The sequence below is a fragment of the Chenopodium album genome, chromosome 10, assembly GCF_948465745.1.
Source record: "Chenopodium album chromosome 10, dcCheAlbu1.1, whole genome shotgun sequence".
NCBI lineage: Eukaryota > Viridiplantae > Streptophyta > Magnoliopsida > Caryophyllales > Amaranthaceae > Chenopodium > Chenopodium album.
Window position 1 is genome coordinate 10,396,749 of NC_137843.1, and position 72,089 is coordinate 10,468,837.

At 33.2% G+C, this 72,089-nt stretch overlaps 5 protein-coding genes and 3 pseudogenes across 6 annotated transcripts; 3 read left to right on the forward strand and 5 right to left on the reverse strand.

The window, feature by feature from the left end:
* The first annotated feature begins 16,474 nt into the window (after window positions 1-16,474).
* On the forward strand, window positions 16,475-18,333 carry LOC145563506 (putative xyloglucan endotransglucosylase/hydrolase protein 6). Its single transcript, XM_081623953.1, has 4 exons — window positions 16,475-16,801; window positions 16,975-17,075; window positions 17,348-17,544; window positions 17,713-18,333. The coding sequence occupies exons 1-4, from the start codon at window positions 16,621-16,623 to the stop codon at window positions 18,104-18,106; spliced, it is 873 nt and encodes a 290-aa protein (XP_081480079.1). The 5' UTR covers window positions 16,475-16,620; the 3' UTR covers window positions 18,107-18,333.
* Window positions 18,334-28,024: 9,691 nt separating this feature from the next.
* Window positions 28,025-32,049, reverse strand: LOC145563507 (uncharacterized). Its single transcript, XM_081623954.1, has 2 exons — window positions 31,883-32,049; window positions 28,025-31,470 (listed from the first exon to the last, which is right to left on the reverse strand). The coding sequence occupies exon 2, from the start codon at window positions 31,383-31,385 to the stop codon at window positions 30,282-30,284; it is 1,104 nt and encodes a 367-aa protein (XP_081480080.1). The 5' UTR covers window positions 31,386-31,470; window positions 31,883-32,049; the 3' UTR covers window positions 28,025-30,281.
* A 679-nt stretch (window positions 32,050-32,728) lies between these two features.
* LOC145563508 (putative xyloglucan endotransglucosylase/hydrolase protein 6) lies at window positions 32,729-34,701 on the reverse strand. Its single transcript, XM_081623955.1, has 4 exons — window positions 34,456-34,701; window positions 33,856-33,956; window positions 33,520-33,716; window positions 32,729-33,413 (listed from the first exon to the last, which is right to left on the reverse strand). Exons 1-4 carry the CDS (start codon window positions 34,634-34,636, stop codon window positions 33,029-33,031), a joined length of 864 nt encoding a protein of 287 aa, XP_081480081.1. The 5' UTR covers window positions 34,637-34,701; the 3' UTR covers window positions 32,729-33,028.
* A 5,953-nt stretch (window positions 34,702-40,654) lies between these two features.
* On the forward strand, window positions 40,655-42,274 carry LOC145564779 (berberine bridge enzyme-like 7 pseudogene; annotated as a pseudogene).
* Window positions 42,275-43,230: 956 nt separating this feature from the next.
* Window positions 43,231-45,579, reverse strand: LOC145563509 (ubiquitin-conjugating enzyme E2 2-like). Its single transcript, XM_081623956.1, has 6 exons — window positions 45,169-45,579; window positions 44,989-45,073; window positions 44,750-44,842; window positions 43,904-43,992; window positions 43,674-43,759; window positions 43,231-43,559 (listed from the first exon to the last, which is right to left on the reverse strand). Exons 1-6 carry the CDS (start codon window positions 45,241-45,243, stop codon window positions 43,517-43,519), a joined length of 471 nt encoding a protein of 156 aa, XP_081480082.1. The 5' UTR covers window positions 45,244-45,579; the 3' UTR covers window positions 43,231-43,516.
* Window positions 45,580-49,913: 4,334 nt separating this feature from the next.
* On the forward strand, window positions 49,914-50,727 carry LOC145563511 (EPIDERMAL PATTERNING FACTOR-like protein 2). The gene is made up of 3 exons (XM_081623957.1): window positions 49,914-50,166; window positions 50,251-50,306; window positions 50,492-50,727. The coding sequence occupies exons 1-3, from the start codon at window positions 50,085-50,087 to the stop codon at window positions 50,693-50,695; spliced, it is 342 nt and encodes a 113-aa protein (XP_081480083.1). The 5' UTR covers window positions 49,914-50,084; the 3' UTR covers window positions 50,696-50,727.
* A 9,719-nt stretch (window positions 50,728-60,446) lies between these two features.
* Window positions 60,447-62,522, reverse strand: LOC145562218 (cysteine desulfurase, mitochondrial pseudogene; annotated as a pseudogene). Its single transcript, XR_014094297.1, has 2 exons — window positions 62,235-62,522; window positions 60,447-62,121 (listed from the first exon to the last, which is right to left on the reverse strand). The product of XR_014094297.1 is annotated as a cysteine desulfurase, mitochondrial pseudogene (transcript).
* A 4,356-nt stretch (window positions 62,523-66,878) lies between these two features.
* Window positions 66,879-71,001, reverse strand: LOC145564780 (disease resistance protein RGA2-like; annotated as a pseudogene).
* Between the last annotated feature and the right edge of the window lie 1,088 nt (window positions 71,002-72,089).

Sequence of the window (72,089 nt, forward strand, 5' to 3'; positions counted from 1 at the left end):
GGCCTATTTCTGTTTAGCTTATTTTCAGTTAGTTCAGTTCAGTTCTAATTAATTCAGGCTAGTTTTTAATTTCCTTATCTCATAAACAATTCAGTTCAGTTCAGCCCCAATCAGTTCACTTCCAATCAATTCAGTCTAGTTCCTAATTTCCTTCTCTCATAAACAATTCAGTTCAGTTAAGCCCCAATCAATTCAGTTGAGTTCAGTTGTTTTCAGTAAATTGGAACAGGCCCATAGTACCACAACAAACATGCTCCCTCCGTTTCAGTCTTTCACAATGATCTTTCCATTTGACTATATACGTGCTACGGTGCTAATGAATGTAAAAATTTTAATTTCATGTTAATAAAAAACAATTAATAATTATTATTAATAAACTACTCATTGAGATTCTTAAAAAAAAAAAATTACTCATTGAGATGAATCAAATAAAATCCATGTTTTTTTGTAAGGAAAAGGGCCTATCGAGCCAGAACATCTCACAAGTCTTCCCGGCTCGAGTTAGCAGACTAGGCACTTTGGGAGTTGGGAGGGGGGGGGGGAATGATAAGGGAATCCCACCCCAAATTGCCTCTGATAGGGTTTGATCCTATACTACAACCTGAAGGTTGGAAAGATGCAAACCTTACCATTAGACTAAGCTTTGCTTAATAAATAAAATCCAATATGACTTTGTTATGTTTTATATATTGAGAATAATATTTTTCCATCTTATGAATAGTATTAAAATTCCAAACAGAATGGTTATTATGAAACAAAGGAAGTACAACTAAATATTATTCAATAGTATTATTTGACCATCCAATGATACGTACTATTCTAAATTCATAATATAATTTTTTTATGCATATGAAAAGTTACTTATATACCCCTCGTTACATTTAAAAACATACATAATGGTTATCCGTTTGAAATGCATGATATATTTTTCTATTAGGAATATTATTGTGCTATATAAGGGTGTAATCTATTCACCATATTTTCACTATATCTGAACTTAATTATTTGAACTTATTAGGCATTATTAAAACTTATTTTAATTTATACTTTGATAATAAATAATTTCGCTTTTTTTTTTTAATGAAAATCACATATCAATAATTTACACATTATTATGAATTTAAAAATAGTTTTCAGGGCTAATTATGTCCAATTATGTGTAGTTATAAGATGAAAATCAAAACTAATTGACTATATCAAGTTATAAGTTAAAGCACAGATAACACACCCTAAAGTCTTTTTCCATCTAATTTTAGATTTTTGTTCAATGGACACTTAATCATTTTTGGTGCCTTTTATGGTCTCTACCAAAAAAAGTTTGACTATATATCTTTAAAATACTTAATTATAAGTATGTGGTTGAAAAGATGTATTAAGGCACTGTTCTTTTGAGTTTTTAGGCAGAGCAGAGCAGATTAAAGCAGAGCAGAGCAGATTTCATTATTATTATTATTATTATTATTATTATTATTATTATTATTATGGAAAATTTGTCAGAAAAAACCTTTTAAATGCCTCATTTTACAAGAAAAAATCTTTTAAACGATTCTTTGTTTTAAAAAAACCACCACAATCACTTTTTTTGTTTAATGAAACCTCACCCCTATTTTCTGGCATTGACTCTAAATTTCAGGCGTTGACTTCAGATTTTCCCTACTTACACCCAATTGTATTTATATTTGCACTCCCTCTTTGTTTTCCCTCTAAAGTCTTTCCCCTGGGCTGTATTCTCTTTCTCCTTTCTTCCATGAATGCTTTGCAACACCATCACATCAAATTGGGTTTCTCTCTCTTTCCTCTCTACTGCGCCATTAATACTTCAACCACAACCTGAGGTAAGTGTAAATTCATCAATTCTTGACTCGAAATCATAAAAAAAAAAAAATAGGGCTTTTTTTAGACAATTGAAAAGCTCACGTTCTTGCTATTGTCAATGGCTAAAGGAGGAAGGAAGGGGATTGTTGCTGTTTGTTTGGTGATTTTGAACTGTGGTGCTTAAATATACTCCCTCCTTGTTTTAATAAGTGTTACACTTACCACATTCAGCCGTGTTTTAATAAGTGTTATACTTCCTTTTTTGGCAAAAAGCTAAATTAAAATATTATATCTCTCTCCTCTCATGGTCCCCACCAAACCCACAACTACTTTTTTTATTATATCTTTCCTCTCACATTTATTACTATTCAATAAACTATTAACCCCACTATCTATCTTTTACAATTTTTTTATACTCCAACTACCCCACTTACCTCTTATTTTATTTAAGTCAATTAAATTGCCTAAAACTATGTGTCGGTCAAACTGTAACACTTAAAAAAACACGGAGGGAGTAGCACAAAAACTTGCTTGGATTGTTGAATTTCTTCACTAGAATTGTTCAATTGTTTCCTTAATTTGTTGAATTTCTGCAATTTTGTTTGTGTTAAGAGTGTTTGTCAGGTTTAATGGTAGAGTGAATTAGAGAAGACAAAGGAGAACTAGAGTGAGTGCTACAATGGTGAATTAAGCTGTACAATTGTTGAAGAACCCTAATTTACCTATCAATTGATATGATTTGGGGGAGATTTGCACTAATTTTTCGTTGGAATGATTTGCACTAATTTTTCGTTGGAATGATTTGCCCTAATTTTTCGTTGGATCGATTTGGGGATATTGTAGAGGGAAAATTAGGGAGCAAAAACAAAAGAGGGAAAAACGCTTAACAGTGGTTGCAAGTAAGGAAATCTTAAGTCAATGCCTGAAAGTTGGAGTCAATGCCGGAAAAGAGGGGTGATGTTTCATTAGACAAAAAAAGTGATTGTGGTAGTTTTTTTTAGCAAAGAATCGTTTAAAAGGTTTTTTTTTCGCAAAATGAGGCATTTAAAAGGTTTTTTCTGACAAATTTTCCTATTATTACTACTACTACTACTACTACTGCTATTATTATTATTATTATTATTACTATTATTATCATTAATTATTAAATATTATTATTATTATTATTATTATTAAATATTATTTATTTATTTATTATTATTATTCAAAATTAATAATTATTATTATCTTTAAATATTATTTTTTATAATAAAAAAATCAATTATTATTATTACTATTATTATCATTATTATTATTACTATTATTATTATTAAATATTAATTATTATTATTATTATTAATAAATATTAACTATTTCTTATTATTATTAAATATTAATTATCATTATAATAATTCAATATTAATTATTAAATACTAATTATTTATTATTATAGTTAAATATTAATTATTATTATAATAATTCAATACTAAGTATTATTTTTAAGCAGAATAGAGCAGATTTCAGAATAGAATAGCATAGCATAGTAGAGTAGGACAGGGCCTAAGTAGTGTTTAAACATTATCCTCTATGTATTTCGAAAATTATGTTAATGTTCGTATTTCATTATTCAAAATTCGTTAACTTTGTTCGTATTTTCTTACAATAATACAGAGTAATTATTATGCTCTGTATAACAAAATATCTTAAGTACTACGTATTAAAATTGGAACAAACATGTACTAAATAATTTTTTAAAAAAAAATAAAAAAATTTGGTGGATTATAAAAATTGAAGAATGGAAAAAATACTATTGGTGGTAGGAACTAGGAAGTAGGAAGAACCAATAGAGAAACCACCCAAAAAAAAGAGGGCGATGCTATCCGTAGAAAGTAGGAGGAAGGTGCGAACATACTACGAGTAATTATTTTTATTTTATTTTATTTATAAAAAAGAGTTGAGAGTTGAGTTTGGTCAAGGACTCAATGGAGAGATAATGAATAACGATGAATGAGTTGGAGGCTGGTTATGATTACGGCAGAAAGAGGTTAGGTCACGTGTATTTGTCTCCGTTTTCCAGAGTGATTAGAGGCGTGTTCTCTAAGAAAGGAACCACTTCACTTCCCTTCTTTCTCCTTTCTCCTTTATTATTACGTCCACTCCCACTCACCACTCACTCTCTTCCCCTACCCCCCACGTGAGATGCGTCCCTTCACCCTTCACTCTCTGCTCCTTTGCCGTCACTTCCCACGTGACCTTCGGCCCCACCTTTTCTTTTTCCATGGCCCCACTTTTGAACTTTTATTTATATTTTAACCATTTTTTTAGAAGAAAATTAATACTGAGTATAAATTACGTTTTTTATGCAACTGGTCAAATTGTATGTTCTCCTTGTAAAAAACAGAATAACCTCTTAATCTTTTATTAACAGAGTAAAACTTCTATAATAATAACAGTGCAACCCTTATAACTGCAATAGAGTGCGTAACGTATATAACTCACATCAAATCAGATCAAATAAGCAAAATTAAGGTGAACCAAACAAGCTCTTAAAATGTTGTTCGGCAGGTAATAGGTACACCACCTATGGAGTATATGTTATTTAATTAACTATAAAGATGAATTAGCTTAATTTAACTGATTTAGTCATTATTTCAAATCTCACTATTATTGTGATACCAAATTAAATGGAAAAAAATTATTATTGGAGAGGGTTGGTGACAATCAATATTTTTTTTTTTTTTAAAAAAATAAGTAAGATGAAGGCATATGTTTTTGTTTAAAAAGGAGAGAATAAGAAAAAAAACTTCATAAAAGTCATGATATTTGGTAAGGACAATAAAAATGACTTGAGTTATCCATTAAAATTTAAAATTTTTATAATATAATAAGACAATTATGTGATTTGAGATATACGTTAATTAGTTGATTAAAATTTTATGATTGTGTGATTTGAGATGTAAGTTGATTAAATTTTTCATAACAACCATGCATCACTAATATATACGGAGTACAATAATACAAGTACACTACTATTATGAAATAAGACATGGTAGGTTTTAAATATTTAAAACGAACACGTCGGTAATGATTTAGAAAAGGCTATCATATCGATAGTATAAGGTTTCTTTCTAATCATCTAATGTCTTTTTCTCTTTAAATATACAACTTGTGATTGTGAATCTATATTACTATGGCCTTTACGATAATAGGAACATATCTAATCCAACGGTTCTAAACACGAGATTGTGACTAATTAACGGCTAAGATCGTTAAGGTTATGATGAGCAATCGACATACGTTATTGACACGATACCTTTTACTGGTTTTATTGGGCCCGCAAATTGATGAGAAATGATAGAAGATCTATGGTGGTCCAAATATCATATTATATACATACAAACTATGTATTTTCTCCTGTGTTTGCTCTAATTTTCTTTTTACGAGTTAACAGTAAGTATAATAATTATTTATATGTGATATAATTGGAATAGAAAGGAATTGCGGCATGGATTATGTTAATGAAATAAAATGTGAAACAATGTTTTAGAGACGAAGAGAGTAAAATTGTATTCGAAGTAGAGAGTGCTTAAAAATTAATTGATGAAAAAGGGAACCTTCGGGGAAGTTTACCTAGCAAATAACTTATAATGGTCCAGCACTCCTTTTTATCGTTGTCAATTTGTCATCACTTTCGTCATATCCAATCTTTATTCTTTTATGTTTTGGAAAAATTGCATTTGCTTTTCCATTCAAAGAAAATGGAAAGTGATTTGTATTACATGGAGTATATCACAGCACCACAACATAACAGTGCTGATGATAGCGTCCTCTAACTTCCTTTTAATTTTATTTTCACACTTTACTGAAAAAGTTAATAGATAAAAATACAAAAGGAAAAGAAAACTAAAGAAAGATGTTTTTATACCTTGTGAAATTATGCTCTTGTACAATGGAATTTCTAGGTAGTACTAATCAACCTTTTAGCATTTCCCATGTCATAAAAATATAATTATCGCATTTTGTCGCCTTAAAATAATTCCTTTGGCCTCTGCTACTTTACTTTGTTACACTTTGTTTACACGGTCTCTAATAATGCACACTTTTAACCATTATACTATATCATATGTATGGATTGAAAAAAAAAATCTAATGTTTCAAATTAAATGTACATAAAGAATTTCGACTACTATAATAATGAGAATTTATACATGATAAAAGAATTTTAAATAATTGCCACCAATGTAAGTATTACTACTAGTTTAAAGAAATAGAGATCCTATGTATATGTATTTTTCCCTCCCATTTTAAGATTTTATCTCAATAATAAAGTTAAAGAGCTAAATATTGGTACCACTCAAATATGCATTTTTGTTTTTTCCCTTTGATCTGGACCACCTAAAAGAATATTTTAATAAGAAAGATGTTATATAAGATATACCCAATAGAATATATGCTTTTGTACTTGGAATTTATAGTAGTAATAATCAACGACCTATTAGATATTCCCACGTCATAAAAAGAAAGAAATTTATAATATGCACTTAATATGAATTTTTGATTTTTATTATTCCAATATTTTTAAGATAACTATCTCAGATTCTCATTAAAGTCAACGTGCTAACATTAATATCTTTTCATGCATCCATGCATTTTGGTTTTCCCTCCTAGATCTGGACTGTTTTAGATCACTTGATTGGCAAGTGGATTAATGGAGAAACAAGAAAAGTAAAGTGAAGAAAGTTGCATGTTTGTATACATACCTTGTGAAGTTTATGCTCTTGTATATGACTTTTAGACAAAATTACGGAGTACTAATCAACCTTTTATATATACTTTGTGATTTAAAAGTCTAGTACACATATACATAGAATTTCGTGGTAATAATAATAAAGGTCAACTTTTTAAGATTAGTGCGTCATAAATAACTGATGTATATGCTGCACGTAGTGAAATAGGAGGCATAATTAATTCATTTTAAAGATTTTAATCTCAAAATATATTGTTAAACTGCTAGCGTTGATATTATATACGAATGATGATACTCATGCATGTATGTGTTTTAACTATTTCTCTCTAACTAGTTGATCGATGCCATTTTTTTTTTTTTTTTTTGGAAAGGTAGAGCAAAATTAACTATTAATTACGAATAACCAAAATGACTGAAGTATACACATATTACCACCTAAATAATCGTTAATTATGATAGACCTCACTTGAGCTCAAGTATGATCAGTGTTACATGCTTTATTTCATGGATACCCAATGTCATCTAAGTCAAAATACCAATAATTATTGAAGATTCATTCATTCCAATAATGTATTGTAAGCAATAATTAGTTTGAATAGTATGAAGAATATAAATATGATGTATACATCGATAAAATAAGATTTCAAATGAAATAATCCCTTTTACATTATTATAAGGAAATAAACAAACTATCCTAATACAATCAAAGTGGAAAAATTAATCAACGAACTAAATTAGTCAAGTTCTCAATTATTAACTTTTACCGACAAATAAGGAGCATTATTCACAGTTATAGAAATGTCAACCGTAGTATTGCCAGGTTACTTTCGATGGGAATTTGGTGCTCCTCACGAAATAAAAACTTTATAATATACACTAATTGAAGTATGAGGCAATAATAAAAAGAGGAAGCAAATAAAAACAAGGCACTTTTATTCTAGTTGCATGGTGCCAAAGACGTTGCTTTACAATTTACAAAGCTTATGCTATAAGAGGGGAATAATTATAAACATATAAGAAATTGGTTTCATATTATTGACGTTAACATTTACGTAATACGGAGTAGAATTTTGACATTATTTACAAATATCATGTTAACCATTTTTTATAGAGTAACTTATACTCGTATATTTTAAAAAATTTAATTATATCGAGTACAGAATTTATTAGATTCGTCTCAATATATTTTTACTAACTACAAATAATGTGAAACCGTAAACAGTACTCTGTATAATTATAGGAGTTTATTAATAGGAGTAAACGACTATAGGAGTAATATTTTAGGTTTCTATTTTTGAATTGAAAGACAAAAGAATTAATGAGTGTAAAATTAGCATAAGATTCCATGCCTTATTCAGTGCATGAAACAATGCACACGCGTACGTAATAACCACTTCTAAAACCAAACAAGACACTTGTCCTACGGTGGAAAGTTTGTCGGCTTGTCTAGTTCACAAGTTGGATAAAATGTTCTTATTCTAAATCATTGATTTGCTCGATCTTTGCTTAACAATTTTTTTAAATATTTGGTTTGATCAATGCTTTCTTTTTCGCAATTATATAATGCTATGGTCGTTATCTCATCGATGAATCGAGATTAACGGCAATTGTTAGGGACCACGATATATTAACTAATTGTTCCCCATGCATGGATTACATTTAAATATATTCCGATTCGACCGTCTTGTTTTACTTGTCAATGTTATGTTTTATCGTTTTTTGTGTGAATTTTAATTTTGTTTCAAACAGATAAATAATTAAGACAGATAGAGTAATGTTTGAACCAATATACGGAATAAACTCAAATTTTGAATCAATTATCATCCATAAGGCCATAGCTCACGATCAACTCTAATTTGATCTGACTAAACTAATTAAAATCTGTTTAAAAAATAATTAGCAGTATTGATTCTGGCTATACTTGAATATTTGAACATCTTTAACGAGATCTCATGGAAAGAAATCATGTCGAATTATAAAAGGCAAGACCCTCGTGACCTCTTGTGATCCACAAAATCCATGCACAATCTCGATCTCCACTTTTCTAAACATTAAAACACATTTAAAATAAAGGCTATCAAATTCGCCAACTAATATTTAGCAAAATTGCAAAATATTATTCTAACCTCAAAAAATTATAATAATCTAAGCCGATTAAAAATGTTTTGCAGGAGGTGTCTCACACTCCGCAACAATAGTCTATTAATAATTCAATACCAATAACGACATATTATGCTACAAAATTTAGGTGCGATTGTGCAAATGTTGAAATCTACTTTATCCTAATTGTCCAAGTAATCTTACGAGCTTTTTATATGTGCAAGTTAAATGAGAGTTTGCAAGTAATCAAGATATGGAGTAGCTCTAATATTCTAAAAATCTCAATCTATAAAAATTCTCATTTCTTTGATAAACTTAAGACTTTAAGGATTTTAGATTCAAATTCTCAATACTACCTTCAAATTAAACTCCCACGAAACATGTACCCCCGACTTTGTAGCTAGAAAAACTATAGGCATGCTACTAAGATTTAGTTCATGAATGTGAAAGATTTTATGTAAGTTTAACTTCATACCAAATAAATAAAAAAAAAGATTTTATGTAAGTTTAATTTCATAGGAAAAAAAAAAAAGTACTAACGTATGTAGTCTTAGGATTGAATAAAAATTAAACAGTTTAGACATTTTAAAATTGTTACTTTGGGCCAGTTCACTTCAGCTTAATTTTAGTTCAGTTCACTTCAGCTCCAATCAATTCAGTTCAGTTCAGTTCAGCTCCTAATTTCCCTGTCTCAAAAAATATTCATTTATGCTCATTTCAGTTCAGTTCAGTTCAGTTCAGCTCCAATCAGTTCAGTTCAGCTCAATTCAGTAAATGTGGACAGACCCTTAGTATTAATTTGACTATTTGAGAATGCATGACAAAAGTAAGCATATGTTGAATGGTACGGTGTAAAGTCTAGTTATTAATGTTTTGATTGACTTAATATATTTATATTTAGCTTCTTATAGATGCACACCAATTCGTATACATTATTTTTTTCGAGAATTATTATTGGATAGAGCAATTATATATTCTATAGAACATAAAATTGTCATCTAGATTTAAAGTTTGAAAGGTTTCTCTTTGTTCAAAAACACAAAACGATAAGTTGGTTATTAGAACTAGTTTTTGAGTCCAAACAATGTCCCTATATATTTAACATGAATAATAATAATACTTTGAAAGGGGGTGGATGAGATTCGAGCTCATGACCTTTTGTGTCACGCTGGCTCTGATACCATGTTAGTGGACCATCTCAATCAAAAAGTTAAGCTGATGGTTGATGTTCAGAAATATTTTTTATATTCTATCAGTTTATTTCAAACCGTATTTATAAACTTTAAAATATAAGTAGAAGATATGAAATGAGAATGAGCGTAACATGACATATACATTGCAATTTGCAATATTGCGTCTTTATTAACAAACTTGCAAAGCCTTGTTTACTCTTTACAAGTTCGAAGAAACTGCTTATAGTTTAGCAGCCCAACTATGAAACATGACTACTTGTAATTTCATTTTTGTTGCTTTAATTTGCTAGTTGTGACTTCATTTAAGATTGATAGTTTCCTAACTATAATTTGACAATAATCTTTACTCTTTAGAAAACCTAACATGATTTTATAGGTAGTATCCGATTATATTTTGATAGAATTTTCCAGCCTTGCAATAACCCTTGTTTGTCATTATTTAAATTTGAAAAAGAAGTGTGAACTCAAAGTTTGGGAAATTTTCTTTCAAGTCCCTTGCCTGATTCATCATGGAAATTTAAGATTGATAGTTCACTACAAAAACAAGAACATATTTGTTAAATATTTTACCTTGATTAGGCTTCATATGATTTTTGAGTGATCTAGTGTGAACTTGCAGTACACATTATATAGCGTAAAAATTTGATGATAATCATCTTTAAAATGACAATTATTATCTTAATTATTTATTAGCTGATTTTTTAATTATTTATTTTTATATCAATATTAATTTCAAATATTTTTTATTTTTAAAATTTATTTTAAAAGATTTCAACAGAACATATTTTTCACTCAGCAGAGCATTATAGCTCTAAAGAATAGGGCCATTCTCTACCAACTCTATATTCGCTGTCACCCTAGCTAGCTAGCCTATTAAATGAGACCGGTTTTCCTCTTGACTAGTAAACACTTCTCCTCTACATGGTGCACAAAACCAATGCATTATAGATGAAATATGTTAAATTGTAAATCTATATGTTTTGACGTGTTGTTGTATGTTAATTTCATTTACTCTTTCTTGTATCCCTTATACTACTTTAGATTGATTTCATTCCCATGGTAATTGATTTGTGAAATCCTACTTTAGATTGTAGAGACTTGAGAGTATTGTTTGGACACACGTCGAGAACGAATATAGAAAATTTGGTCTTTAGCTCTCGAGCCTACTCAAATGTTACGCCAAAGGCCCATAATTAATTGCTTGGACCCATAATAATACTGAATATGATATTGATAATTCATACGAAATACTCCGTAGTAAAGACCATATTATTATTATTATTATTATTATTATTTGATCACCATTCTTTTTATTACGCAAATTATTTGATCATCATATGGTTGAAGGTGACACGTTTACTAAGTTAGAGGGAGCCAGACAACCAGCATTTCATTGGTGGAGATGCTAGTAAATGGACTATAGTACTACTACTAAATTAGTAATATTCTTCCATCAATCATCAAAGATTGATAGCAACATGCATATATGTATAAAGCAAACTCAAGAATAATTTATATCACACTTTATTTTAAAATAAAAAGAAATATTATCCTATATTTGTTTCTGAAAATTGTTACACACTTTGACTTTTCACACAACTTATCGATTTTATTTTTATCGTCATTTTATGTTATATTTAAATATTCTCATAGAATATTTTTTATTTCGTCTTATTACATATATTCGGAAATCGGAATATCAGTATAAAATGATAAAGTCTTATTGTAAGAACTTTTAAAAACGGATTTAATGAGGACATATGTTTTTGGTGTTATTATGAGGAAATGCTACATGTAAAGCAAACCATGGGACCATTTTGAGAGCTGGTAAGTGGTTAATTTGTTAATAACATATGGCATTCTAATTATGATTTATCATTATCATTATTCATTAATTGACCCAAGAGCGTCTACAATCTTTTTCTGTTTTGGACGTTATTGGTAGTTAAGTAAAAGCTATAAAGAAGAGCCATATAACAAATTCAAATGGCTGCTAATTCAAAAGGGTAAGTTAAGCTATCATTATGAGCTCTTATCTTTGGAATACAATATGATTATGGTGTGACATTTCCACTTAAATCTTTATCAATCACGTCCTAAAACAATGACCGATTTCGTGTACGTGGTTAATGTGTTTGTATATTTCTGTAAGAAGATAATTTTATTATATTGATTGTATTATATCCTTCGTAATTTATTGATACAATTTTTTAGATACTGTCAATGCACTTGTTAATTACTTCGTTTTAAAATACTTGTAACACTTTTTAAACATAAAAAAGTCACAATACTTACAACACACTATAATTAGAAAGTTATGTGTAGAAAAATTTGTACTTTTTTCCTTATTAAACTTAATTATACTCTTAACAACTTCTCACCCCATTTTAAAGTGTACTTATTCATATAAATCCCACTTCTCTTAAATACCGTGAAAAAGTGTGTGTTGCAAGTATTAAAAAAACTGAGGAAATATGATCTTTAAGTATGTAAAAGTGTAAATCATAAAACTAGATGTTATCAATCAATCAATCAAAGCGTTAATCTAATAAGTAGGGTTGGCTACGTGAACCAAAAATGATTATTCCATATAGCCATCCACAAAATTTTTTCCTCCTCCACTCCTTACGATCAAATACCTCATTTTCATGCAAATCCAAAACCTAATGTTATGAAGTTATTAATCGAGACAAATCTATTCACATTGTACAGAAGTACAATTTTCCATACATATATAAATCACAATAGCTATCAAATAAAAGAATCTATATGAATAATGACAAAGTCAAAACGTGTCAACTAATAAAGAACGACGGAATACGAATATTTTTTTACAGTAGTACATGTCTACGTTACGGACTACACCGTAGTGTACTCAAGTATAGGTAGACAAAGTAGTTAAGGACAATGTAGTTGAGTGTGAAAAAAGCAGACCTAATTATCTGGGCCTCTAAAATCTGTTGCCTCGGTACTATCGCGGGCTCATGATACACCCTAAACAGCAGGCCTAATTATCTGGGCCTTTAAATTTTTCACCATTGTAAACAAGCAAAGTTCATGTCATTTCCAAACTGGACCATTCAGCATCATCTTGACACAGGCCATAAGCGCAGATTGTTCGGTTCATCACATATTCACATGGACCGCAAAGGCCTTATTAATTGATACTTTATAGTTTATTTATTTATTTATTTATTATTTTATTTTTTATAATCTTTAGATAAGACACAAATGAATAAAGTATCAATTATTTATTTATTTATTTATTTTTTAAATAATGGAAGGAGTATCATTATTCAAGTAAACCGATATTTGTCATCCTAGCTTTTGAGAGAACGACCCTAATAGTTTGGTGCCATTTAGTTCATTTTAAATTTGATTGTTTCAGTATGATCGATATGAATTAGTTGGTGTAAATTTATTTGTTTCTGATACATTATATGAATATTAATCTCGTGGTATATGAAAATAATGTCCAATCAAATTTCTTCATGCATTTTAAAATAAGTAAATAAATAATATTACAATTGAAAGAGAAATTTGATTTCCACATGAAAAAGTAAAATATTATGATTGCTATAAGCAATAAATATTTAATGAGAACGTCAAGTTGAATTAAACTCAATTACTCAAGTATTGAAAAATTAAAGCATAGTACATTTACTAATAAAAAAGCACCTACCTCACATCCACTAAATATGTTATTGAAAAAATAGAAAAAGTTCATATTCATTTTTGTTAAATGTCGAGGACAAAACCGGACAATTATGATTTTTAAACGTCAACAAATCATCAATCAATACTTTAAAAATCAAATAAACTTCATCTCAAGGACTTGTTCTTATCTTGTGAATAAGATAGATAAACCGCTACTTTTTGGGTGAAATTACCAATTTAACACAAACACGTGGCAGACACATAGCATTAAACACGTGGTAATGGGCCAACAAACATAATTTGACACATGGCATGTATTTATTGGATAAAAGGCCCAAAGCCCGACCCATAATTAAAGAAGTAGTAATGCAGGAATGTTATGTATTTACAAATACATAACAATGAATAAAATATTTTAAAAACACAAGGTATAGAGATAGGAAGAGAGAGTTCTGTAGGTGAAACCCACCTTTTTTTTTTGGTTAGATTGTCTCACGTGATGGGAGACCACATGCTGATCTAAAAGCTTATATAATACCATTGAATTTTCAATGATACTGTTCATGCATAAATTTAGTACAATTAAATACATATATAATACCATTATATACATATATAGTATGACTGTATGTTCAGTGATATTATTTTATCATCCAATAATACCGGAATATAATCCAATGATACAATAATATGCATTCATTTGTACGTATAATTAATTACATAAGTACCTTTTATTATACATTTTTACGTGAATAACATACTTCCCTTTAAAATCCCTCGACCCTCGCCTATAGTTTGCATTTGGCTTCTATCATTCTGACAGTGATATTCCTATTTACTGCAGCACTGGGCCAGGATAGTGGGCCTATTGGGCTGGCCGACAGTCCATAATTCCAACTTCATATAGAACAAATGGATTGAGCCAAATTGGTCATAAAAACGTTGTTTGATTGGTCCAAAACTTGCCACGAGTCCGTCCAAAAGCTCCAATTTGACTCTTTACTGTTCTACCAATTCTTATAGATTCCCTCTTTTTTTTTGATGTGATTCTAATAATTTCATCATTTCCATAATCTAAAAATTTGTGATCCCTATTTTTCTACTCTATGATTGTACAAAAGAATATGTGAAAACTATACTATATGTGATAAATACAATTTTTTTTAATAAAATAACATTACACTCTATAATGCTATATACAATTTTTTAATAAGATAACATTACACTCTATTATGCTATATACAATTTTTAAATAAGATAACATTAAACTCTATTATGCTATATTGCTATCATATACAATGACATCGTATATTATTTTTTGACAGAATTTTGTGAATTTTTTAATTTAAGTGTAACCGAAAAAATCAAGCTATTTAATGTGTAAGATATATGAAGAAAGAGAGTAAATTTAAATTTTAAATTGTATTTGAAGCTAAATGCTTGTGAAAAACATTCAAATGAAGTTTTGTTTTAAATTCTTTTTAAAAGGGAACATCAAAGAGTCCTTATCTTCATCATCCTTTCATAATTCATTTCTTTTTTTAGATTATGAAAAAGAAATATAAAATGATGTTTGTGTGACTTGTCCTATTAAAATTTGCAAGAAGGAAATATGAGACAAACTCACAAAACAACAAGAAGGAAATAGAACGTTTTGCGTGAAATCGGATATATGACATTAATAATTTAATGTTTGACATTAATAATCAAATATCTAACTTGAGAACTCTAATATCTGACATTAATAATCTAACATATGACATTAATAATCTAATAATCCAATTAAATTATTAATATCAGATATATTGAATTTACCGTGAGTCCGACTCACCCAATTTTTTTTGAAAAGGAAAATTAGAAGTAGTGAAAATAAAAGAATCTAAAAGTCGCCCTATTGGTTCAACCGTTCAAGGCTCTATAAATGATCATTTCAATTCTTCTGATTATGAATGTAGAGTCTTAGATTCCTCAAAAAAAAAAAAAAAAAAAAAAAAAAAAAAAAAAAAACCGTAGAGTCTTAGAGTTATGGATAACTGAACTCTAAACCCACTACTTCAAAGAATCAAAGTTCAAAGTTAATAAGAGTTTTAAGAATTGTATTTTACTCCAAGCCTATGATTTATGCCTTAAAAGAGAATAATAAACTGGAAAAAAAAGTCTAAAATAAGAAGATCTTAGTTTATTTAGACTTTACTCCAAGCCTATGACTTATTCAGTTATTCTCCTTATGTTTTTTTTTGGTACAAAACCACGTTCGGTATTTATCGAGTAACGCCCTAAATAACTCTTCAATCTTTTCTCTCTCACTTTTACTTTTACTTTTCTCTCTCTTCACCCTAAAAATTTCATCCACAAACACTACCACAATTCCGTCACCACCAAGCAAAGCCACCACAATTCCGTCGCCACCAAGGGTTGCGACCAACTACAAGCGACGATATCATGAAATCGGAATGGTAAGGGGGTTGGCGTCAGGTATTTGTTTTACTTATTTTTATTTCAGTCGTTCCAGATGAACGCCTGAAATTTTAGAATGTTCCATGGAAGGCAAGTGATGAAAATCAATCCCAATATCTCTCAAAATCGGGAGGGAAACTTTAACCACCTGAGCTATTTCTCCCTCACATATAACAATATATACTAGTATAAGAAAACAAAATTGAAATAATGAAATGAATAATGGTAGGAGATAAAGATAAAATAAGAGGTGAATATGAAAAGTAACATACTAATTTCATGACTATTATTAGAAAATAATAATTACAAAAAATAGGAAAATATCAATCAAGTAGATAGCTAACACTACTCAATACATACTACGAGTAGCTAGAGGAAACATACGGGTCCTCATAATGGGTTGCAATTAGCTGGATGGAAAATGAAGGCCTTTTAATTAAATCGGGCCGGTCGGTCAAATCATTATAATTCAAGTATTTTTTAACCTGTAATACAAATGTACATGTATATATAAAGGCCTAAAATTCCCCTTTTTCTTAATCATCCAACACTCTATTTCTCCCCTTTCTTACACAACATAAGATTATACTACGTATGCTTGTTATGTCATAGTGAAAACTATATATTATACGAAGTACGGAGTATTATTTTTATTGTACAACGACGACTACCATGAACTTTCTAAGAAATATGCTTGTTTTTGTTTACGTTTATGTACTTTTGTTATTATCTCTTTCGGTCTCGGCTAAACCAGCAACATTTCAGCAAGATTTTAAGGTCACTTGGGCTGATACTCATATTAGGCCTATTGAAAGAGGAAGAGCAATTCAACTTAAGCTTGACCAATCTTCAGGTATGTAATAATTAATACAATTAATACACATTTTAATTCTAAATTTCTTATTAATTTATTCATGTATGTAATTTTATTGTAACTAAAACTTTGATACACCATACTACATCTTCTCGTTTTGTTTGAAAACATACATGTTAATGTTAATTTTCATTAATTTGAGCATGATGTAGGATGCGGATTTGCCTCGAAGTATAAGTATCTATATGGACGTGTGAGCATGAAAATCAAGCTTGTTCCAGGAGATTCAGCTGGAACTGTTACTGCATTTTATGTGAGTTTATAATCAGAGATAAGTTTAATGAAGAAAGAAAGAAATTAATAAATGTATTTTGGTTCATAATTAATAGGCTTTTTTTTTAATTAATTTATTCCTTAAAGAGTTTTTCATTATTAGGATGTGATGTGTGTAAGTGACATATATAGAATAATATAGCTATGTACAAGTATATACTTGTACTGTTGTACAACTCATGTTGAGACAAAAAAAAAAAAACCTTATTAAATTGCTAATTAAGGAAATAAAATGGTGATTATTTCATGCAGATGAACTCAGACACAGACACTATACGTGATGAATTGGATTTCGAGTTCTTGGGAAACAGGACGGGCCAACCTTATACGGTCCAAACAAATGTTTTTGCTCATGGAAAGGGAGACAGGGAGCAAAGAGTTAACCTTTGGTTCGATCCTTCCGCGGCTTATCACACGTATACCATTCTTTGGAACCACAAACACACCGTGTAAGTCATTCAAATGCGCCATTTATCCACTCTTAATAATGTGTTTGACATTCTTGGTTCATGCAGCTGACCCCAGTCTTCTGAAAAATTTGCTTGTTTTCGTAGTTATATTCATTTATAATGTGGTGTATCATTGTTTTAATAATTTGTACATTGTTGAATGTGAAGATTCTACGTGGATGAAGTTCCAATAAGAGTGTACAAGAATAATGAAGCAAAGGGAATCCCATATCCTAAGTCACAACCAATGGGAGTGTTTTCCACTCTATGGGAAGCCGATGATTGGGCGACACGAGGTGGATTGGAAAAAATTGATTGGAGCAAAGCCCCATTCTATGCTTACTATAGGGACTTTGAAATTGATGGTTGTCCTATGCCAGGACCAATGACTTGTGCCTCAAATCTTCGTAACTGGTGGGAAGGTGCAGCTTATCAAGAGCTAAGCCCTATGCAAGCACGATTGTATCGTTGGGTTCGCCAAAACCACATGGTTTACGACTATTGCCATGATAAATCGCGTTTCCCTGTTCCTCCCCCTGAGTGTTCGGCTGGGATTTATTAATTAATCAGAATGCATATGTAAATCGCAAAAATATTATATTGATTTTCACGTTCTCAAAGTTTGATGGATACTCTCCTATAAGAGAGATGTTTAGGTACCGCATATTATTATTATTCCAGTTATGTTCGTGCTATGTATCAAATGTAGTACGTGGAAATATATGTGATGTCTCTATGTTTATCGATTGTATACTTATTTATGTGAAAGGACATATAATGTAACTTCAAGTATCATTGTCTATTGAATTACATTACAAGCGAGCTAAGGTCTACATGCAACGAATTTAGCCCATGCAATTTGTCAAGAGTAGTACTTGAATATCAAATTCAAAACATTTTTTGAGGGGTCAATATTAGCATATAATTGGGTACCACACTACCACTTAAATAGTTAATGTATGTTCATCCTTTACCCCCACCAAACTGACCAAAGCTTGCTGTATAATTTTTTACCAAAGAATTATTTAGAGGATGAAAACAAGACAACATTACTACTGATACTTGAACACACGTGAATGCATGGAAATTTTAAATTACTCGTACCAATCAAACTAGGATGTTGTACGTTGAAATGCTAAATTTATTAAGTTCTCCACTTTTCATGTTGATTGCAAAGTCTTTTTGCGGCTCCTTTGTAAAATAATAAATGGTAATAATGATAATAAATTTATATGAATAATTGAAAGAATAGTTTAATGTAGTCTAATGTTGGGCCAATTACATGTTCATATTGTTCGTGTGTACCTTCACATAGCTCATCTACTGCATATGTTCTCTTTACTATCTATTGACATTTGACACAGTAAGTTACTAATATTTGTATTTCTTTACCATAATAATTACACGGTTATGTGTCGCTTAGACTTTTCTTACGAGTTACAAAAAATACTTGTTATTTCTTTATTCGAAAGATATTTTAAATCTTTTTTAAGAAGGTAAGGTAAATAGAAATTAGCTAGAGCAATCTAGCTTCTCTCAAAATTGTAAATAATATGCCCCATAATATGGCATGGCATGACCAATAATCCCTTGCATTGTTATCCAGCGGAGACAGATGACCGATAGATTGATGGTAGCTCATTTTACTCAAAAATAACCATCATGCGCAGTATTCCAACTATGAAGTTCGCTTTGCCATTGAGAATTTGTGATTGCATGCACTTGATTCTCTTACAAACTTACAATTATCACCAATATAATACAATTTCAATAGGTTGTAAATTTTGTAAAGCTTGCAATTGATTCTCTTACAAAACTACAGTAGGCTGTAAATCTTGTAAATTAGTGCATGACAAACTTAGAATTGAATACAATCGATCCCAACCTTTCCATATCATGAACTTACAAAAGAAGAAAGTGAGGTTTGTATTAGTATAAGAGTATGTATAAAAAATCTGGGTAGTGAAATTTGATTGATTAAACATATTTGAATTAAAAATACTCAATATATATATAATGGACAGATGGAGTTATATATATATATATATATTGAGTAAATGTAGTCCCGTTTACTGCACCTTATTTTTGCTGAAGTGAATTATTTTTGCTGAACTAAAATTATTTTTATTGAACTTAAATTATTTTTATTAAATTGAAATTAATTTTACTGAACTAAAATTAATTTTACTTAATATTATTTTTTTAAGGTGAAGTGAAATAATGATAAAAAAAAGATAGTGGGAAAACAAGATTTTAATTTTGGGAAATTAATTAATTTGAATTAGAGGTTTCTATATATGTATATGTGAAAGTCCATATACGCAAGATTTGTTTTGAATTTTTATAGTTGGAGTCATATAATTATTGTAACTTAGCTTCAAGTTTTGTGTGGAAGTAACAAAGTTCTAATAAAATAACTACTATAAATGCAAATTATTCTTCCTTTTTTTACAAAACTTCGACATTATTGTACGTATATCTATACTAAAATTGTAAACGATGACGACAAAAAAAAAATAAAAAAACTCCGTACTCCGTAGACCGTAATAGTGAACCACTATCTCTGACTCTCTGTGCATGCTTTTGGATGTAAGTGTTATGAGCCAAGTCGAGTAACTCTAAATTTAAACTTTACTAGACTCGTATCAGATCAGTCTATCACTAGGATATTGCTACATTTACTATTCTATTTGAGGAATTAATTCAAGCATGAATTCACAAATCACAAACAGGGAATTTTCTTACTGAATTAGGGATGCTAGATAGTTGATGGCATATATTTGTATATTTTTTCTTCAAAGAAATAGGGGTAATTAATAACATGGTAGTTGTTGGTATAATCAGATCGATAACTAATGGATGCAATATTTTTATTATTATTTTTTTTCCTTTTGGTTGGTAAGGAGAAAGGTCCTGGTAGGCCGGAACCTCTTACAGGTCCTCCCCGTAGGGTTAGCTAACTAGACACTTTGTAAGGAGGAGGGAAATAAGGAAATTCCCACACCAAAGTGCTTATAATGGGGTTTGATCACAATACCTCATGATTGTGAGATGCAAACCTTACAACTAAACCAAGCTATACTTGGTGGATGTGATAGGTTAGGATCTTAGGATAGTCCCTCTCTCATACTCATAGCCAATTGAAGTACTTATACCCACCACCTAAACACCACTCATGACAGCAATGTATTCAAATTACAGATATATTTTAATCTATACTAGTTTTGTGCCCGTGTGATGCCCGGATTGTTTATTGAAATTTAAGATTAATTTTTAATCTATATGTCAAATTTTAAAATATATCATTGATACAAAATTAGTTAGGAATTAATGTGTTTTTGTGACGATTTAAACTATGTAGTAGGCATGTAATGACTAATAATAATAATAATATTGGTGAAAATGTTCGATTAAATATATTAAAAAAAATAGCAAAATAAGCATGAAATATAAGAAAATTCTATAAATTAGCAAAAATAAATTAAATAAAAAAAGTAATCTAAGCCAAATGGGTTGACCCGAACCCAAAACCTTGGGCTAAGGTTGAACATTTCTTGACCCGTAACCTGAAATAATGACCCTGTCCGAAATGACTCGTGACCCAACTCGATTGACAGGTTTACACAATAATAAATTATAGTTATTTTGACTTTTACCACCTGCAAAAAACGAAAAAAATTTATTTTTACCACCTCTATATATATAAAAAAAATTTATTTTACCACCACATAAAAAAAAATGAAAGTTGGCTTTTACCACCAATCACAGCCAACTAACGGATTTCGTCCATAAATCCGTTAGTGGGGCCTACTATGTCCACGTGTCACCATATTTTTTATATGGTAATTTATAAGAGTCATAATCTAATTATGATAATTTATGAGAGTTATAATCTAATTATTTTTTGAATAAAATTATAATTCAATCTGTACATATGAAATATTGGTACTTTATCGTAAATAAAACTCTAAATTAACAATTTTATCCTAAAATACTATCCAAATTTGATTGAGAATAAAATTCTAAACGAACTTTTTTATCCTACAAATTGAATTATATATAACTTTATCTTACGTGGCGCGACACTTAGCGAAAAGTTAGAACGCCAAGTGTCGTTGTCTCGTTGCCTGGCTAAAAGTTTAGCTTTATATATTAGTTATAGGAAAATTTGACATTTGCTACCAGCGAAAACACCTTGCTTCACATTTACTACCGCTTTAACTTTTTATTTTATTTTACTACCACCCAAATCCCAAAATTATAGATATTACTACCTTTAGCCTTGTGTAGTTACCATTTCCGTTAGTGGGGCCCAACCACCGTCCAGCCACCTTCCAGCCACCGCTCTATCTTCAACCACCCTCATTGCCTCCGTCCAACCTCCATTTCCTCATCAATGCCGGTGCGTAAACGATCCTCTGGCGCCGGCGACCTCACCCATCCATTTACCCCATCAACGCTACCCCAAAACCACCATGACCAACCTGTCCAACCCACACCACTACAACAACGACGACAGACACAAACGCCGGCTGTGCATGGAATTCCCCCTCAACGCCTCCGTCGCGATCCCTCATCCTGACCCGAACTCTCGGCGTCTCCCCGACCAGCCACAACACCCAAAAATCCGTTTCCCTTTCCCCCAAATCGACCCCTTTCCCCCAACCGGAAACGGCCGATTTCCCCTTTCCCCAACCTGAATCGACCCCCCCTTCTCCCACCCAAAAACCAACACCAATACCTTAAACCCATTCCCCAAAACCACCCTAAATGGGTTTTAGGGTTTCGAATTCACACGTTTAGGGTGGTTTCGGGGAGCGTAGACTTTGGGAAATGGTGGTGGTGGAGTTCGCCGACGTCGGGGGACCATTTGGGCGTTGGCACGAACGACGAAAGCCGGCACATGGAGGGGGGATGGTGGCTGACGGGGAGGGGGAGGTGGCTGGGAATTTTTTTCAAAAAGGTTTTTTTTTTTTAATAAATTAAATTATTATTTAATGTAATAATGGGTCCCATTTAACGGAATCTTAACGGATTCCGTTAAGTGGTAGTGATATCTATAACTTTGGGATTTGGGTGGTAGTAAAATAAAATAAAAAATTAAAGCGGTAGTAAATGTGAAGCAAGGTGCTTTTGCTGGTAGCAAATGTCAAATTTTCCTTAGTTATATGATATGATGTATCCCATGCACCTATACAGCTGTACTCGCTTAAACTTTAAGTATTAATTAAAGGAAGAATTGTCAAAAATAATCCCAACTTTGCTCCGTCCGCCCAAATAATCCCAACTTTCGATTATTTTTTAATAATCCCAATTTTATACTTCATCCGCCCAAAACAGTCCCAAGTGACCGGTGACCCGTTAAACAGGTAATTTTTTATTTTTATTTATTTTTTTTATAAAAAATTGAATTAATATTAATATTATTATTTATTATTAACATTTAATTAAAAATAAAAAAAAAACCCACCACATCCACGCAACACTGCTCCAGGCTCCGGCCGGCGCCACCCCCTCCTCTCCCCTTGCCGGCGCCGGACCCCCCTACATCCTCATGTCAACCATTAATCTTCTGTTGCTTAAACTTGATACTACATTGGAAATTGGAAACCAATTGTCTCCATTTCTACCTCCTTTGTGCTTAACATCATCAGCGGATTCAACCAACAATCAACGCCCTGACCTTAAAACCTTAACCAATTCACCGTCTTCCGCCTTCGTAACAAACACGAGTGAGTGAATATGGGGCATGTATGATTTTAAACCAACTACTTATATCTAGTAACCACTATCCAATCAATATGACCGGTGTGTCTTTTAATGTCACATATATTTTTTGGATAATGCTTACTTGTTTATAATTCTTTAAATTTATATATACTCAATTATGTTAGATATCTTAATGAGGAAATGTGACATTAACGTATCAACTAATTAAAACAATTCGGGAGAGTACATGAATTAGTGAGAATTAAATTCCTAAGAAATCAAATAAAGTACAATTAATGGCCGCCATTAAGCAAGTTAGAACAATATCTTTTTCAACTGTAATGCTGTATAACTTTTAACATATAAGCAGGAAGTGAACTGAATTAACATTTAAAAGGAGTTGTGGCTCACAAAAGGATTGTACAGATTAGACTAGACAACAATAGGTACTAATTAATGACTATAACATATTCAATAATTCTTATTAAATGGAAGTTATTAGTCATTTTAGCCAGCCTTTCATTGATTAAGCTATGTATAGCAACTTTATCTGATAGTAACATTTATAATTAACCACTTTTGGCCTTATCTACTACTATTGAACTAACTGAAGTGATTGTATACTGTTTAAGTGACAATATTTGTTCTTGTAGTTATATAAACTTATATTTACACTAATGAAGTATCAAGTATTTCTATTGTAAGCTACTAAGCTATAATAATCAATATATCCAGCTCAATATGAGCTTATGAGCATAATTGAAGATCAAAGGATAAAACAGCTAGCTCTGTGCCTTTCAGATGTATGAATAAGGGTCAAATTTCATTTAGTTCAATGGCGCGTTCTATTCATTTATTTTTCACGAAGTTGAGCTTTTCTAAACTAACTTATCTAAACGTATTTGAACTTATTAGACTTTATTATTAGAACTAATTTTAGTTATATATTGAACTTGGTTTTTAATCCCTTATTTGCACATTAATTAAGTTGTATTTGAACTTATATTTAAAAACCTAACGGAATTTTTTAAATTCTTCGATTTTCGTGTCAAACACATGGTATTTAAGGGTCTTGGGGGGCATTTTGGTTCTATGGGACCAATTTGAGGTCAGAATTGACAAAAAATGATTGGAAATGCCTCATTTTTCATGTTTAAAAAACCTCGATTTGCGTAAAATACGTAAAACGAGGCATTTTCGATCAATTTTTGACAATTCTGACCTCAAATTGACCCCATAGGCCTAAAATGCCCCCCTAAATCTATGAAGAATATGTTTTGCGCACAAAATTCGAAGAAATTTTTTTAAAACCGATCATTTCTTGACGTTAGGTGGTAAAAAATAATTTTTAGAATTTTTTTTGGTGGTTAAATAAAAGTTTTAGAAGTTTTGATGGTAAAAAAACAAATTTTTTGATTTTTTTTGGTTGTAAAAGTCAAAATTTCCTTTAAGAAAATTGTTTTCTACAATACCATTTACAAAGCAAACAATTGAAAAATGGAAAAATCAATTTCCTAGAAAATGTAATCCATTAAAATAAATGGAGCCTTGAATTTTGAAATCTCATGTGAATTCCAAATAAACATGGTCATTATAATGAAAACGCTATGCAAATTTAATGTCATACTTTGATCATTGAGTATACTTCTGAGATCGAACGACAAAGTTTCAAGTTTCAACCACCTTAGCATGAACATTTCTAGAAGCTAAAAATGATCATTCATCATAATGGGAGACGATGATTGGTGTAATAATGACATTTATAGTTGCTATCTTGTTAATAAATGAGGAATTTAAAGAAATATTTGGCAATTTACAATTTTGCACCAACAAAGGGTCCAATAGTTCAATACACATGCACATTTGCCGCAAATGTAGCAATTCAGGCAATTTTATGGGGAGATGAATGTAAAAGTAGAAAACACTACACAAGGGACACAAAAATATACCACTACTATTGAAATGTTGAGTCAATAATGTTGTATCCTTGTTCATATAGACAGTAGTTAATGGTCCATTTCATAAGACGTCCCCGTTTCTTTATTTATTTATTTATTTTTAATTTTTTTTATCTTTCTAAAAATATAATCTATATTGCACAATTTTGTCTATAGTAATAGAGTATATAAACCAATTCTTTAATATATAATTTTTGTGAAATGGTATATGTCAAATTAATAAGATCTCTGCTTTTTTTTTTTTTTTTTTTTATTTTTTTTTTTTTATTTTTTTTTTTTAATAAGATCTCACTTGAACATGTTTTCTCTTTTATGACGAAAAAAAATGAATTTTTAAGGAAGGAGTTAGCCAACTAAACGAGTGTATATGTATGATAAACTTGACCAATTTATATAAATTGACAAAGAAAATACAGAGTATATTGATTTCGAACGTACTAAAAGATGGTCATTTTAGTGTTTAACTTAAATCATATTGCAAAAAAATATTAAGAACATTCACTTGGAAACTGAGAGTGAGGGATAACCCAAGCGGTTAGAGCTCCCCTCCTAATTTCAAGAGATATTGGGATCGATTCTCATCACCTACCCTTATAACTCTCTAAACACCAAAAACTTGAAAACTCGATACATGTAAGTGTGGGATTTGTAATAGTATGGAGTACAAATTATTGTGAGTACATTATTGTATTCGTATTTAAAAAAGTAGGCACAAGATATTTTCTGAAAGAAAACCACACGAACACAAGTTAAAATTTGTCCCTACGTAGAAATTACTGTATGAGTGGGCATATGTTACATTATTACCTGCTCATAAAGTAACACATTTGTCAATCCTGTAAATGGGTTGTTAAGTAGCTCTCACTTCTTAACAAAATGTCTGATATGTTTTAACCATCAATTCATCTGTGGACATAATTAACCTATATTTTTTTTGTTTGGTACAGATCTGAAGGCAGTGGCAGTACAAGTAATTTTCGAAAGCATTTTTAAGGAACGAGTTTATCTTTATTTTTATTTTATCAAAAATTAAACTTCCATTCGAAGATTTCAAACTTAGCAATGATAGTTTGCAATGGGGTATTTTAAATATTTAAGTGCTATAGTGTGCTCATGTAAAAAAAATCTAATGTAGAAACCTCGTCTAATGTAGAAACCTCGTCTTTTGTAACAAGTTTTAGGTTTACGCGAAATTTTATTTTTTTGATAGAACATGTACTGCAAAGACCTAAAAAAATAAATATTAAACTGATAGTTTAACCTAAAACTCTTCATTGTCTATTCTATCAATCGTATCCAAAGTTACAGACTTATCCCGTTATACCCAAGGGGGAGAAAGGAGGGAAATTAAGAATTTAAGACATCTGTTATATGGGTAAATTAGTGAAATCATGGTAAAATATTTATTATGAAGGGTTGCGACAAAATGACTTACAATGGATGGTGATAACTCTCAAAAGTAAAAACGCATATGCTCATTATTTATTGATTATGCAGCTTCCGTATCAAGTGAATCCTCACTCCACCAGTCTACCTACTAAGATATTAGCAAATTCTTTCACTACAGTCGAAGAGAGCAAATCATCAAAAACTCTGATCAAATATAAGAAGCTTAGCAACATATTATTGACAAAAATAGTGAAAGCAAGGATAAAATTGATCATAGATGTTGTTCCTAGTACATATAGTTATCTTCCTATGTGTTGCCCAGTGAAAGCAGCAATTACAGGAATATATAGTACGCAATCGATAGCTCAGCCTACAGCAAAAACATATTTCAAGAACTCATTAATTTAAACCTTGATTAACAACCTCCCAAAGAAGTAACTGTAATTGTTAAGACTTTTACATGTATGCTGTCAAGTGTCAACTGCTGTGCGTACCGTATGGGGCTGGAAACTGCTTTAGAATGTAATGCAGTACAGCAGAAATAGATGATTGAGAAAGCTGAAGTTGCTCTACCCATCTGTAGCGTATACTGAATATACGCGATTCTAAAGGGTAATAATCTGAAGCACAAGCTAATCAAATATTCAACTGTCTTTAGATGCTTCTTTATAAAATTAATGATACTACGACATAGTGTGCAGCTGTAATGTGGAAAATGGAAAAATAAGTCAATACTTCCTCCGTCACTAAAATACAAGCCATGTTTTATTTATAGGTTGTTTCAAAATAACAGGTCATTCTATGAATTTAGAAAGATTTACCTAGAAAATAATCCCCATTTAATCTATCTAAAGATAGTTTCTGTATTTAACACAGTTCTTTAATAATGACCCCCAATCAAATGTGTCCTGTTAAGAAATATAATGACATGAATAACCTGAGGTGGAGCTCCTAGTTCAAGAAATATGGGTGTTAAAAATGGTTCCATCGTCGCCTATACTAAGCATGTCTCCAGTAGCACTCGCAAGTATCCCAGGGAAGAAGTTCAGAAGTAATTTAGATAGAGTCCAGTCTGCGATCTCTTACTAGCAGAATGGTATCGCTGGCATCCCTTAGTACAAGCACATAGCTTTATTGCTAGATTTGTTATTGATGAACCGATTATCACCTAGACCCAAAAAGAATACTACTATAAACAGGTTAGTAAGAAGAGAGTTTAGAAGTTAAAATTTCCAAGGATCTCCGAGACGATACCATAGCTGCATAAAGGTGCCTAATACCAGGCAAAATCAAAGGGGAATGCATCTAGTTTCTGTCTATATATACATGCACGCACTATCAAAAAGCACCATACCATACATAAAATACTAAATTCAGCAGAAAATTATCGTCAAAAGTTTTAATTTTCCAATACAATTCAGAAGCTTCCCCTGCTTTATACAACAAATAGTTTTTGTCCCTAAAAACCAGATGAGGTTCACATTTTTTTTTGAAAAAAGGTAAATTTTTTTATTAATCATCAAAACAGCAAGTCATACACCATAGGGCGGGAGAGCCCTAAGAGACCAATAACAATATCAAAACAGAAAGAAAAAAAAAAAAAAAAATCCCATAGGGCGGGAGAGCCCTAAGAGACCAATAACAATTCATAGGGCGGGAGAGCCCTAAAAAAAAAAAAAAAAATTCCCTAAGAGACCAATAACAATATCAAAACAGCAAGTCATACACCATAGGGCTGGAGAGCCCTAAGAGACCAATAACAAACAGAAAAAAAAAAAAAAAAAAAAAAAAAAAAAAAAACAGTACAAAACTATGTACAACAGAAAGCTATCAGCTACTAAACAGGTCCTTGAACCACTTCTGCTTCCTTCTGCTGGTCTTGACTGGCATAGCATAAGAGATTCTGTGAAAAAGCTCAGACCAAAGTTCCTGGATCACCTTCTCTGGTTTCATAAGACACTTATCCCAGATTACTTTATTCCTCTGTCTCCAGATGACATATAATAACCCAGCGTAGCAATTGTAAATAACCTGCTTCTGAAATCTTCCTATGATGGTTCTCATCTTGTTGTTGCAGTCTTCAATATTCTGAGGCTCCATTTTAATTCTCAGTTTCCCTTATAAGATACTAGAGCATTTCCCGCTATAATCACATACAAAGAATAAGTGATCTATAGTCTCTTCACCATTCTCACAGGGAGGACAAAAGGAGTCAGTGAGCACCCCAATCTTGAAAAGGTGAGATCTAACTTGAATCCTTCTCCACATAATCATCCAGCACACAAATTTGTGCTTAGGGATGTTCAGCTTATTCCAGACCCAATCCCCCCACTCAACCTTTTCATGCTGAATATTCAGCCAATTATACCCACTTGCTATTGTGTAGATGAGGTTCACATTAAGGGGGCATTTGGTATAAATTCCGTAAACGGAATGGAAAGGATTTATATAAGAAAGGGAAAGGGTAATGATACACGTTACTTATGATATATGTTTGGTATCATTATGGAATGGAAACAAATTGAGGAGTTTATGATTGAGGAGGGAAACACATTTTGTTTCCACTAGTTGGACAAGGGTAACAATTTGGGGGATTTGATACCCTTTGAAAACGGTATTTGTTACTTGTAGTTCATACCAAACTAATAAAAATGGAAACACTTATTTATTTATGTTTCCTACATTACAAATTTTCATACCAAACACCCCCTAACATTTAAAATAAGCTACTCTTTTTAGACTCTAACATCATTGTTCAAAAAATGCAGCAACAATTTACCAAACCATAGGAAGTAGATGTCAATTAAATCAAATAATTTACTCAGGAAGGGGAAGACAGAGAAAGATTTTACCTCAAGATGGGTAAATATATATTCAGTGCTGACTTTTTGTCACTTAGTTTCAATTAGAATTCTTCCAGTCTCTAACCTCAAACCAATCCCATATCCAGCTTTCTTACATGACCTCTTATTGTTCTTCCATTTATGTTCCCTATTTCTTCAGGAAGGCAGCTCTGAGTTTACAACTTGGGAAGCTGATAACATTATCATTAATGTTTATCAGAGAAAGATAAAGCTGCTGAAATGCAGATGCAAAGTGGCAAGTTTGCAGGAAAATTTTGGGCTTGCAAGATACTTGCTAGTGGCAAGAGAAAAGTCAATTGGTGTCCCACTGTTGACTGTTAATAGCTAGCAAAAATGCAGCTCTTATTGATCAGGAAGATTCACTTTTGCATACACTTAGTTTTCTTTGCTTGTATATATTGCAAAACAACACCACCAAATTCAGTTGCAGCATAAAATTACAGATAGTACACCACCACCCTCAAAAGCAGTACAAAATATTGGATGGTACACCACCACAATTTTGAATGGTACACCGCCACACTCATTATCTTCTACTTGATAGTTGTAGATAGTTCATCACAGCGCCACACTCAGTACCTGTGGACTGTGGTATTCTGGCATACTGCCTAATGCTTTACTTAATTCTAGAACCTGTTAAAACACCAAATTCAAAATTCCAAATTCCAGATGAATCACTTGCCAATTGGCATATCAAGGACTTGTTTCCCTTTAATACGCACCAGAACATACTAATTTCAGCAGGGCCAAGCCAGTTATTTGAGAACGTAGATGGCTGGAACTTGGAACTGCTGAGCCACAACCAAACAAATTACACTTAGTCAGCATGTCTTCTAATAGGTTTACCAGGATTCCTCTGCTTAAGCTTTACCTTAACATTAACCCCATTATCTATAATCGATTGAAGGACGAGCTGAAGCTTTCCCTCCAACTTGTCTCCTTTTCGGGGCGTATAAATTACATCATGAATATCATCAGCCAACGCACGCTGTGCTAGGACTGTTCCCACAGAGGATGCAGCAACTCTACTTTTGGTAGACCCAAGGCCAAATTTCATGTCTTTAGAAATGGAATGTGCAACAACAACAACCTTGCTTGTTACTCGGTGGACTACACAAGCACGAACTGAACCTTTTGACACATGAATGTCTAGACAAAAAGGTTCATGGAAAGGCCCTGTGAGCTGGTTGAAAGTTGGGCTTCTTAACTTTTTCCCAGCAGATGAGCCATCAAGATCATGATCACAAATAACATAGTTCTCCTTGATAGTTTTAACAAGCCGCTCCTTGTTCACCAAGAAACAATCTTTTGAATCTGGCTTCTTGCTACTCGCCTGCTGACTGTCCTGACCCTTCAAAGACCTTTGCCTGTTTTGAGCCAAATCACATTTCAGGCTTTCTTTCTTCTTGCTTTCCTTTTCATCATTTGTACTAGATTTTAACTTCTTTCCATGATAATCAAATTTGTATTCTTCAAACTCCATTGAACTTTTCTCAATCTTGTAAAAAAGGCTTCCATAGAGTCTCATATCTTCAATCTCATCAATATCGGGATCATCCTCAAACTGATCAGGATGATCATCTACTTCCTCTAAACCAACCATTCTCAACTGTGATTCCTTTTGTTCACTCTTTGAAACACTAGACAAACAAGAAGAAATAGACCAAGTATCTAAATCAACAACCTCAATTTCACGACTATCAAGTCGAGGTTGATCCTGACAAAGCAATGGCATATTAGAAATCCCTCCAAGATGATTCCTTAAACCATTGCCATTCTCAACCACAGTTGATGAATAAGAATTCCTTTCACCCTCATCAATACAAACCCGGCTCGAAAAATATCTATTAAAGAGGGTAATACTACAAGGATTTACTATCGAATTCGAGGAAGCAATTCTTCTCAATAAGACTAACATCATGCGGTTTAGCACAAAACAATGGCTAACAAATACGAAATGTCATCAAAATATCGACTCTATACTTCAGTTACAACATACCAAATTTCTGCAATACAAATAGCATTGGAAATCAGAGAAGACAATACACAAGTTCACACATTTCATACATATTAAAGCAGGAATCTACCTTCACATATTATTAGCAAAATAATTAATTGTTCCTAGTCTTATAACAAAACAAACACAACCCAACAATTAGTTTAATTTAAGCAGTATACTTATGTTTTTTTTTTCTTCTTAATGTCAGCTCAAATTTCTGGGCAAATGATGATGAAAAATAAACAGCAATGAAATAGAAAGTTAAGGGGAAGTTATAAAGTTTTAACCTTTTAATGAAAATCTAGATTCAAAACAAAAATTTAACAAAGAGTTGCAATATATATGATTTCAATTCAAACCCTAAATCACTAATAATTGATTTACATTGTGAATTCTGAAAAAAAAGAAGTAAAATTTACCGTAGAAGAGGAAAAGGAAGTAAATTAAGGCCACTGTTCACCGGAAAAGGTTGGTGGTCGCCGCCTCGCCGGAATAAACCACCTTTTGAAGCGAGACAGAAAGGAAGAAAGAAGCGTGATTGTTATACTTTGTAAAGTTTTTTTTTTTTTTTATTTTTTTTTTTTTTGACGAGATTTGGAAAATATAGGTTATGATAAATCTAATGGTGTTTTGATTTAATTCTGTAAAACATAAGAAAACCTTTCTTCATTTGAGTTAAACAATTTGCTACTCGTATGAGTATTCTACAATTTACAATCAATTTTATTATTTCATTTTGTTAAAAAACAAAAAAGTGAACGTCAATTAGTTTAATTGGTTAAAGTTTTAGGATTTGAAACTTATCTTTGTATATATACAAGAAGGTTAAGAAAGATTTGAGATATTATTCAAAAAAAGAAAGATTTTAGATAGACGATTTATCTTTTGTATATATAAAAGAAGTTTAAGATTGAATTGAAGTATGGAGTAATTGATACAATGTTCAAATTATATATATAACAATCGATCTCATTGAAGTGTTGTACGGAGTAGATACTAAGCATGAAGTTGGTATTGTATCCCTTGAGTGGGATAGTATTAAGCTAAATTCTCCATACAGTGAGTTTATTTCATTTAGAACTCTTGTTATATTAATCAGTTCACAAATAACAATTGATTTATTTAGAAACAAGCCAAGACAAGTAGATTTGAGTCTGGGTTGTTCATGTGTGGCAGTGACGACATTATGAGCTTTTCGTTGCATCAAAAAGTTCTTTGTTATCTTTAGCTATCTAATAGGCTTGTGTATTATTGACTCCAAATGAAGTTTGAGTGTAATTTCAAATGGAATTGAAAAAAAAAACTTACAAATTCTCATATCTCTTTAATTTATAGTACAATAAGCTATACAAAAGTACAATAATTTCTTACAATTGTAAAACAAACTTATTTGAATAACTTGTAATCTAATAATTGATCACTGGCATCAATTATGGACTAATGGTACGATAAAAATACATCACTCAGGTACATAATTGATTAATGTTCAACTTGCATATATCTCATGAGCGTACTATGCACTTCATTATAAGTATGTGTCCTCATATATGTGTGAACACATAAAATTAGACATAACACTCTAAAGGAGGAACTGGGTAACGCGATTTATCCGTACAATAATCATAAATCATGTGATTTGAACGAACCCATTGATATCTTTGTGCTTGAGTAGGGTTTAGTGTTTGGTATGGAGGTCTTTCCCACCGGTTAATAAGATTCGAAGCACAAGTAGTTGGTCCGGGCACAGCACAACCCTCAATATCAAAATCCTTGTAATAAGCAAAAAATGGGGCTTTCCTCCAATCAATTTTTTCTAATCCACCACGTGTCGCCCAATCATCGGCTTCCCATAATGTTGAAAACACTCCCATTGGTTGGGATTTTGGGTATGGAATTCCCTTTGCTTCATTGTTTTTGTACACTCTAATGGGTACTTCATCCACAGAAAACCTACACATTTAAAATTAATAATTTACCATCTACCAATCGAGTCGTTTTCACTTGAATTTGACAAAAGAAAAAAAAAAAAAAAAAAAACATAAGTTATGTGACTTACACAATTTGGTGATGGTTCCATAGAATGGAATAAGTATGATAATCAGCAGAAGGATCAAACCAAAGATTAGCCCTTTGTTCTCTGTTTCCCTTGCCATGAGCAAATATGTTTGTTTGAACCGTGTACGGGTGTCCTGTTCGATTTCCTAAGAACTCGAAATCCAACTCGTCGCGTATGGTGTCTGTGTCCGAATTCATCTAACAATGGTTTAAAAAAAAAAAAAAATTATCTTCCAATGTATACAATGTATGAGATCAATTAAAGTGTAAGTACAATTAAATTAAACATTTTTTTCATTTTCAAATAAGTTGGAGTGTAGAGTTTAAGGCAACTCACGTAAAATGCAGTCACAGTTCCTGCAGAGTCACCAGCTACAAGCTTGATCTTCATGCTAATTCGTCCATAAATGTATTTGTACTTGGACGCAAATCCACATCCTATATTTAATATTTTAATTCATAAAATTTTAAGGCATATTCATAATAAGTAACATAACCTTCTTGTAAAGTTTCATCTTAAAACCAATTACTCGTATATATTATTTATATGGATGTAGCCACAGCCCACTAAAGGTATTGTACTCGGTATATAATAGGGAGTATAGGTTATATTTTTCGGTGTGTATGCTTGTCCTAGACAGAGACACTAGCCTTATGTACAGTAACGTATCCACCATCTATCAATGCTCTTAGAGAGCCTAACACCAAAAGATGTCTTCAACTCTTCATACATCATGCATGGTATGCTAATATTAAATATTAGCCTATTAGGCCACATTTTGGACTTGGAGATAATAAGTCAAGCTTGCATAAAGGGAGAGATTATAGACAACGACAACAACGTAACTTACAGCTCTATAGGTCGTCTCATTTTAAAATCAATTGATAGATTAAATTAGCAATGCAATTAGTTGTTACGTATATATGACTATGTTACCTGAATTTTTATCAAGAATAAGCTGAATGGCCCTGCCTCCTTCAACAAGCTTCAAATGAGAGTCAGCCCATGTGACTTTAAAGTCTTGTTGAAATGTTGCTGGCCTTGCATATATTGCAAGACCATGAAACAATAAAATGAGAGAAACTAGAGCAACATTTCTTATAATAAGCATGTCCATTATAACCTTTATGAAATTAGAAGAAAAAAAAATAAATAGTTAAAAAAAAAAAAAAAATAGTACCACAAATTTTACTTGGATATTAATCTATACAAGTGATGTTCTATTTATATTGTGAATCGTAGGTGCACTTGCAACCAATAGGAAAGTAGAGGGAAAATTAGATGTACTATTGTACTATATATACTGTAGTTATCTTAATTACTTATGAAATCTAACATAGGTATCAATATTGTCCCAAAACTTTCAGATAGAGTCCTACAAATGGGATCAAATGTCCTCAACTAATAACCTTGGTAGTACAATAGTATTAGTAGGAATGTAGGATAGTAAATAGAAATGTCATTGCATGCAATTCTTTTAAATAACACTCCAGTCCAAGAAACTCGATAATCGGCTACTCCCTTTTTATCTAAATATTTGCCTCATGTCTTAAATTCACTCTATTAAGGCTTATTAGAAAGGCTGGAAGAAAAGTATGAAGTGCGTATAATCGTCTCTTTTAATATATACTTCAATAAATGAAATAAAAACTTATCACTCTATGAGTTGTCTTACCATAAAAAGTATAAAACCTTTTTACTATTGGATAATTATTTAAAGTTTATCATTGTTTCACCTTTGATTTAAATTTACAAAATTCCATTTCTCTCTCTCTCTCTCTAGTGTGACTCTAAATGTTTGCCCTGTTTCTAATATGGATCTTGGTCTCCACCATTAAAAATAGGATGTTTAGTTGTTTACATGTTTCATTATTATAATCCGCCCATTTAATTTAAATGCATCCCTTATCAAAAGGGTGGTAGGGCACTAAGGGCCTGTTCCGATTTATTAAACTGAACTGAATAAAGATGAAATGAATTGTTTATGAGAGAAAGAAATTAGGAACTGAGCTAAACTGAACTGATTGGAGCTGAACTGAACTGAATAAAGCTGAAATGAATTGTTTATGAGAGAAAGAAATTAAGAACTGAGCTAAATTGAACTGATTGGAGTTGAACTGAACTGAACTGAAATTAAGCTGAACTGGATTGAAATTAAGCTGAACAGAATAGGCCCTAAGACATTAGGTTTAAAATGTTTCTTTGTCTTTTTCACTTTTTACAAGTGAATGCAAGTGGGCTAAATAGTGAGAATACGTTATTGTCTAAAAAAATAAACCGATTTTTAAAGAACAACACAAAATTAAATATAGGGCTAACAAATTAAGACGAACGGACAGAAACTACATAATTAATGAACTAATTACTCGGCCTTTCCTTTCATCCAGGCTGATCCAGCTAACGGCAACCCATCATGGGCCTGCATGTATCCCTCTTATGTTGATTCTGATTTAATTTCTTCAATTTCTCAATCTTTTATTACTTTATTATTTCATTATCCTTATCTCATTGACATTACCAAATAGCCTCTTAGGAGTTATCAAGTTCTTCATTCATTTAATTTAATTGAGTGAAAAACTAAAGTATGATGTTGATGCTTGAAAAGTATGTCACTTCTTAGCTCATGCTCTCAACCACTATAATATGAATCGAGCTCAATTTGCGTACTTTGAGATAAAATTACTACTACTTCATTATTTTCTTGCTTTGGCTGCTTTCTTTTGTAACTTTTCATTAATACATATTCATTCATGTGATTCAAAGATGAAAATGAGTTTCGGAATACATTGTATATGTCATTTGATGAGTAGATGTCATTTGTTGAGAAATGAAAACTATTATAATTAGGTTGTAAAGTTTAAGATAATTTTCAAATTAAATGGCAACTGTCCAAAGTCATTAACCAGCTCTACAAGGCGACAGATACACATGCAATGGGGCACATTATGTACCTAGTACTTACTCTTGTGGGTTTCGTAGAATAGTACTCCCAACACATTATTAAGGTGGCAAATTGCACGAGTGTCAGGCAATTTTAGAAAGAGAAATTTGTGAAAAAAGGATTTTTAAAGTGATCGACTTTTTGTAAAAGGATTTTTTAAATGAAAAGTTGTGAAAAAATACTTTTTAATAACTCACGTGACTAACACGTGAAAGTCAACGTTGGAGCTCCGGCATTGACCACCAAGAAAACTCACCCAAGTACCCCCTACAAACATTATACAACTTTAAAGTTCCTTTTTTCACAACTTTTCACTTAAAAGGTCCTTTTACAAAAAGTCAACCACCTAAAAGATCATTTTTTCACAAATTTCTCTTTTAGAAATGAGAGGACTTTAGATTAAGGCTATTCTTTTAAATGGCACGCAATGACATTGTTAGAGTAATAGATATTAAGTGATTATAGAAAGAGCAAACAAAATATACTACTCCTTCCGTCTCCGAAACTTCGACCCTTTTGGGTTGATTTCGCGGGTGTTAAGAAACTTAATTTGCTAGTACAAATGTATGGGAAAGCACAAGTTACAATAAAAATTTGCAATTAATACCTAGAGAGAGAAAATCCTTGTTTTTTGCCCTTCACCGGTTTTCTAAGAGAAAACCTTTGGGTTTTTTATCTTTATCCTATGCCCAATAAAAATATTTGAGGAAATATTGGTAATTTCATGATATTAATAAATTGTTGGGAAAAATAAATGGGCCAATTATTTTAGAACTAAAATTAGGCCAAAAGGGTCGAAATTTCGAGGACGGGGGGAGTATGTATTATTATCGAGAAATTTGAAAGTCGAGGAGAAAACAAATACGAGAACGGTTATTAGCCTTGAAAATCAAGATAAGAGAACAGTTATCAAACTTGACCGTTCTCTTTCATAAAGTAATATAGAACTGTCTTGTAGCCTAATTGTTCTATTTTCCTTCATTATTTTCTGATTTTAGGATGGGAAAAGAGAACGATTGTGACCAACAACAATTCTCTACTTAAACTGTTCTATATACTTTATACATTGCTTAGCAAAAGAACAGTCCTAAGGCGTTCTATAAGGCTTGATTTAACCGTTCTATAAACCCTTTTTTGTAGTAGTGGCGGTACATAAGTTGAGAGGTAAAAGAATCATTTAAGCATATCACTTGAAGACTATAAACCCACTCAAACAAGGGTATGTATACATGTACAAGTACTCCGTATATTATTGTATAACTTATACTTTCTCCGTTTGTTTAGTTGTACGCTTTGACTTTTGCTGTATTGCATTAATGGTGAATAGTACTGCAATCCCTACATTTTGTCCCTATTTTGTGAATATATTTCAATACATGCAATAAATTAATATACGTAATATAAGGCATAAATTTATTAGATGAATAATAAGAAGACACGTTGTTCAATTCTCACAAACAAGAGGTGTGACTCTCAACCTTCTTGGCACGACCTTTTTACTACGAGTATATACCACAAGTGATTTTCTGCCTCAAAGTATTAAAACTCAACAAGAAAAAGATGCATGCTTTCCACATGCTTAATTAGCTTGATGCAAACTGTCCACCTTCAGTGATCCAATACTTAAAAAAACAGTTGATTATCTAGCAAATCATGGTTAGTTATAAAATGAAGTTGTAGACATACATCAATTAAGGACATAGGGCGTGTTCGGCGCTAGCGTTTGAGTAACTTTTAGTGGTTTGACCAACTTGACAAAAAATGTAAGTGTTTGGCAAAGTAGTGGTTAGGGTAGCTTTTAGTGGTGAAGGTAGCTTTTATAAAAAGTTAAAAATATTAGCTTTTGAAATTAAAGGTAGCTTTTGAGGTAGCTGTTGAAAATTTAATGTATAGTATTAAATATAAAATATTAATTTTTAAATGTAACAACTAGTCAACCGCTACTTTACCGAACGTTCATACCTAAATTATCTATCTTCACAGCTAATAGCTTGTTGACAGCTAAAAGCTACCTACACAGCTAACAGCTGCCTTTACAGCTGACAGCTACCTTCACAGCTATATTTTTCCGAACACGCCTATAGTCAGTAATTCCAAACAATTTTATTATAATATATTGCGTATTGCACAAACATTAAACAACATGATGATTATTGTACTCGAGCTATAATGTCTTTTTTAGATATGAGTAAAAAAAAAAAAGGAGTTACATCTTTAGAAATTGAGTTTCTGAATGTATCACATCAATTTTTTTTTTCTTTCTTTGAATAATTTGAGCTTATCAAAAAGTAATTGTATTTGCCCAGGGAATTGGGTATTAAAGATGGGCATCGTGCCGTGCCGGGCCGTCATGGGCCATGCCTGGGTGGGGCTCGTGCCGTGCCGGATCCCCGACGGGCCGTGCTGTGCCGTGCCAAGTTTTGGCACACCCCAGCCCACGGCACTGCACGGCCCACGTGCCTGGCGGGCCGTGCCATGCCAGGCTGCGGGCCAACCTGATTTTTTTTAAAAATATATATGTATATTTTAAAAAAAAATCAATATATAATATTTTTTTTTAACAACTTAAGTTTATGTAAATAATTTTATTAATTTATGTTTATGTTTATGTTAATATATATATATTTTTTAACAACCTTAATTTAATTAAGTTTATATAAATAATTTATGTTTAACTTTATATAAATAATTTTATTAATTTAGCAAAAAACAATAATGCATATAATTAAAAAAATTTACGAGTGCGATAAGCCGATAACACAAAAAATTGATGAATAACTTATTTTATTATATACCGGTAGTCGGTACGATAAATCGATAATAAAAAAAATTAATGATAATTAAAAATCATACAATAATTGGTGGGCCGTGTCGTGCCGGGTTGCGAGCCGTGCCTGATCGTGCCACGTGCCGGGCTGGTGTATCGACCCACGGGCCGACCACCGTGTCACCCGCCGTGTCCGTGCCGATTTTCAATTTTTTTGTTCACGGCACGGTCCACGGCCCACAAGTGGGCCGCCGTGCCGTGTCGGGCCCGTGCCGCCCCATGCCCATCTCGGGTATTGGTTTCTTGCTTTAATGGCAAGTGTTGTGTATTTTTTTTTTTTTTAAAGATAAATAAGCATAGCATAGTATTATTTGTGATTGTAATTTGGGGGGTTGGTGTCTTGCTTTATTTTGTGGCAAGAGGATGTGTTTTCTTCCCTTTGACCTTATTTTTACATGCAAATATATTATGGCCGGTTCTCAAATGAGTGATGTACCGTGAAGATGATGACAGAATTTTGAAAAATACTTGCATGTAATCCACAAACCGGATTTAGTCTATGTCCTTTTTAGGCACTTGTACCTCACACGCTCGCGCGACGCGCGTGCAAATGCATTGTGTGTTAATTAACGTGTTATGCATGTTATTGCGATGAATTTGGGAGCAAGTGTTGTACGAGTAAACTCAAACTTACCCAATAAATCGATTGCTCATGTCTTTCATATTGCATGTCTCTCAAGATGTTCCTTTCTTTTTTCACTCCTCTACAAACTACTATTGCATATGTACAACTTACACACAAATAAGTAGCATATTATGATCTGCGAGAAAATATGCTTAATTCCCCCTGTATCTTTATCTGCAAAGATAATACGGAGTAAAAATTACTACCTTCGTTAATTTTTAATAGCAACTTTGAAATATTTTATATCTCACAAATAATACCCTAAAGTTGCAACTAAAAGTTAACGGAGGTAGTATTAATTAAAAAAAAAAAAAAAAGCAGCTTGTAAATACTTGTGGCCAAGATTATAGAGGGTGAACTCAATTAAAGTTAAATTTAGGTTTGGAAGGGACTAATCTAAGCTAGCAGTTTAATTAGGTTATCAACCTTCGTTCAATACCAACAAATTTTAGGTTGTTCTGTCTTACTCTAGCGGCCATAAAATTTCCTTGAGATGGATCTTAAATAGTCACTAATATAGTAGTTGCTAATGCAAACAATATAAATCACATAACGCATGTAAGACAAATCAGTTATACGTTTTTGGTTTAACTACGCCGTCTGACCATTACATGTTAATAACAAGATTAATTAACCACACAAAATGTTGGAATGATCCCCAATAAGCAGTATAAAAAGCCAGCAAGAGGATGATATTTGAAGTAAACAAGCTGATTTGTTGTAAACTTGTAATTAACTAACAATGAACAACAACTTCAGCCTCTTTCAAGCTACTAGACTGATGTTTTTCCTAGTGCAATCAGCATTCTTATTGTTGTTGTTACCAACTTCATCATTTGGTGCATTAGTTAACGAAACCCTTTTTATCGAGTGTCTTGACCTCCATTCTAATCCTCGGTATCCTACATCAGAAGTTACATACAGCCAACACAACTCCTCATTTACATCCATGCTTCAAGCATATGCACGAAACATCAGGTTCCTGAAACCTGAAACACGAAAGCCATCCTTTATTGTCACACCAAAGGATGTGTCTAACATAGTTGCAACCATCCAGTGTTGTAAAACTCATTTCTTTGAAATGAGAATTCGGGGTGGTGGACATGATATGGAAGGCCTCTCCTTTACTTCAAATGTTCCCTTTGTCATCCTTGACATGTTTAACTTACGAGCTATTAATGTAAACTTAGAGGAGGAGACTGCATGGGTGGAGGCAGGGGCACAGCTAGGTGAAGTCTACTATAAGATCGCCGAAAAGAGTTCCATGTATGCCTTCCCGGGAGGGGTGTGCCCTACAGTAGGGGTCGCAGGGCACTTGTCTGGTGGTGGGTACGGAAACTTGATGAGGAAATATGGACTGTCAACTGACCACATAATTGATGCAACAGTTGTGGATGCCAATGGCAGGGTTCTTGATCGAAAGGCTATGGGGGAAGATATGTTTTGGGCTCTTCGAGGAGGCGGTGCAGCTTCATTTGGGGTAATCCTTGCATTCAAAGTACAACTTGTTCGTGTTCCTCCTGTTGTGACTGTCTTTCAAGTGGCACAGTCTCTTGAGCAAGGCGCCTCAAGAACTATGTACCGGTGGCAAGAGGTTGCACAAAATCTACCCAAAGATCTCTTCTTAAGAGCTCGAGTGTCCGTGATCAAGGATCAAAAAGAAGGCTCAAATAGATTGGCATTTACATTCATTGCCTTGTTTCTTGGAGAATCCAAGGAACTTCAAGACCTGTTAGCAAAGCGCTTTCCTGAGTTAGGAATATCCGTGAAGGATTGCCAGGAAATGCCATGGATTAACTCTACTCTTTTTTGGGATGACATTCCAAGTGGAACCTCCACTGGAATCCTTCTTAGCAGGGAATATGAAAGGCTATCTAGGAAAGTGAAATCAGACTATGTCACGAAACCAATACCGCAGGAAGGGTTAGAGCTTATGTGGAAAGAGTTGCTAGACATGGATGGACTGGTAATGGAATGGAACCCTTATGGTGGGAGAATGAGTGAGATCCCAGCTAATGAAATCGCGTTTTATCATAGAGCAGGGAACTTATTCAAGATTGAGTATGACTTTAAATGGCACGAAGAAGGGAAAGAAGCAGAGGAACACCACATAGAATCATCAAGAAGGTTGTATGAGTTCATGACTCCTTATGTTTCGAATTCTCCTAGGGAGGCATTCTACAACTATAGAGATCTCGATTTAGGGACTAATACTGGTAGGTTTGCGAAAACTGGAGCTGAATTCGGAAACAAGTACCATGGAGGCAACTTTCAAAGGCTATTGAAGGTGAAACTCAAGGTAGATCCTCTAAATTTCTTCAGGGATGAACAAAGTATTCCACCCATTCTGAACCTTACTTGAAGAAACATGGATCTGATCAAAGAGGAACAGCTACAAATAGCGGCTTGCTACTAATAGTGTAACCAATTAACAATTCATGTTTAAATAAGTTCTTAACTGATCACAAATTAAACATATGTACACAATACTTGCATGTAACAAATGCCATTTTTCGTATTCTTTTGTTTGGTTCTCATTATCAGTAATAAAATAGTAATGTTTTATACCAAGCTTGTTAGTTGTTTCTTGTTGGTAAACATGAAAACAATACACTTGTATATGCTCATCTTGATATTCATCACCCATATCTTTCAGCGACAGTTTGATTCCACAGGATGAGAACACAAATTACTTCTATTTTGATTATTTTTTATGCATATAATTTATTAAATTACAAAAAAGAAAAAAAAAATATGTAAATTAGGTATGCTAAAATGAGAGAATATTAACTGAAATACTAATTAATCTTATGAAAAAAAAAAAGGAAAAAAAGTGAGTAGACAAAGGGTAAATACCAGGAAAAATAGTTTCAAGGGTTAATATTTCAATTTATTAAATCTAAATGCACATGATTCGTGTTTCTAATTACAAAAACACGTACTAGTAAAAATAATTACTCCTTTAGGCCTTCAGAATTGGTTTACAGTAATAAAAAAATTAAGAAATTTTTTAATTTCTTAGATGGACACTAAACTAGTAAACTCCATAACAATTGGTTTATAGAATAGTGATTCTTAATGTTTTGACTCAGAGAGTCAAATAAAATTATAACCTTCGGATTGACCCATTATTTCAGAGGTTGTCTGTTATTTAAGGTTTGAAACCTGAAGTTTTGGGGGCCAATTTCAAACTGGGTAAATCTTGCCAGGCCTGGTTGATTGTGCTCAGTCCTGCTTACCCGCTGAAATTCAATTGAATAAGAACACCAAAATAAAAACACACCCTTCCACCCATAATATGTAAAGGGACTGCAAATATGAGTTCTGAATTTTTGTTGAATTTTCACTATTTCAGTATAACCAACTTACAGTACAGTAGTATGCTTGTTTTACAACTAGCATCTTTGAAATGAATTGAACAGATGATACAAGCAAGAAAAATAGATTATGGTGTGTTATTGACAGGATTGTGCAACTATTCCAGAAACTTGGACAGGAACAAACATGTCAAGGCATGTCGTTGAGATACACATGATATGACGGTCACAGAGCTTTTAGTCAAGATTCCGTCAAAAGACAATGTAGTTAACAAATATCCTTTGCCTCAGGAAAACTCAGTGGATTTACGAGCACATCTACGAACCCTCCTGTTCAAAATCCCATATTCTAGAGTTAGTTGACTAAACCAGGTAAATTCAGCTAATAACTGTCACAGAGGGATTTCAAGTGAGAGAGAAGGGAATATGATCAAGGTTACAAACTTGTTATAAGCCTGGCTGTCATGCTGGAAGAGTTGAGCAGCCTCAGGATTTGCAGGACTTGAAGGATTGGGGTCAGTTAGAAGGGACTGTAGAGAACACAATAGGTATAAATTGCCATTTTTTATACTACGTAATTAAATATTCAACAATACATTTACATCGTTCTCCAAGCAGTAAACAGCAAACACAGAAGCAGAACTAAGAAAAAATCAAGACAATAGCAAGTGTACCTGGATAGATGTTAAGATTGTAGCTACATTATGGCAGGGTGACCAAGCTTCTTGGATGATATCCATGCACAAAGTTCCGTCATGATAAACTGCATTCCAATTGCAAAATGTTTCAGCACAATCAGTTGGTTATTAACTAAAGAAGTCCATCAACAAGCGATTTTATAAGATAAAAAACATAATTACTTCATACACCCATAGCAATGTACATGACTTACAAATATAGCTACAATAAGAAATCAACTGCTAGATAGCAAAAAGAGCCTAAAGCAATGCATAGCATGAAGAGCTGAGGTCTAAACACTTAATTGACAAACAAACATTGAAAACACAGAATATAATCCCATTGCCCGTAAGAATGATCCTTCTCTACAATACTACATAATATTCAGTTGAACATAATCCTAAGCAAAATGAAACCACCAGCAATTACTTCAGGGAAAATGGTCCCTCAATTTCCTTGTTAAGTCCATTACACTTGCTTTTTTTATTTTCATCCTATATTAATTTTAATTATCACAAGTTACTTTAACATACCAATGCACATTGCACAACCAATTTATTTTCACCATCAAAGTTTAATGGAGGAGTAACAGAGTAGCATTCACTTAATCCTTTATACCACCTTCTATAGAGGTTGTAATTATTCTCCGTATTAGAGTAATATCTAAAACGTACAAGTAATAGTGCATTGATATTTAAGACGAACACACTTACATGAACAAAACTTTCTATTTCAAGAATGATGGAAATGATACAACTTAGTCAAGTGAAAATTCAATAGCCAAAATTGACTTACAAATTACAAACTAGTAATAAGATATTCAGAGGGAAGTGAATTATTACCATTAGGATGAAATATATCAGAAGTAAAGCGAACTCGAGGAGGCTTTTCTGGGTAATTATCAGTAAATGTCAACCTTAAACTAAAAACTCCACCTGCAAATTATACTTGGTATAACAAAGATCAACCAAAAAACCAGAAATTTTCCAAAATCAATGAGAAAATTAACAAAAATGTAAACCCAGATCTGGGGTTCGAATCTAGATACCGTATATAAAAACAAAAATGAAGATGTAAATACCTTCCCATGGAGTTTCATCAGGCCCAAAAATGGTGGCACTCCAAACAAACAGATTATCATCTGACATAGGACTTGCACTACAACCCTGTAAAAATCAATTTAAAATCAACCCCATTAATTCAATTCTTAAGATTTGATTAATTAATTGATTTTTTGATTGAAATTAAGTGAATTAATTACTTCAGGAGGTTCATTGATGATGGATTTGAGATCGGACATGAGGCGAAGCTGAGATGAAGAAGAAGAAGATGCCATTAATGGATTTTTTTTAGTGTAAGAGTGAATGAACAACTTCAGTCTCTCTCAATTGACTTGACTTTATTTGGGTGTTTGTTAGATTGAGATCTAATGCAATTGTTTGAAGAAAAAGAGGGAATTTGACAAGGAAATAAAGGGAAAAAGATGGGAATTTTGAATAAAAAGGATAAGATTGAAAATGGAAGAATAGAATCAATGAAATTGATGGGTTTCAGAAGGAGAAGAAGAAGAGAAGGAATCAAAGAAAGAGAGTGATTTTCTTTGAAGTTCCTCTTTCTCTCTCCTCGTCTTCCAAAATTCCACCTTCTCTTCCGTGACGAATGTCTAATATCCTTCAAGAGGTGGTTTTGTAACGCCTGTTTTGTTATTAATTTATTACTCGTATTAGTTTTATGTCTAATTGTCTACTATGCACATAAACTCTCATAAACAATGTCTTACTTCCTCCGTCTCTTTTTTACATTTCTATTTGTAAAATTACACGGGAATTAAAGAAGTTGGAATAAAACAAAGAATAATAAAATAAAGTACGATGGAAATTACTAGACATTAAGAGCATCTCCAATAAAAAGCTACAATTGGTTGTAGCTCACCTTGTGACATCAATAATTTAAGCTCCTATATTTTCAAGCTACAATGTAGTACAATGGTTAGCTACAATCCCTTGTAGCTTGCTACAAAAATAAATAAAAAAGAATATATTATATTATCCATGTGTCATGATCTAAGTGGAAAATGCTTATTTTTAGAAAAAACAAGCAGTTTTGCTTGTTTGAGCAGGGCTGCTCATATAAGCTACATTCAACAATTCACTCCAATGGTAAGCTACATGCTTATAATTTTAATTAATTTGCAAGCAGGTCCCTTCTTCATACCATGGGAGATGCTCTAATTGATGTCTTTGAGTAAAATAAATAAAGAATAATATTTAATGTTGCACATATCATCAATTCTTTGAAAAGAAAAAGTACCAATAACATTTTTTGGTGAAAAAAAAAGGACCAATCATATTCATCTAAATTGATGCACATGTATTCTGAAAATATGAGTGAGAATTAGAAAATAAGAGTGAGAAAATAGAGAATGCATTAATTACAAAACAAAAAAACAGGGATAATTTGGGATATTTAGTAAAAATTTACTTACGAAAAAAAGAAAGTAGGAATGTAATTTTGAAATACCCAAAAAGGAAAACAGGAGTGTAAAAAAGGGACGGAGGGAGTATTACTTTGTTGTCCATCACTTTTTTCCCCAATAGTACTAAGCGAATTTTTCATAATAGACATTATAGAGTAAATAATTAATGTGTGGTCCGAACGATGTTCCGAATTATTAGTTTTTACTTGTTTGTTCTAATAATCGAGTTGGACTGGGTTTTTTAGTGTCTTGATGAGTATCTTGAAAATTTCATAATTTGAAAAAAAGATTATTTGTATTAGAGAAACCATATTCAATCTTTTTGTAGGGTATGATTTTAAAGATACTCCGTATTCAACTACTAACTATAGAAAAATAAAATTATTATTTTTCATCATCATTTTATCCAAGTTAACTATAATTTTGTTAGATAATAAACCGCAATAAATAGATAGCTAAGGTGAAAAGACTCGTAACTTAATACTTGTTGGTCTCGAGTTCAAGTTATTTTTTTTTTTCAAGGGTAAGAAAAAAGAAAAACATTAGGAACCCCTCCCCACAAGGGGTATTCCTAATGTATCAGAAGAGATAATAGGGTACAAAGAGTAATGTCCATGTTATCACTAACAAGATGACCTACATTCGCGATCCAATCTGTTGCTTTGTTTGCTTCTCTGTAAACGTGATGAATATCCCATTGTTGAAACCTTTGAAGAAGATTGAGGATGTCGGTGATGATGTGATCGATTTGCCATGGAACGGACCAAACTCCCTTGACTACATTGATTACGAGGAGATTATCCCCTTCAATGACTAAATGTTGAATCCCGTGTTGAAGAGCGAGAAGGATCCCTTTTTGGAGAGTTGTAGCTTCTGCAATAAAAACAGTGGTGTTGCCGAGATTGAAAGTGCGAGCTGCGATAAGGGAACTAGTGTTGTCTCTAATGATGACACCTGCTGCTGCTAAGTTGTTTTTGAGTGAACCGTCGAAGTTGAGTTTGAGGGGGGTGCTTCCCAGATAACCTGCTGGCGCGGAATGGAATGGATGGGTTGGTGGTGGGTATGGGTTTGGGATCTCTGCATAGGTGATCCCGAGCTTAAAAAGGTATCTGTGAGAGTACGAAATTTGCCACTCATTGAACGCAAATTGCGCTCTATGGAAAGTTCGAGGGATGTCTAATGTTTCATTTCGGAAAATTATAGAATTTCGTTCTTTCCATATGCTCCATAATAAGACGATATATTTTTTAAGAGTGGAGTTGTTCTTTCTGAGGTTGTTTAGCGTGGGGTAGCAAGTCTCCCTATGTAAGAGAACTGCTTAACCAACTCTTAGTTAAAGGATGTTCCCAAATATCTTTAGTTTTTTCACAACCGAGAAATAGGTGTTCAATTGTCTCTGAATTTAAAGTACAATTGCTACAATTGCTTAATCAACTCTTAGTTAAAGTCTTTTTATAAGCTATGATAAAGTAATAGCAAGTGGGTTAGTGGGTGGAGAAATAAAGAGTAAAATATAAAAGGATGCTTCCATTGATGAAAATGATGCATTTATAAGATTTTTCTTTATAAGACAAGTGATGCATTTATTTATATAAGGAGCTTAAAAAGAAAAAAAAAAATGAAAATATAACATCAATTACACTTATTACGTGTTATACATTTCTAAACTAGTGTGTGGCCCGGGCGATGCCCCGAGTTGCTAGTTTGTACTTGTTGGTTTCGAGTTTAAGTCTTACTATAAACATTTTTAGTTGCCAAACTCAATCATTACATAATGGAAACAAATAGTATAATAAAACACCAATTAACTTATCTACCTTAATTATAATTTTGTTAGATAAAAAAACACAATTAATAAATGGCTAAGGTGGTAAAACTTGAACTCAAGACATGTTGGTCTTGAGTTCAAGTCTTGTTATAAGCATTTTTTAAATGCAAACCTAATACATGTTGTGAAGGTGACATGTCATGTTTATAATGACATGTGGCACACATATTACTGACATGTCGAACTTAAAAAAGGTGACACGTGGAACATATTCTGTTTTTGGAACGCTTTTTAATATAGAAGTATAGATTAATACGAGTTTGAAGTTAAAAAAGATATTAAATAAGCTACATATATCATTATAAATCCTCCTCACCTAAATCTTAATTTTGTTTGCCAAGTCATAATTTAGATGTAACTTTTTTCTTATCCAACATAAATAGAATGTGGATGGAATTTCTAAATTCCCACTACATGCCTATTTTGATTTATTTATTTATTTATTTAAGTAAGGTGAACACTTACCTTGAGAGGAGGCAATAAGGGAAATTCTCTCAAGGTGAGTTTGATGAGAATCGAACTCAAGTCTCTCACCTGGAATTTGAAAGACTTGGCCAACTGAGCCAAGCCTCCTTCTCCCACTATATGCCTACTTGATGCAATGATAACTGATGCAATATCAAATATTCAAATGTACCATTTACTTATTTTGTACTCCCTTCGTTTTTAAATACTTGTTCTACTTTCAATTTATGGTCGAATGATGGATACACCTTCACTTGGAAAAAAATATAAGTAAGGGTCTGTTCTGTACAACTTAATTTTAGCTCAGTTCAGTTCCTAATTTCATTATCTCATAAACAATTCAGTTCAGTTCAGCTCACTTCAGTTCAGCACAGTTCAATATATGAGAACAAGCCTTAATACTTTGTATATCACATATTTTGAGAGGCTTTCAATGACTTTATTAGGGGTGAAGTGTTGAAATTGGTTCAAAGTGAGGTATATACTCAACATAAATATAGACATATTTATGAATAAAGTATATATTAAGATGAGACCTCCATCGCTTGTTCTCACAAATAAAATTGTTATTAGTGTAATAAATATTTACAATTTGCAAATTAAAAACCAATGTGTATCAATATTGGATGAGAAAGAACCATCTCTATTCTCACAAGACTAAATTATACTTCGTAATTAATAAGGATCGGATTAGGGCTGACTGTTACAATAACTCCAAATGAATATGAATCTTTAATTTTAAAATGATACTCCATACATTACGTATATGTTTAGAGTAAAATGAAGAAATAAATTTTACCGAGTATTTTTTTTTTTTTCCTCTCTAGTCTCAATTGTTTGAACAAATTCCAATTTCCAATCTTACTCCTCTTACCGGAAAATAATCTTGCCTATTTAGGTGATTAAATTACAAGTACAGTAGTATTTTACAACTTTCCAGTCTCATAATTAAACCATTAGCAAGAGCAGTGAGCATGATGTAAGAAAATTAGCAGCAAAAACCTTGTGTGATGTGTAGTATCTCTCCCAACTTTTGGTAAGATGGATTTTAGCAGTTGAGAATAAATCTTTATTTTGTGTAGTCGTTTTTAGCATCAGTTTGCACAGTATACAGTACACAGTACTATTCCTATTTTTGATCATTTTTACATTACTTGTTTCTACTTATATCCTCTTCCTCTTACGCTACCATTTTTCAGACTTTCATCATTTTTTCTTCTTCTTTCTCTCTCCTCCCCCCAAATTTTGGCACTGATTAACAACATTTCACATGTTTACTTCTTCCTATAAATATACCTCTTTTTTCCACTTTCCAAAATTGCTTAAAATTTGTTCTTAATTTTACCCTTCTTCAAGCGTTCGTTTCTACCACCTTTTTTTTTTTCTTTATTTCTTCCTCTGTTAAGGAATGGTTGGCCGTTTGATCGTTCTTGTACTACTCACATTGTCAATAATTTTCTCGACTAACCTTTTCTCGACGACTGTTGAAGGTACATACCTCGTGTGGGTGATTATTGTCACGTTACTAGTTCAAGTTATATTATCAACGTGACTGATGTCTTTCTTTTGTACAGGTAGAATGCTTCGTACGGCAACAAATGACAACAACTCAATCTCTAGTCTTTCCAAGGTAAGAATTATACTACGTCCGTTATATATTAATTGCAACTTTGAAATATTTTATGTCTCACTAATGCCTCAAAGTTGCAACTAATATGTAACGGAGGTAGTAATTCCAAGCTTCGTTCAATTATTCTTCATTTCAAAGTTTTGTCTAGTTTGGATGTTAATTTAAATAAAAAAACAAACTAATAGAGATCAAAAGAAGAGGCGGCGGCGGTGGCGTTACGAGGGCGAGAGATAGGATCAAGGCCACCAAGATGTGAAGGAAGGTGCAAATCGTGCGTGCATTGTGAAGCAGTTCAAGTGCCAACTACTATTTCTATTTCAGTCTCCAATATTGAGTATAAACCTATCACTTGGAAATGCAAATGTGGCAGCTCTGTCTTCAATCCTTAATTACTTATTACTAATTGTAACTTAATTTTTTCACTAGCTTTATCTGTCTTATTTTTTGTTACCATAAAAGTATAAAACTATAAAAGTATGGTATATATGTATGTAACTAAGAGGATAACATTATAGCTTTTATCCTATTATAATCTATAAAGCTTTTGGTTATTATTGAGATCAGCCTTCATTGGGGATTTTGGGATGTATCATGCATGTATACAAATTCATACCTTAAAATTTTAATAAGCTAGGCTACATTCGATAAACAATTGATGATAGGTAGAGTAGTGCATTAGACTTACATTGAAGTATGAAGTAATTTAGTGATATTCGCTCTTCTCTTTAATTAATTTGGGACTACTTATTGTCCCAAGTTCAATAATATGGGCTACTATTTTACAAAGGCCCTACTAAATCGATAAAAGTGATGATTAAGAGTAATAACTTGTCAGACCATCTAAAGTAATACGAGTACTTAATATTACGTCTATACGCGATTCAAATATGTATAATGTAGGGGTACCAAATAAGTAATATAGAGGAGTGTCAGTTAAATTTTTGTTTAGGGAAATCAATTTCCTGTTTTCCACAAAGGTTATGTGATATGGACACTTATTCCAATTCGGTCAATTGGTTAACTCATCAAAAAAGTTGGCGCACGCACTAGTTTAACCGGGTTGTAAACTTGTAATAATTCTTCAATCTCAAAAAAATATGGATGTATTTTACTTTTTCAAGAATATCAAATTTTGGACAATGTAATTATTGTTATCAATACTCAAACAGTCAAACCATAAATTTAATTTCATAAATCAGGGATATTATAGAATTGAAAACCAAATATTATGTCAAAAAAAGGAAATATCATTTGAATAAAATCACAAAAATATTGATTTTGATGTTACATAGGAAAATTTCCATGAAAAGTTGATAAATCATTCATTCATTTTTGCGTTTTAGGGTCTATGGAGTGCTTTACAGTCTTACAGATGTGACTGTACCAGGTTGAAGCTTGAAGGTTCTCTCTTCTCTCCTTATATTGGAAAAATACAGTAATTATTAGATTGATGAACTAATTTTAGCAAAAAAAAAAAAAAAAAAAAAAGGTAAAAATGACAGAAATAAGATCAATCATTCAAGAAGCCCATGAAATGACAGGACACCTGAGTTAACATGTAACGTCTTTTACTCCTCTTATTTCTATTAGATACTTAATTCCTCAGTTTTTATTTAGTTGTAATACACCTCATTTGTCACGTATTTTAAGGAAGATATTAGATTAGGTAAATGGATAAATTAATTTACAAAATTTTACCACCTATAAGAAGAAAGGGATGAGTTTCTACGGTTTAAATTTCATAGCTTAATTCATTCGTTTACCTAGTTTAATCACCTACTCGAAAAGCGTAATAAAAGATGTGTTTCAAGTATAAAAAAACAGAGGAAGTACATTTTTTTCTGTAAAATCAAGTCACAATATATCTATTTTTTCTTTTACTGCAACTACTGTATATTTCAGAAAATCACTAACAAAAGTGCCCGGAGAGAAAACAAAGGGCGAGGTATAATAAAAATAATCAATGTATATAATTACCACCTCAACAAATCTACATTGGTAATTTGGTATAGTTTGTTCGCGTGTGTCAAATAGGTGATCGTGTTGAATTCGAATGGATCAATTCCAACGTAACAATGTATTCACAGGTTTATTGGTTTTGTAGGGAAGTTTTTAGATGAGTTTCTATAAGTCAATCTCAATTTTAAGTTGAACTAGTTTTTAGCTTACACAAAGCTGTTATAATTTTATCAAAGTGCCATGCAAGCTCCATTAGTAACGTATTGTACGTATAGTACTACGAATATGCTTGTTCAATACTCCATATTTTTTATGGCTTTGAATAATTCAAATTGAATTTGAAAATTAAGCTAAGACACTTAAAACCAAGTTTCAATTTTGCTTCAAATATGCATCAAAATGATAGAATAAGATTATTATTGTACTTCGTATTACTTAACATAAGACTTTGTTGTCGGTGTAAGATAATTTTATGCTTATAATTATACGCGAAAAAAGGAACATAAATTTTGTTTACATGATAAAATTGATTTGTGGATGCATTATAATCAAAGTAAGATACGCGAAAACTATAAAAATTATAGTGAAATATTCCCTCCGTTTTTAAATACTTGCTCCATTTCTCATGGCCACGTATGTTGATGTTAATTTTTTATCAATAATATCTTTAATTATCAATAAGTATAAATTGTAATAATTAAAAATTAAAAATTTATTCATTGAGACAATTCCAACAAGAATCCATAAGATTATATTTTTTTTCTTATGTATAAATTAAATCACAAACATTAGGGCTTGTTCACATTTACTTAATTTCAGTTCAGTTCAGCTCCAATCAGTTCAGTTTAGTTTAGTTTAGTTCAGTTCAGCTCCAATCAGTTCAGTTTAGTTCAGTTCAGTTCAGCTCTTAATTTCCCTCTCTCATAAAATATTCATTTCAGCTCAGTTCAGTTCAATTCAGCTCCAATCAGTTCAGTTCAGTTCAGTTCAGCTCCAATCAGTTCAGTTCAGTTCAGCTCCAATCAGTTCAGTTCAGTTCAGCTCAATTCAGTAAATATGAACAACCCCTTAGTCAAAGTAGGACTAATAAATAGCGCTAAAAATAGAAATAGAACAAGTATTTAAAAACGGAGTGAGTAATACATTCCGAACAAAGATGGTATACTTTGAAAGAAATCGAAAAATTAACATGTACCTAGCATTAGATTGTCAAATTTGACCATCTACAATCTATGATACATCTCCTAATGGCAACCTACCTTCTAATTCTGCTTTTGATCAAGAACTTTCACAGATTGCTATTTGATATCATAAGAATAAAGCATTGCGATAAAGCTCAAAAGGAAATCCAGAATGTAATTAAATAATTTGGAATTATCACATGTCGTTTTATATGTCGCGTAGCTAGTTATGCTACCGAAGAAAGTTCACCAAAGAACTGCAATATATTCAGATAATCTGGGGTTAGAAAGAAACATTACACTTAATAAATACAAATGCTCACGTGCATTTGGAATATAAGAGCTTTTTATCCAAATTCAGTCCTAGAGAATGTTTCATGGGCACCACCATAATTATCATATCATATAACTAATATATAAAGCTTAATTTTTAGTAAGGTCATGAAACAGCGATACTTGGCGTTTCAACTTTTCGCCAACTGTCTCACCACATAGGCAACACTTAAATAGGAGTATGACACGTAAGATTTATTTGGATATATTTTTCATGAATAAAAAAATAAAAAAGTTATTTTTTATTAGGATAAAAACTGAGATAAATTTTGTTAGATATAAAAAAAAAGTTAGTTTAGAGTTTTATTTTCAATAAAATTTGGATAGATTTACAGGATAAAATTGTTGGTTTAGAGTTTTATTTCCGATAAAATACCAATATTTCACAAGTACAAAATAAATAATAAGTTTAGTCAAACCACGAGACAATGACACTTAGTGTTTTAACTTTTCACTAAAGTCGCGCCACGTAGACAATAATTAAATACTTTATCATATAAATTTATTTTTATATCATAATTTTTTTTGAGTGAAGGAAATAATTCAAAACGTGCAGCATTCATTTATAGTATAATCTGATTGATTGAAATAATATACTTCACAATCTAATATGATTTTATTATTGTATGTAAACATGTCAATCAGGTCGAGTTATGGGTTATTTTGGGTCGAGTCACTTGAGGGTACGGGTCAAGAATTATTATAAAACCACATCAATTCCTTACTAATTTTGTATCAATGATACATTTTAAAAACTTGATACATCGATAAAAATTTAAAATTAAATAAACAACCCGGGCATCGCACGGAGCACCAAACTAGTAGATTTATAAAGGTGAAAATGACAAAAAAGTTTGAAGAATACTCCGTAATGGTATTCCCTCTGTTTCAGGTTGAATGTAACAATTTTATTTTTGCAATATTTACCTATATACATAGTACGGTGTTTTTAAATTTGTCTTGGTTTTAGTACATATTTATAATTTTTTTTTTATTATTATTTTAACTCACGTGATAATTAGGAGGTTAGATTTTGTTGAAATTAATGTAAAATGAAGGTAGTACTCCTAAAAAAAAAAAAAAGTATAGAGAAGGCTTACAAGGTTGATATCTAACACTCTATAAGATTAACTATTTGTCCATATCAAGGGGTTCACTCTATATAAAATGACATTTGAGAATTGGGACAATGTTTAAAGAATGGAGCAAGTAACTGTTATGAGTAGATATTTTAAAGATAATTCAGCATATGTTCATTCAAGAAATCTTAACGAATATAACAATACGCATGGATCGATTGTGATTTGTGATTCCCCACTAAACCCTTACCCTCTCTTATCCCAAGTTTTCTGTGCTCTGAAAACCAATGAACATATTGCAACTCAATACTTTATAAACAACGAAAAAAATGTGACAATAAATGTAGACAGCGTGGAATTTTGTTTTGGGTGAATGAGAATATGATATATTCTGATAGAAAAGCAAAAGAAAGAAAAGGTAAGAATTTCTTATAAATGTATGAAAGTTAAGTTACAGCCTGAGATACTGCAATATTTGGTCCTCTAGTGAACTGCAAAAAGAAAATGTCAGTGTTTACATGATTCAATGCAAGTTTGTCCAATAACCCTCATTTATTTGGCAGTGTTCCACGACAAGTTTAATAAATGTACTACACTGCTACATTGAAATTTAAATCCAGGTTCATATTGTGAATGAATATTTAGATCAATATTATTGTTAGTGTGTGAATTAGCAAAGAGATTACAAGAAGGAAGGAATCCATTTTCCCTCTCTCTTTAATATGCATAATCCCGCCAAATTAAAGACTTGGAAAAATGAAGCTCACATTCTCTTCCCCTGCTCCTCTTTACCTCCCCTTGGTTTCCTTCATGGCTATCCAAACAAAGGATAGGTCACAATAGGGAGAGAGGAAAGGGAAAGGAAGGGGACAAGGTTCATGTTTGGATAAGAAGTCGGGATAAGGAAAGAGGGGAAGAGGGAAATGAAGGGAAGGGAAAAGACGTATAATCAGTATTATCCATCAACCCAAGGGTATGTTGGATTTCTCAACTCACCACCAGCGGCTTGCCCGTAGAATTCGAAGTACAGTAATAAAGCTCAAAAGGGTAATTTGTGATCTTTGATTAGGCTTACGAGACCATCAAAATCACAAATTGACAATACTCTGTTTCAAGTAATGCACCTACTTCACCATAAAACTTTTACTACCTACTTTTATGTGTTTAAATCTACCCTTTTCACCAAAAAATAACCATACACTGAACAGTCAAAATAATTCAAGTATAGCTCCTTCAACCATTTACCAATAGAGGTCTGTATCATGAACTTTCTGAAGGAGATACAGGAAAAACTGACAAAAATTTCATGTTCATGAGAATAAATGAATCATGTCTCTATGAAGTGATTTGCGAAGGGAGAGAAAGCAAAAAAACCATAATACTTGGTATACAACCCACCTTCAGCCAGATTTGGACCCATACCCATTGTCAATGAGTAAATTAGATCATCAAGACTAGATAAACTGGACAACAGTATAAAATCTTCAACCAGTCATTTGTTAACGTACATATATGGCCAAAGTAATTCAGCACTTCTAGTCGTCCTATTAAAATAATGTGTTTCTACGAATAGCCGGAAGGCCCGGAATACTGGACTAATCTTCAGATAACAGCAAATCTAAATTATATACTGCAGAATTTAAATTTACAGAAATGTAACAAATGTTACTCTTGAAGATGAGTCGCTTAAAATTAATAGATCCAGCACAGATAAAAATAGATTATTCAACTCTCCGTTTCTATCCCCTTTAACCAAAAAAAAAAAAAAAAAAAAAAAAAAAAAAAACCTCTGTTTTCTTCATGAAACCAAGTAGAACTCCAGACATGTAAGAACCCCGAACATTACTTTTGAATTCCAATCAGAAAAAAAAGTTTTCTACAATTTTTCTGCAGGCCATTTAATGGCATAATTAAGGATTCGTTTCATCGTTTGGTTTGATTGAAAACATCATCAATAACATGTTTTTCGTGGAAAATATTTTTTAAGGAAACACGTTTGTAATCAAATTTTCCTTTGTTCAAGTAAATAAAATTTAATACTTAGTAAAAAGGAAAATGGGAGCAATCTGATGCGGATAGCTGAGAGGAAAGAAAAAATAAGGTAAGTTCCCTATCTTTGATAAAGTATAAATGTTACCCACCTTTGCCAGTTAATATCTGCCTATTGAAAAAATCATTTTCCTAGAAAACATTTTACATCCAATAGAACATTCCCAAATTTCAATATGGATCTACTAAGGACCAAGTTGTTCAAGTTTGCCAAGTCCTGCACTTTTAAATAGCATAAACAAAATTGCAATATGGATCTACTAAGGACCAAGTTCAAGTTTCAAAAATCATAACCCGAATTTTTATATACCACCATTTGGCTGCACATATCAAAGGGAAAGGAGCCACACCCACAGCAAAGATAGCAGAGGGTATCCCTAAATATATTTAGCACTAAAAGGGTACAACATGGTCTTACGAAACATTAATTAATCATTAGCAGATCTCTCAACTATAGTACAACACTATAGTGGCAGAATCAAAGAGGTAGTGATAAAATAGGCAAGTCATCTCATGTAGACATCAAATTTTTTTACCCAAACAACCATTTCCATCCACACTTCCAAGTGGTTTTACTATTTCAGCCTCAGGTTTACATCCAAAACACGAATGACATTTATAGCATCTCTATCAAGCCAAAACTATACTAGACAGAAACCAAAGAAATTTTGACCCAAGCCATGGTTGATCAGGGAATAAAACCACTCTAATAGGAGGTACTAAAATGTATGGTATAGGATATGTTCTGAGATCTGTCTCTATTTTCCAATTCCTTAATTATTCACAGGATCTTATTAGCAAGCTTTGACCCTAGCTTTTTGCAAACTTTAGAAAATGCTGAGAAGCTCTCTTATTTGTCTCTTTCCTGAATTCTTCCATGATACCAGTCTCATTGTAATTATTAGTTAAAAATCAGGTAAAGTCCTCAGCGACACTTCTATCATAATGGCTCAAAAAGGAACAACCCAATGAGAATAATAAACACTTGAAAGCATTTATAACCACCACTTAGGTTAAAAGTACCGTACATAGTGGAAGATGAATTTACAAATATGAAGAGTAGAAGTCTGATTAGCATGTTTCCCAACTCTTTAGAAGATACAGAGCAGCAATATGCTGAATTTGAAGTGAAAATACAAGACAGCAAAATCCTCCACTCCTTCAACTCACAAGTTATACAAGGCATCAGATTATGACTGCTAAAGCAAAATATACCCAAAATATACCTATTGGAATACTCAGTAACTAAATAATAAATGCCCAAAAGAGAACCACCAAGTTCATAAACAAAACAACAATCAAGCTTTAATCCCAAAGATTTTCTCTCTTGTACTCGCCAACCATGATCCTCTCCTTCCCACTCCTATCTATCTAATGTTATATGCTCCTGCAAACCCAACTTCTTCATGTCATCCAAGTCATCATTGGTCTTCCCATGCCTCTTATAAGAACCCCTTGATCCCAACCCTCTACTATACTTACTAATCGGTTCTCCATTATTTTATCCAAGATGTTCACAACTCCAATTTTCTTCCTAATATCTTCACTTCTAATTTAATCCTTAGAGGTGTTCCCACATATCCATCTCAACATACACACCTTTGCTACTTTATATTTTTAATATGATCCATCCTGAGCACCCAACATCCTAATCCATATAAAAATTTCCCTTTAACTTCAAAGATATGCTACAACCACACAATACCCCATTTGTTGCTCTTCATTTGAGCCAACGGGCTATATTTTTAACAATTTCAATACTATCTCAAAAATCAACCCAAGGTACATAAATAACTTTCTTACGGGCACCTCCTTAACATCCAATGTTACTATATCCTCACTTGACCACCTCATTTGCTAAAACTACATTCCATGTACTCAATCTTGCTCCAATTCAAACTAGAGTTTTACACCCCAAAGATTCTAAATTTTGCCTCTATTGCTCTGATTTGGAATTAACCCAACTATAGACCTATAGTCTCATCTGCAAGTTCATAACCAAGTTAAAAGATCCGGGCCCAATAATTATTCAGCAACAGCAGGGTACATTATAACTAGTACGAGTACTTTACAATCAATTGTTTAACCCTGACTTTAAATAAAGAATTTTACTGGGTAGGAGATAGATTACCATAACTAGACTAGTCAAATTCGTTGATTATTTTACAGACTTCAGTAAGTAATTTCTGTTCAGGTTAGGTCAGTACTAGCCTAGTGTCAAGTCTGGTAACTTTCTTACTACAGAGTATATAAAATTAGTTGTCAGGATGTGGCCGGAGCAAAAGGCAGTGAAAATAGAAGCCCTATCAGCAAACCCAAAACCATGGGGAAATTCATTGTTTGTAGTCATCAACTTTGCACATAGTGTTCCTTTTTTCCTTTCTAGTAAGCTATACTTAAACCACTTGCATGAAATCAACAACATATTAGCTTTTCTTCTCATCTTTGGTTAGATAACACCTAGTGATGATAATGAATTAGCCCCCACCTTGTAGATAATTGGTCTCATAATGCAAGCATATGATCCTATCTAGCTTTTTTCTGATTTTTCCCTGCAATGGTTTCTTGTGATGGGATGACTAAGCCTGACGAGAAGCTCAAAAGGACCTAAGCTCATTACCCCTCCATCACCCCAGGGCCCATTGCAGAAACCTTGCGATGACTCATGCTAAAGTAGGCTTCTGCTGCTTTCCTTCATTTCTCCTAGTGTCCTAGAGGCTTATAGCTACTACAAGGCCCTAATATTATGCAGCCTAGCTAATGGGGTGTTTGGTTTCACATAAAATAAAGATCATATTATTTTGCAAACCAAACTCCCCCTCTTAACAAATACCAATTATAATTTCACAGAACAATACTTAAAATTGGAATCATAATCATCATATACCATCTGTGTTACTGTATTTAGTACCATCCAACAAACCATAAAAGAGTTATTACCGACATATTGATACATGTATGATGTATACACACTGATTCTAATGTGACATTATGATTCTCAGCCTACAGGCACAAATAATCACGGATCAACCCAATGACCATGGGAGTTGATGACTACAAAAACGAGTACAAGCAAAGGCTATATCCAGATGACAAACAAGGAAACCAAAAGTTCTGATTCATTGGACTAGTCAGTATCGACCAGGAATATAGGACCATTGACTGAATTAAACTTTACAGAATGGTGTGAAATTGAACTCCAGACAATTTATCTGATGTAGTGATGTCTACTTCAGACAATTGAAACCAAAAGTTCTGGTTCATTGGACTAGTCAGAGTGATGTCTACTTCTGTTTTAACAAGTATTGTAGTAAAGGACTGCAGTACTCAGATTAAGAATGTTTCCCAACTCTACTTGAGATACAGAGCAGTAATAAACTAAATATGATGAACACTAAGCACTGTATCTGAGTAGCATTTAAGCAATTCGAACCTACACGAGCTCCTATCATTGTCAGGCAAACCATACTAGTTCAATTATTACAAGCAACAAAACCACAATATTCAAAGAAGGCAACACATAACGAGAACTTGAAAAATAGATGTAACAAACACGTGCCATTTATTACCATTGCAAAGTTCAAAAAGATTTCTCGTAGAGTAATTTACATACTATTATAAGCCTAGGTAATGTTTGGTTTAAAGACAATCAGCTCTCAACAATCCTGGCTCATATAGTTGATACATACTCAAAATAAGTCTATAAAGCAATTCAAAGCTCGAATTGGTATAAGAGATAAACCTGTTGTTAGACAGCTGAACTCGCGCTCTGAGCTGCTCTTCTAATATACAGGATGTCTACATTACAGATGCCCACATTCAGCCAATCAATTGATCAAACCCAAGAAAGCTTAGTGTTGAGACCATTGAATGCTCTTAATATCAATCCCTTGCTGATACATTTCATAAAGAGGGCTCATCTCCCTCAACTTTTGAACCTGTCTCACAGTCAACTCGACCGCCTTATCAACCTCTTCCTCCGTGGTAAACCTCCCAATCCCGAACCTAATCGAGGTATGAGCCATCTCCTCATCCACCCCAAGCGCCCTCAACACATAACTAGGCTCCAAACTAGCACTAGTACAAGCACTCCCACTCGAAACCGCCACCTCCTTCAACCCCATCAACAAGCTCTCCCCTTCAACAAACCTAAACGACAAGTTCAAATTCCCCGGGTACCGCCTCTCAGCACTACCATTCACAACCACAGCATCCACCTTATCTCTAATCCCCTTCAACAACCTCTCCTGCAACACTTTCGCCCTCTTCCCATCATACTCCATCTCCCTCAACGCCACATCACAAGCAGCCCCGAAACCGACAACCAACGGAGTCGGCACAGTCCCACTCCTAATCCCCCTCTCCTGCCCACCCCCATTCATCTGCGGCTCAACCCGAACCCGAGGCCTCCTCCGAATATACAATGCCCCAACCCCTTTAGGCCCATAAATCTTATGCCCACTCAAACTCATCAAACTCACATTCATTTTCTCCACATCAATCGGCACCTTCCCCAACGCCTGCGCCGCATCCGTATGAAACGCAACATTAAACTCCTTACAAATCTTCCCAATCTCATCAACAGGTTGAATCACTCCAATCTCATTATTCACCATCATGATCGAAACCAACCCAGTATCGGGCCGAATCGCATCCCTCAGCTTACCCAAATCAATAAGCCCATCTTTCTCAACAGGAAGATAAGTAACCTCATACCCCTCTTGCTGGAGATGACGGCACGAATCCAACACACACTTGTGCTCCGTCTGAGTAGTGATGACGTGGCGCTTGGTTGTCCGGTGAAAGTGCATAAGCCCTTTAACGGATATATTGTTGGACTCGGTTGCGCCGGAGGTGAAGATGATTTCCTTGGGTGACGCGTTGATTAGACGCGCGACTTGGGAGCGTGCAGTTTCAACGGCAGCTTCGGATTCCCACCCGTAGAGGTGGGTCCGACTATGGGGGTTGCCGTATTGGGAGATGTAGAAGGGGAGCATGGCGTCGAGGACACGTGGGTCAACCGGAGAGGTTGCTTGCATGTCAAGGTAGAGTGGGCGGCCGGAGATTTTGACCCCTTTCATGGAGATGGGTGAGTCTTCCGACGGTGTATCGACGGTGGCGGCGGCGGCGGCGGTGGAGAAGGGGCGGATTAGGGTTTGAGAGATGGGTTGGAGGTTGCGGAGTTTGGAGATTAGATGCTTCGAGAAAGTCATTCTGTGAAATGAAAAGGAGAAATCTCAAAATAAAATTGAAAAACAGGAATTCAAAATCAATTGAATCTCAAACAAATGAAGAACAGAAATCCAGGAAATTGGATTGTAGAGTACCTGGGCGAGAAATGGGGATTGCAAAGAGAAGAGAGAGAAAGTAAAATTAGGGTTTTGAAATTGGGTTAATTGGGAAGTAATTGAGATAAAATGATAAAATGGAATTTCCTTTGATTAATGGAAGAATAATAGTAGGGTTGAGAAAATGGAGAGAATTAGAGAAATGAGGATGAGAGGGGTTTAAGGGAGGGATTTGGAAGGAAACACCGACTGTTGGGGAGATGTGGTGAGAGGAAGGAAATGTGACCACGAGTTTGATGAGGATGCCACCCAACCCTACAAATCAAACATTTTTTACTTTAATCACCTAAATGTAAGTCAATTAGTGGTTTGTAGAGGCGGATGTACAATAAGCATGGTGCATATTGTACATCCGCTCCCAAAAAAAGCACAAAAAGAACATTGTATATAGATGTAAAAAACATTTAGCTAAATAAAAAGAACATTTTTTTTTTTGGCAAATAAAGATTTTTTTACCAAAAAGGTGAAAAATTACAACTTACAAAGGCTAAGCTGTAAACCCAAAACCTATGTGCCACCTTCTAGGAAGGGTTCACTAGAGGAATCAGTAACTGACCTTATCTCCTCTCCTAGCCACCTTCTAAGAAGAACATTTTAGTTAAGGTGAAAAGAACATATTATAGAATTGTAAAAATTAAAGAAATGAACATAACACTATCTTATAAAGAACGTCATCTTCAACCTTTGTCACATTATTCTCAAATTCAACATCTATATTCAGATTCATCAAATTTTAAAAAGAAAATAAACAATGAATTTTATGATTACAAAATATTCTAATTCAAATCTAAAGTAACACAATTAAAGAAAAATAAATACAAAATTTCATTCAAAATTACCTTCAATCTTTGATTAACAAATCCACATATTCACCTTCAATTCATTAAAAATCACTCCATTAACAAACAATGATTAAAAACACCACGAAACTCAATCTAAATGCTCAGCCATAGTCTTCTATTAGAAGAATTTCTTTTTCTCTATAAATTTTCTATTTCTCTCTCTAAAATTTTTATTCCTCTCTAAAAAATTCAAACAAATGATAATTACCAAAACTCTTCATCTATGGGTTAAATAATTCATTTAAAGATTGAAAAGCTAGATGTTCTTTAAAAAATACTATTATGTTTTTTTTATTATTATTATTATTGAATAAAAATAATATTCATTACATTATATTATCATGCTCTTTATTAATATTACGGATGTTCTTTAAATATATACAAAGAACATAAAGCTGGATGTTTTTTTTAACAAAATAGTTATATGTTCTTTACAAAACAATTATATGTTTATTACAAAACAATCATATTTGATGTTCTTTATAAAATAACTATATATTATTTACAAAACAACTATATGTTCTTTACTGAACAATTATATATTCATTCCGCCTTTTTTTTTTTTAAAGAAAATCAGATGCACAGAGCATGGTGCATTCGCCTCCATGATAAAAAATTTCAAATGTACTCCGTAGAACAAAAGAACTTTTTTATGGAAAAATATATTTCCAATCTTACCCTTTTAATTAACTATACTCTTTGAAGAGTTTCGACTCAAAAATTATTCTAATCATCATTAAGTATGCATTTTCATTTTTTTTACAACTACTTTCATCCTTCTTTAATACAGTGTTAAACTGTTAATATTGATTTATGATATTGATGGAAGATTTTCTCTAAAAGATTAACAGAAGGTAAAAAAATTGCATTATGAACATATTTTTAAGAAACTAGGGCAGCCAACACGCGCGTTGCGCGCGGGGTGGCTAGCCGTTTCGAGTTAGTTTATTTCAACTTGTGTTTAGGAATGACAATATCCATTTATCACATGTGTACATAATTATCACAAGTGTAGCTAAAATCTGGCAGTGTTTGGGTGGATTTAGAAACAACGAGTACTTTAGTTGTGGACGATTATTATTGTTTTTCATTAATGGGAATAATTATTGTAAATTATTTTTAAGTAGTATTTTAAGCTTCCTATGACATATTGATAACATAAGATGTTGTGTAATAAATTAAATATGGCCTCCATTGAGCATATGAAAAGCTTTTTCACATTTATCAATTATCATCTTTATTGTCGGTCAATTATTACTTTTGATTATATGACAACATAGAGAAAATGTTGTGAGTGATATAGATCAGAATTGTAGCCTTGTGAACATTAGGCTAACATTTTCAGCGACATTCCAGGCAACTCTGACTTCATCCAACTCTTATTCATGTATGCTTTCATTCACATATAAAATCTCAAGCCATCCCTTCCAGGATAATACTTATGAGGATTCAAAAACTTAGCAACTTGAGGCCGCATTATAGTTACATAGAACTTAATTATCTACTACATTTTTTTTTTATCTATTCAGAATTAACTAATATTTATATCTCTAATCTTTCTTATCCTTAGATTGTCTCCTACTCTCCTCAATTTAAAGTCATTTCCTCTCAAAACTAAAATTGCTATAGCAAGAGGTAGCATAATTCTTGAGAACTTGTTGAGTGATAGCTTGAGAATATCTTTGGGGAACAATCCTTGCTTAACCGCTATAGTAGTGCCAACATTTTTGCGGATTTGACCAATTTAATATTGACCAAAGTAGCAAACAATTAACAAACTATCAAAATTGAAAATATAACAAAGGAATCAAGCCGAAAGCCACACTCACTCACACATAAAGTATTTTAAAGAAAATTTCGCCGAACAAAGAATCAAGAATCAAGTCCTCATAATTTTTTATTTATATGCATTAGGTTGGTCTACGTTTCAAACACAAATGAAATCTCTCTTAGCATAGTATTGTGATATGTAGTATATTATAGCATATAAATTCACACAGAAATAAAATTAATACCTAGAAGGATTCTACTTAAAATTTTCAAATGTACTCTGTATTATTAAAGCAGCCCATAGGACATCCACCCACCAAGTCTAGTCCAACCATAAACCAAAAACTTGTTAATGTCCAATGAACCCCAAAAATTAAGTCAATACATGAGGATTATACAATTGCAAATGAGCTCTAACAAAACCACTTAATTTTGGTAATACCTACTATAGTTTGTAATTAATAGCAACTGGAAACTTGTTGATAATAACCTCAATCTTTACACAAAAAATGTGAATGCTCACTATGATTCGTACTACAATAGTAGGGGTAAAACTTAAAATTATTAAATAGCATAATAATATTATAAAGATATGACCAATTGGAAACTTATTAAACAAATGAGTAATAATTGAAGACTCTAACTTCTAACGTAGGTAGGATATATATGGAGGTTTGAGTAACTAAAGACCAATTTGCATCTGCTATGGATGGAAGACCCTCCGTTATTTTAGGTGTTATAGCTAGGTCTTCTTAAATAAACCGGACCTCTAACATAATTGTGACGCCGCTTCATTTTTAACTGCCGTGGTAAATTGAAAAAGCTCAAGAGTATCCCGTACTTCAATGCCTCAATGGAGATGGAGATGGAGATGAGAGAAAAAGTTTAAAAAAATGCTCAAGAGTAACCATACTTCAATGGAGAAGATGAACAGAGATGGAGAAGAAAGAAAGCTCTAACTAATTAACGAGTAAGGAAATGTAACGTGTGGCAGGAAAAAGTGTAGGAAGGATTAGAAAGAATTAACGATAAGGGTAAAAAGGTAAATAAATATTTTGAAGGGCATAATAGTTCGTTCACTATTCATAAGAGTCATTTTCTACTTTTTATAAAGTAGGGATTTCTGGGCCTCTAAGCTAACTATTGGATGAAAATTCCAGGGCTCTAAGGTGCCTATCAGATTAAATTTTCGGGGCTCTAAGGTTCCTACCGGATGAAATTTCCGAGGCTCTAAGCCACCTACCAGATGATATTTCGGGACTTTAAGCTACCTACCAGAAGAAATTGAACGACTTATAGACGAAATTGACCACTTAGGCCATGGTCAATTTTGATCGCTAACAGTCGTTTATGGTGGGTTTGAAACATGGCTAGCAGTTTTTGGTGCCTGTTGGGGAGGGGCTGTCGGTTTTGGGATGGGAGAAAGGGAGGGGGCGGAGTTTCCAGTGGCTGGGGCTAGGAACGTGGGTGTCGGAGGGGGGCAGTGGTGGCGACTGCTAGCCGGCGATAAGGGTAGGGTGGAGGGGTTAGTTTTAGGGATTTTTTTATTTTTCTTTTTTTAAACCAATAATATGGCGACACGTGGCATAATGGACTAGACTTAACTAAATTTCGGACGGAAACTATTAAGTAGAGGTAAAATCTATTTTTTTTTTTAAAAAAAAAAAATCAGTGGTGTTAAAATAATTTATTTTGTTAATAGTGTTAAAAATCACTTTGATGTTTTTTTTGGTGTTAAAACTCAAATTTTCTTAAACATAATTTTTAAATATACGAACATTGCAAAGTTCTCCGGCAAGAAATCAAATCTAAGTGATAAACAATTAAGTAGCATACAGTATTTAAAAAAGATAACTTCTCACTTTGCAAATTGCGGACTTTTAAGCATTTTTCGAGATGAGACATGAAAAAGATAGAGAAAATAAACCTATGGACCCACATAATATGAGATGAATAGAAAGAGTTTATTAACTAAAAAGAAAAGTAATACAACCAATTTAAAATGTTTATGTTATGATGAAATAGATGCAACTAAAAAAAAACCATCACAAGAAAAATCCCATTCGTCTCTCACAATAGCAATAGGGACATGCTGAAACTTGTGGCAATCAAGACCATTTGGACGTTGACATCTTTTTCTCAACCCTGGACATCCTCCGATAGTGAGTTTATTTAGGGAGGTGATCTTGCGAAGGGCTTCTGGTAGATATGTCAATTTGGGACAGTTATACAATGAAAAATCTTCAAGAGAGCACATACAGCTTATCCATTCCGGTATTTCCCTCAGTTCTTCATTACTTGTTAGTTCCAGATAACGGAGGTTCGTCAAATGTTGAAGACCACTCGGAAGACCCACCATTTTAGGAAGTCCATCCAAAACCAAAGAGCGAAGATTAGTTTTGAAGGCTTTCCATGGCATCATCTTTCTGCCATCTTCATCTCCCTCTCCACTTGGCGTTTGTAGTTCATTTACTGATAATAGATCAAGCTCTGAACAACTCCTAAATGGCAAATTTTCCAATACAGTTAGATGTTCTAGGCCTTGAGATATGCTTCTCAAGTTATTACATTCGCAGAAACTCAAACGTCGGAGTGAATAAGACAGAGTTGCAAACGTTTCTATGAGACTTTTAGTGTTCACCAGCTTGTGATCGTTGTGGACAGCTAGCGAAGAAAGCTGGTTCAGACATTGTTTAGGGAGGGGCATAAGTTGGTCTTCCACATTATCGATCCTCAGCTCCTTCAACTTCAAATCAGCCCTTCCCGAACCAGAACAAGATGCGGTTATTATTGCAATCTTCAATACTGAGAGCCTCTCATTGGAGGCTTTTAGATTCAAAACCTCCACTTTTGGACAAAGTGGCAGGAATTTCATTTCTGGACATTTTTCTATAAACAATTTTGAGAGATTACAAAATTGTATGGAATGATCATATTGTTTGCCTGCCCCAACTAATTCAGATGACGATGTATTTACCGAATCATTTGTACTCCCAAGTGCTTCTACTCCGAGTCCTTTCCACCATCCTTTCAGATTTTTCATTTTATACAACCACAGTACTTCAAGAGATGGGAAGAATGGAGTTTTCATCCCTTGCGATTTTGATGATGATGAGGAATTGTCACATACACCATCCTCCATATACTCAACACTATCCATACACATAAGTCTAAGATGCTTCAAGAAACGCAGTTGACTAAATAAAGGGACCTGTTGACAACTACATTCATAGAGTACAATTTCAACCAAATTTGGAAGACTAATACACAAATCACCTTTCCTTGCCCAGCTTGGGAGCTTCTGACCCTTGTAGTTTTCAAAACACAGACTCCTTAAACTAGAATGCGGTTTGAGGCCCTCCAGCACAGCTTCATCATGATTACAATATTTATCTGCTTCTTTTAGAATGTGGAATGTTTCTTGAAAGCTTATTGTCAATTTAATCAGCCCGTTTCTTAGTCAGGTCATCTTCCATTGCTTCTTGTAGCATGTTCATATCAAAATCTCTGCATATCTTTATGCACAGCTCACCTCTCAAGTTATTGAGTTCCTTTAGATCACTCAATTTAGCCGTACTGTTGGGCTTGTTCCATAACTCTGCAGAATGCTCATAATTTACTATAAAAAAAGGAAGCCTATTCAGCAATATAAATCTTGCTAACCCTGATGGCATGTGATTCAAATTGTCACATTTAGCCACATCAAGCCTCCTCAACTTAGCAAGTTTTCTAATATCTTTAGGTAGTGTTCTAAGCTGAGAACAACAATTTAGATTAAGTGTTTCCAAATTCTGAAGGTTTGTGATAGTTTCAGGGAGTTTTTCAATATCTGTTCTTGATAAATTGAGGAATCTCAAGTGAATAAGCTTACCAATTGAACTGGGCAAACTCTTAAGGTCTAGGTGATGTAGATCCAACACCCGCAAGCAACTAAATCTTCTCATTAACTGTCGGCAAACTGATTTGCTTAAGGGAGACCCATCACTTGATTGCTCAGGCAAAAGAAACGTACGCAGCAGCTTCAAATTAAGCATGTTAGTTGGAATTTTCCATAACGAGATCAAACGATAAGCTAAGAACAAGTGGAGGATTTTGTCATCAAAATCACTTTCTGCAAACATTCCAACCTTGCACTTGACTCTAGCCACTTCTTGAGCAAGATCATGCATTAAGTCGTGCATTTTGCAGCTTGTAATAGCCCCTCATTCATTTCTGGTTATATCTTGAAAAAAGCCCCTTTGTAGCAAAGTTTGAAAATAGTTCTCTGCAGCTTCATCTATACTTTGGTTTTCATTGAATTCTGGAATAATGAAACCCTCTGCCATCCAAAGATCTATTAACAATTCTTTGTCCAATTCAGTGTCTTTTGGAAACAAAGAGCAATAAGCGAAACAATTTTTCAATGGCGACCATAGGTGATGGTAGCTGAGCTTAAGAATACTCATAATATCACTTTGGCTCTCAGGTATTTTTGCAAGACTTACATCCTTGATTGACAACCACTTCCTCTCCTCCTTGCCATAAAGCAGACTGCCTATGGTTCTTATGGCCAAAGGGAGTCTCCCACACTTCTCGACAATCTCCTTGCCTACCTCTACTAATCGTGGATTTTGTTGAGATTCTTCATTGTATGCCGTCTTTTTAAATAATTCCCAAGACCTTTCCTCTGATAGACCTTGTAATTCATGAGGAGGAAAAGTGCTCATTATTTCAGCCACCTCACTTGATCGAGTAGTTACCACGATTTTACTTCCCTTTCTACCAACCTTCAAATAAGCTCTTAGCTTGAGCCATTTCTCACGATTATTATTCCACACTGTTAGAAATATATAATTACAGAAAATTAGAAAACTAATTACAATTAATAATAAAAACAAAATAGGACAAGATTAATCTCTGTCCTTAGGATAATATTAGTCCCCACTACGATGCTGATGGGAATTCCTACGCTAATTTACCCCCAGGATTATCCTATTTCTAAGAATGAAAACACAGCATAATTAATAGGCACATGTTAGTCATAATTAATTAACCGTCGCGCGCGTGCCAAAGTGCTAGTCTATGATTAGTAAATATTCTGATAAATATACTACCAATCATCTACTAACAAGCCCATGATCAAGCCCACACAAAAAGGCTTACAAATCATAATACACATAGTACACACTAGTTAATAAACAAGACCAACCTTTCATATTCTTTCCATGTGGGACAATGCTCCCACAAAAACTTACTTGTTGAAGACTAAATACAACACACACATCATCTAGGACAAGAAAGTATTTTTTATCACCCAAAATTCCCCGCAATCGACCTTGTAGCTGTTCCATATCTAACTCCGGTATCTCTGTGTTGGTTGCAGACCTGAGGATCTTCTTAGTGATTTCCTGAATATCAAAGTCCTCTGAAACACAGACCCATAATCTCATCTCAAAGTACTCCTTAACTTGAGGATCGTTATATATAAGTTGAGCTAAAGTGGTCTTCCCCATGCCACCCATTCCCACAATTGGGATGACAGGAAGCATCTCTTCTCTCTGCTCGTGCTCGACGCCAGTGGAAGATGAAGCAAGCAGCACACCTAAGATGAGTTTCTTATCATCATCTCTACCAATAACTTCTTCAACATGAACATAAGAATCTGTCTGAACTCTCATAGTTCTATTCATTACTCTTCCTCCCTCATGAGAGCAGGGTACAAAGTTAAACCGTGTACCATCACTGACTATATCAGCAAGCTTTTCCCGAATCGATTTAATCTTTTTGGAAACACGGAAGGTAAATATCATCTGATTGTAGCGGGATAAGAAATTTTGTACCTCTCGAGTCACTTTGTTTCCACCCAAGAGCTGCTTGCGGGATGCTATAGTGTGGAACTCATCGAACAAGTCATCAGCTTCATAGACAACAGTGGTAAGCCTCTGAAGCTAACCACGAACAACATGGCTATCAGGGAGATTGTCAGCTTGCCTCGCTTCAGCATCCAACAGCACATCCTTAAGGGTGTTGATGGTATCCTTGAGCTTATCGAGCCGAGACTTGAAGCCCCAAGCCGAGGCAATCTCTGCAAGGGCCTCAGATCCCAAACTCTTCAGGACTTCTTGTGCAATGCCAAACAATACTGCTTCAGCCATATTTCTCTCTTTGTAATTGTAAGTAGTTTTCTCTTACCAAATATTTTTGTGAGTGTTTGAAATGCAAGATGTGACTTTGTTAATGATACCACTACTGTTAATGATACACTGGCCAAGTGGGTAATTAAAACAAAATTACTTTATGTAAAGATTGGAGACATCTTTCATTTTACTACTGTATGGGATGATATCTGAGTATGACCGATATCTTGTGAAGGCACGTGACCAGGCTCTAAACAGTTATGAGAGGATGCGGATATGTTCCAGAAAGAAGACATGTCGGCTTGTCGGAATTCAACACGTGGCAGCAGAAGCTCGACACTTGGCACAGAAGGCTCTGCATGGATGAGAGCCACCTGTCAAGGTAGATCATTATAAATAGTAGGTAAGACTTCATTAATGAGGGCATTAATTACACTATCTCTCTCTCTCTCTACTTTCTCTCTCTTACTTATCTTCTTCTCTCTTAAACACCTTCTGACTTTATCATCGGAGTGGTTATCCCCGGACCACCCCGGGGTTAGCTAACTTTTTCTCATTGTGTAGGTTCTCAGCTTGCCGATAGGAGTATCAGGATCTCAGGTCCGAATTCTTGGGGAAATCAGGATCAGACAGAAACAATTTGGCGCTAGAAGGAGGGGACTAGTTGATCACTTCTATCGCCTAAGAACCTCACACAAAACATACATATAACAACGATAACCATGGCCGGAAACAATGGAATACCAGTAGAACAACCCCAGGTGGAAGTAGTAGATGAAACCCATACCCTAGAGGGTAATCAGTTTCACGTGCCGATAACTTCCCCTGCAGGAGGAGGGGAGGCAGAGGATCCTATGGCGGCATTCACTCCAGATGAGTTGGAAACGGCCGCAAGGGTGATGAGTGCAATGAGTAGGAAGAGAAAAGAGGCTGAGGCGGCACGGGCTGAAAGAGAGGCTGCTCAGGCCGATAGAGGAGCATCACACCGTCACCAGGAGGAACAACACAATCAGTTGGAGAACTCGTCGAGGAGACCCTGACATGAGTCGCCGGTAAGATCGCATACAACATCACGACGGGTTGAACAATCCTCAAGTCACGTTGTG

Coding starts and splice junctions, on each gene's coding strand:
- LOC145563506 (XM_081623953.1), top strand. CDS start 16,621: ATGAACTTTCTAAGAAATATGCTTGTTTTTGTTTACGTTTATGTACTT. Junction 16,802..16,974: donor TAAGCTTGACCAATCTTCAG/GTATGTAATAAT, acceptor AGCATGATGTAG/GATGCGGATTTGCCTCGAAG. Junction 17,076..17,347: donor GAACTGTTACTGCATTTTAT/GTGAGTTTATAA, acceptor TATTTCATGCAG/ATGAACTCAGACACAGACAC.
- LOC145563507 (XM_081623954.1), bottom strand. CDS start 31,385: ATGATGTTAGTCTTATTGAGAAGAATTGCTTCCTCGAATTCGATAGTA.
- LOC145563508 (XM_081623955.1), bottom strand. CDS start 34,636: ATGGACATGCTTATTATAAGAAATGTTGCTCTAGTTTCTCTCATTTTA. Junction 33,957..34,455: donor TATTCTTGATAAAAATTCAG/GTAACATAGTCA, acceptor TATTAAATATAG/GATGTGGATTTGCGTCCAAG. Junction 33,414..33,519: donor TGGAACCATCACCAAATTGT/GTAAGTCACATA, acceptor TTAAATGTGTAG/GTTTTCTGTGGATGAAGTAC.
- LOC145563509 (XM_081623956.1), bottom strand. CDS start 45,243: ATGGCATCTTCTTCTTCTTCATCTCAGCTTCGCCTCATGTCCGATCTC. Junction 45,074..45,168: donor TCATCAATGAACCTCCTGAA/GTAATTAATTCA, acceptor TGATTTTTACAG/GGTTGTAGTGCAAGTCCTAT. Junction 43,993..44,749: donor TGATATATTTCATCCTAATG/GTAATAATTCAC, acceptor ATTGGAATGCAG/TTTATCATGACGGAACTTTG.
- LOC145563511 (XM_081623957.1), top strand. CDS start 50,085: ATGGTTGGCCGTTTGATCGTTCTTGTACTACTCACATTGTCAATAATT. Junction 50,167..50,250: donor TTTCTCGACGACTGTTGAAG/GTACATACCTCG, acceptor TCTTTTGTACAG/GTAGAATGCTTCGTACGGCA. Junction 50,307..50,491: donor CAATCTCTAGTCTTTCCAAG/GTAAGAATTATA, acceptor ACAAACTAATAG/AGATCAAAAGAAGAGGCGGC.